A 72089-nucleotide genomic window follows, 5' to 3' on the forward strand; every position below is an offset into this window, starting at 1 on the left:
ATGACTGTTTTGGACTCGTCTGCAACATATCATGCATTTTTGATTGGGAAAATTCTAACTACGTTGTTCTGTGCGGCACCGAGAGATTTTGTGTGTAGGATTGCGAGGGAAGCTCACGTTTGGCATCTGGAGTCATCCAAAGTTCCACATTGCAGCAGGCGGTTGACTGATGAACTCTGAGAAATTGCCGACACAGCGTACGTCACTGCACAGCCGGGAATCTTCCGCTCGTCAGGGACATGGTGGCGGGAGAGCTTGTTCCGGTGTTGCAAGACACCATGTCCTATATTACACTCGTCAGAGCAGAAGACGGAGATGAAAGTAAATGATGGACAGTAGCTGATGAATAGATTGAATTTAAAATTGGAACACATTATGGAACCGTACAGAACAGGAACACGCTCTTTGACTCACTACATCTGCGCTGAACACGATAGCAAATGAGACTAAACTCTGATGTCAGTACATGACCCATCTCCCTTCATTCACTGGATGCTCATGCGGTTTGACTGAATATTTACCGTTATGGGAATCTAGGGGTTATATCCCAAGAAAAGGCAAACCTTTGTCATCAGCCCCCTTGTTGAAGTAAATATTTGAGAAGGCAAGAGAAAACGCTGATGGACTAAAAAGGTGGAAGCTCGGGTAAAGTCATCCCCGGAAGGAGCAGAAGGGCTAGTGAGTTAGCCAAACTAGAATTAAGTTGGGTAGTGAAATGGAATCCACTTGTAGAGGTAGGGATGACAGAAAAAACAGCAGACTGTACACATATAGACACAGTAACAGGAGAGGATTCTGAAGATTATGGGAAATATCGATGGATACAGGCACGGATTTGGATTATACTTGATAGTGGTAAATTTAAAGTGCAGAATTGTGAAAGAAACCAGATGATGTACTTGCACAGTGACATTTGTGGGAATCAACGAGCAGATAGAAGTATGGAACAGTTGAAGAATCTGTGTTGGTGGCCAAATCTGCGAGGAAATGTACATTATTTTAAAAGTTGTTTGATTTGTGAACAATGATAACCCAGATAAATCGGCAATTTTGAGACATGCTTCGTAGAAGGACCATATGTTAACTTGTAGGATTATTTTTTTTGGATTTTCACTCCATGCCATGGAGAGCTGAACTGTATCCTCGAGATGAAGTTCAACCTGGAAACTTACCTTGTGATTCACTTTGGAAGGATGAATTTGAAGGCAGAGGTGACATTTTCTCGAGCTAACCGATGGCCGGACGTTAGTACGAGTTCCGCAATGGAAACAGAGTGCTGAGACTCTCTCCAATAAGTCCAGAGCCGCTCATCGGTACGAGTACCACAATGAGAATGGAGCAGTGCACTGCAGGAGCAGAATGAAGTGTGATTGACAGCTGAGCTTGAACAGATCCGCTGTTCTGCACACACTCATAGTGACGCTCCAAAGGCAATATACCTGACAGTAAATCAGGGGAAAACATACAACTTCGTGGCAAATAATAGAACAGCCTGGGAACCTGAGGATAGTTCACAGATTTCACTTGCTACGTTTGTTCAGACAGAGAATGGATGGAGAAATAGTGATGGAATTGTCGCAGGTTTGAGAATATCTTTAAGTTAAACAGACTGCATCGCAGGTCACGGGTATGGGGTGGTCAGGTCATTCACTGGCAGAGGTCAGGTTCCTGCCAAATGGCCCATGTGTGTGAAGGAAAACATTGTTCTTCAAACTGTCCACAGGCCTCGCTAATTTCCCGAGGGCACGTTCAAGTTGAATGCCTACTTTAAAAGCAACACAGATATAGCTGAAGCCAGGTATCATGGAAAATAGCGTGGAAAAAAAACACATCATATTTCGTTTTAAGATACATAGATGGCAATGTCCCTTGAGGGGTCAAATTCATTACACAGGAACAGTGAGCAAAAATAGTTTAAGTGTTTGTGCAGTTGTTTGTCGCTAATGTCCCTGACGTGATCGCCACGCTAATTGCCCCAGTGGAATTGCTCTCAACTCAATAAAAGTTTGCTAAACCGATCACCAGTCCATCTGAGCAGCTGAAACTCTCCGTCCAACTGAACGCTGTTTCTGACGGATTATGGGATATTCGACGATTTATTACATCGCGGGAATTTTCTATCCCACACTTGTAGCGGTTGGTGTCCCCGGTAAGATTCCGGAGCTGGTTACTTTATGTATGGTGCCGTCGTTACTCCGCTGCGGTAACCGGTTCAGCAATGGAGGATTCAGGCATCTAATTGTTTTATTTCCATTTTCCGTATTTCGATTGCAGTGTTTTCTTCTTTTTTTTGACAATTATGTTCGTGCTGATATTGACATTGTTTCATAATTTCACCTCGCTAAGCTTTCTGAAGTGATGTTGGTCTGTGCTTTTCTATGTCCGAGTCTCTATCACTGCAGACACTCCGACATTATAACAACGTGGCAGCTTATTTAAATGACGGTTCAGTCTATTTACGACACGTAGGTCTGTTGTTCTGTAAGTCAGTAAATGAGAACTCGTACTTTGCATCTCCATGATTCCACTTTGTCTCCACTACAAATAATCTCGTCTGTTCTTTCACCTCTAATAATGGAAATGGTGTTGTTTACAGGAACGATCGACTGCTCACCGGTCCGTGAGTCGTGGAACTCGTAGGCCTCGCTCTAAACAGTGGAAATGTCGCCAATCCACTGACACTCACATCCGTCATTGTCCTCCAGCCGGAGTGCAGCGACCGAGATCGCACACACTGGATTCCCGCTTTCCACTTCCAAACAGACCATACCCTGGACAACATCGGTAGAATCCGGGCATTCGGAGAATTGCTGATGACCATATTTCTATTTTGTCTCCAAATTTCTTGTAGTTAACTTAACGGCGATTGTGATTCTATCTCGGGGAAAATGCGGACTCTCCAAATGCATCACCCGTTACCTGGTTGGAATGGCAACAGCGGATCTGATGGTGGTTATCGTTTTTGCTTTTGTGGAACAGACCAACAATATCTACATTTATTCCAGATCCCTGCTCATCACTCCTGTATGCGCTCTGACACTTGTATTTCGGGTTGTCACGACGGACTGTTCTGTTTGGTTCACGGTCAGTTTTACCTTCGATCGCTTCATTGCAATATGTTGCTGAAAGCTGCGGGAGCGATACTGCAGCGAGAGAACAGCAACAGTGGTTATCGTGACCGTGGTTATAGTGAGCTGCGGGAGATGTGTCCCGTGTTACTTTGCCCTTGAACCTTACGTCATCATTGATAACACGCCGTGGCGTTGCACCCTCATATACGAATACGCTACTTCACCCGTGTGGAGAGGATACCAATTACTGCTCAGTATTTTAACACCATTGCTACCAAACGGATTAATCCTGGTGTTTAATGGGTTAACCATAAGACACATATTTGTGGCAAATAGAGTCCGGAGAAAGCTTCGGCACAGCAGCGACAATCAGAAAGATGCCGAGGTGGAAAAACGCAGAAAATCGATGAAATTGTTGTTTTCTGTATCAGCTAATTTCATATTATTTTGTATGCCCAATGTAGTCTATTCGCTGAAATGGCAAGTGCAAAACTATTTTTACGAGGACAGATATTTGAGTTCCCCGGTATACATCTTCCAGCAATTTGGGTTCATGTTGCAAGTACTCAGCATGTGCACCAATACTTGTATCTATACACTGACACAGAGTAAATTCAGAGAAGAGCTAAGGAATGGAATGATGTGTGTGTGTTTACATTAAATTGCCATCTGTGTAGATAACGCCCATGTCTAATGACAGTTCCGCGGAGTTATCAAATAAAGCCGCTTTACAATGAATAGGTTTGGCAAATAAGTCATTAACTCAAACAATCATATGTCTGATGATCCGGAAATTGTAGAATTGGTGGAAGATTGCTTACTTCATACAGTTCAGGTAGGTAGCAATACAAACGGTCAATGCTGCTGGCGTGATTGTTACATTGGTTAAAGTACGTTCCGAACTATCACAGACACTCGACTGTCACAAGGTCAGGGATGGCTGCAGGACTTTCCGTGTTTTAGATGTTTCAAAATGGACAGGGTCAGGTAACAGAGTGTAAAGGGAGTGCGATGGGAAACCAGGGATGGCACCGCAGCTGCACAAAGGGAGGACAACGTGGAGTGTTCGTTTGTTAATAGACTGTGAGACGAACACAGAGACATGAAGGCAGTGAACACCCAATCCGGAGTATTCTATACAACCGCCCACCAGATTAACAAAATAAAGTAACGGGAACAGTGAGGAACCGATCGGGAAGCGGATCTTTGACATGTGCCATGTTCTTCTTTGGCACCTTCCCCGATTAATATGTTTAGAAGTGGCATAATTCCTCAGTTGTGTGCAGGAAGGATTCATGTCACTATAAAAAGAAAGACGGACTAGCGAACAGTCCAGACCGGATCTAATATTAGAAAAGGAAATGGGTCAGGTGACAGATCACTCCACGGGTCAGCATTTCAGAACGACAGGGCAGAACTCCCCGGCATTTACCTTGCACAGGGGTAGGACCAGGAAGCATGGAATTTGGGGGTGTGCGATGTATGGTGCTACCTGGCAGGAACTTGGGAACGTACATTGGGAAATGATGTAGTCAGGGACATGCGCCACAGATTTGTGGAGATTGTTTAGGGAGCACTGACATGGGGTTCAGTAGGAGATTGTCTCATTGATGCAGGGAATAGATGATAGCGCAAAGTAACTCTGGCTGACAACAACGTTGGAAGAGCTCGCCAAGAGGAAGACAGAAAGATAACTAAGGTTTAGGAAGAAAAGATGGGTGGGGTTATGGCGAGTCACAATGCAGACAGGAAAGAATTTAGCAATGGGCTTAGAGGAGGTAGAAGGGGACTTGAGAACCCTTAGCGAGTTGCCCTGTGATGAACCGGAGGAGACTGGAGAGAGTGTGGGCAGATCAGAGGAAAACTTGTGTCTGGGGTCAAGGAGGCGGTGAACCTCCTCACTGAATACATTCATGAATGTGAACAAAGCGTAAAAAGGCAGATATGGTCGACCATGCCGAGGCTCAGAAAAAAGATGCGCTGGAATTTTGGAAAACATAATGATAGATGATTCCCCGATACCGTCCAGGTAATTCTGAAAGGTGAGCGAAGATATTGCTGCACTTTTGGACAAGATATTTGTCTCTTCGCTGGCCGTGGAAGCAGAACTAGAAGCTTCGGGGACGACAAATGTAATCCCTCTGTTGACGAAAGACAATAGGTACACTTTTTCGAATTAGAGACCAGTGAATATTATGTCAGTAGTGGTAAACTATTGGAGAAGACTATTGTGGAGGGAATTTATGGACATTTGGAGAAACGTAGTCCAGATACGGAGAGTCAACATGGCTTCTTGAGGGGCATATTGCCCTTTATGAACCAGATTGAATTATTTGTAACAGTGAGAAACAAACAGATGAATGAGAACAGTCGACGTGGATGTATTAATTTTGATAAGGCGTTTGATCCGTTCCCAATAGTAGAATCATTCAGGAAGTCAGGAAGCATGGGATCTAGAGAAACCCAGCTGCGGTGATGTGGAATTGGATGATGTAGTAGACAGAGTGAATTCTGGCTGGAAGACAGCGGGCACCCGTGTTCCGCAAGGAGGGCCGAAATTTTGTTACAATTTATAATTTTATTGGGACTCTGTAGTTATAGAGTGAAATAATCGATTCAATCTGACCACGCAGCGGCAGCTGAATAAGTTATGGAATTAGGGCTGACGACGTCAGCAAATCGCTGAGCAATTGACTGCACCGCCACGTGGTCTAAACTGACCTGTAATTTACATATTACAGTGCAAATGCTACAATGACTTCAAAACATGTTTGCTAATGGAAACCTACAACTTAAAAAATACCAATTTCAAATTCCTAATTCAAGTGCACACCATTTTATCCTAATGCCAATTTACCTCTGAATCGACGTTTTATCGTATAACCATATAAATATATAACAATTACAGCACGGAAACAGGTCGTCTCTGTCCATCTAGTCCATGCCGAAGGATTACTCTCACCTAATTCCACCGATCTGCACTCAGTCCATAACCCTCCATTCCTTTCCTGTCCATATATCTATCCAATTTTACTTTAAATGACAATATCGAAACTGCCTCTACCACTTCTGCTGGAAGCACGTTCCACACAGCTAACAATCTCTCAGTAAAAAGTTCCCCCTCGTGTCACCCTTAAACTTTTGCCCCCTAACTCTCAACTCATGTCCTCTTGTTTGCATCTTCCCTACTCCCAATGGAAAAAAAAACTATCCACGTCAACTCTATCTGTCCTCCTCATAATTTTAAATGCCTTTATCAAGTTTCCCCTCAAACTTCTACGCTCCAAAGAAAAAAGACCTAAGTTGTTCAACCTTTCTCTGTGACATAGCTGCTGAAACGAAGGTAACATTATAGTAAATCTCTTCTGTACTCTCTCTATTTTGTTGACATCTTTCCTAAAATTCGGTGACCAGAACTGTGCACAATACTCCAAATATGGCCTTACCAATGCCTTGTGCAATTTTAACATTACATGCCAACTCCTATACTCAATGCTCTGATTTATAAAGACAAGCATACCAAAAGCTTTCTTCACCACCCTATCCATTTGAGATTCCACCTTCAGGGCACTATGCACCATTATTCCTCGATCACACTGTTCTACTGCATTCCTCATTGCCCTACCAAAATGCAGCACCTCAAACTTATCAGCATTAAACTCCATCTACCATCTTTCTGCTCACTCTTCTAACTGGCCTAAATCTCTCTGCAAGCTTTGAAAACCTACTTCATTATCCACAACGCCACCTATCTTAGTATCATCTGCATATTTACTAATCAAATTTACCAGCCCATCATCCAGATCATTAATGTATATGACAAACAACATTGGACCCAGTACAGATCCCTGAGGCACACCACTGGTCAACGGCCTCCAACCTGACAAACAATTATCCACCACTACTCTCTGGCATCTCTCATCCATCCACTGCTGAATCCATTTAACTAATTCAATATTAATACCTAACGATTGAACCTTCTTAACTAACTTCCGTGTGGAACCTTGTCAAATGCTTTGTGATTAACCTGTCTTGATGCACAGACGTATCAGTTCTGTGTCTTTCCTATCCACTTGAACTAGAACACCTATCAGTCAAATGCAATCCATTTTATCAGTTTTTTTTCTAGCAGTGGTGTACATTCGAACTCAAGCGAACATTAACCAGGCACTGAAGGAGCTAAGCTCTATTATCTGCAGGTTCGAAACACCACAACCTAATGCTTTGCCTCTCAATGTGTGTGTGTGTGGGGGGAGGGTAGGGGTTGGGGTAGGGGTGGTGTGTGCTGTCAGGTCAGCTTGACGAAGTCTCTGAACAGTTACCAACAAAGTATCGCTCGTGAACCCAGAGGAGGCAACGCACGTTACCATTGTCCCTTATTCAAGAACGCTTGCAGTACCATCTAGACCCACACTTTTGAAAGTCTGTCACTTGGCTGGACTTCTATTCCCGGCATATGGGCAGAGACTAAAGACCACAGCACCAGTGGTGAGGACCAAGAAGGCCACAGTTGTCACCGACTACACGAAGACCTGTGTAGATTAGTGTCTGCCTTGGAGATCTTGCCGGACACTGACCAAATCAAATGCCGTGGATGGACCAGGACATTGGCCGTCTGCTGAGGGCTAGACCTGTGGCCTTCAAGACCAGTAATCCGGAGCTATACAATAAATCCAAGTATGGCCCCTGGAAAACAATTTTAAGTGTGTATAAACGATTCCGATTAAAGTTAAGAGGCCTAATCGGATAAACAGATTCGGATTCCCCCTCTGGGGAAGTTGGGGGCGTTTGAGAATGGGGTTCCCCACTGACAGGTGAATCAGCTTCATTCGGTTGCAGCAGATAAGATGACAGAATTAATGGTGAGAAGCTGAGGGAGGCAACTTGTCCCATGAACTTCCTGACATCTCAGGTTAGGGATCCCAGTTTTCCAGTCCCCCTCCTCATCTCTCTTGGCCCCGCCACCGCTTCCCGCCAAATGCTTTCCTACTCTTCGGAAGCATCTACCCACGTCCTGCCCCTCCCCCACTCAGCCCCGTACAAAGCACCCAGTTCAACTCGACCGCCCGTCCTGGGATGAATGAGAGGCTCCGGAGTCTCTTACGGTCTCTATCTGAGGGTCACAAGTTCCCGTCAGTGTCTGCCTGTCTGCCATTCTCCTACTATCCCTTTCTATTTGTATATTTCCCCCTCTCCGTCTGTATCTCTGTCTGTTTGTCTGTGTGTGTGTGTGTGTGTGTGTGTGTGTATTTCTGCCCGGCTGTTTCTCTCTGTCGCTCTCTGTCTCTGTCTGTTTTTGTGTCTTCCCCTGTCTTTTCCAGAAGCGAATGAAATCTATCCCTTAGAATTCCCCCCTGACTTGACTGAACTTCCTTCCGAAACATGAGACAGACATTGTCTATTCTGACATGCATAATGGCGCATGCAACTGAACCTGCGACCTGATAACTCACTGAGCTGCAGGTCACGGCGTTTGTTCTGATGCGCTGATGGGAGGGTTAATGGCGGCAGTCTCGTTTATTACTGGCAGCAACGTAACATCGGTAAATTGTCCGAGCTGTCCTGTTTGTAAAACAAAAAGGGCGTGTGACACAGAAAAAGCCCTGTACCAAGGAACAGGTCACGGAGAGATCCACTGATAAAATCCCGGGTCTACTTAATGATTTTCACTCGGAGCAGATTAATTTTTAACCGGAGTGTGTTCATTTACCTGCAGAGCCATTAGCTCAGTCTTGCAATGGCCAGTGTAAGAAGAGGATCTGCGGCCGCTCTGAAAGGTAGGAACCAGGATATACTGATCAAAAATCACCAAAAAGGCATGATTGGCACTAGCTGTTTGAATTAGTATTTCTGTGGTTCAATGCAAGCGCTGGGGAGTAGGGTGTGGAGATACGCGCCTTTATTTCTGCTGTCTCTGTTCAATATAACCACAAACAACTTTGTTTTGAGTTGTCGCTGGAGTTTATAATCCAAAAATGAACCGGTCCCAAGATGAATAATAAATCAAAGAGACAACACCAACCGGTCGGAACCAGGTTGTGAGTTGTGATTCCTCTCTGGCGCAGATTAAACATTTGGAGAGAAATGTAATCATCGGTCCCGGACACTGAAGCGGTAAATCTGGCTCAAACATTTGGAAATTCTGGAAATAGTTGCTTCAATGTGCTTTGTGTTGGACAATAGAAGCGCTGTGAGAACAGGGAGTGGCGTGACTTTCTGATTAATGTGAAGCCCAGGTTTATCGGAACATTGTGTTTGCTTACTGTTCGGAACCATAAACCTCAGGTGTTCAGACTCGCTGGAAACGGAATCAAGCTCAGCACAAGGTAAGGACAGAGACTGTGCTGAATGGGCAATGAGATGTGTTTTAATACGCACACTGCTACCAGTTCATTACCGGCATTAGAAATTGTGCTGTGTTACGGATATGTGTGTGTGGTGTGTGTGTGTGTGTGTGTGTGTGTGTGTGTGTGTGTGTGTGTGTGTGTGTGTGTGTGTGTGTGTGTGTGTGTGTGTGTGTGTGTGTGTGTGTGTGTGTGTGTGTGTGTGTGTGTGTTTTGTTTTTCAATATGTGTTCTTTTTTATCAAAGACTGGGTACAGCTGGCAGGGATATTTAAAATAACACTTCCTGAATCTCACTGTCTGTTTAAGTGACCGAAGTCGACACAGTGGGCACTGTACTGTGTATCGCCTGTACCGACTAACGTGGCCACAGAATTTATGTTCTGCTGTTGTATCCCATCGACGTCAATGGTCAATGTTCGACAGGTTACCCGTTCAGTGGTGCTCTTCTGCACATTGTATCCTGTGGTTATTTGAGTTACTGTCGCCTTCTTTTCAATTTGAATCAGTCTGCACATCCTCCTCTAGTCTCTCTCATTATCGAGGCATTGTCCCCTACAGAACTGCCATCGCGGGATGTTTCATTTTTTTACATTGAATCAGTTCGCCCATCCTCCTCTGGTCTCTCTCGTTATCGAGGCATTGTCCCCTACAGAACTGCCATCGCGGGATGTTTCATTTTTTTACATTGAATCAGTTCGCCCATCCTCCTCTGGTCTCTCTCATTATCGAGGCATTGTCTCCTACAGAACGGCCATCGCTGGATGTTTCATTTTTTTACATTGAATCAGTCCGCCCATCCTCCTCTGGTCTCTCTCGTTATCGAGGCATTGTCTCCTACAGAACTGCCATCGCTGGATGTTTCATTTTTTCACATTGAATCAGTCTGCCAATCCTCCTCTGGTCTCTCTCATTATCGAGGCATTGTCTCCGACAGAACTGCCATCGCGGGATGTTTCATTTTTTCACATTGAATCAGTCTGCCCATCCTCCTCTGGTCTCTCTCATTATCGAGGCATTGTCTCCTACAGAACTGCCATCGCTGGATGTTTCATTTTTTCACATTGAATCAGTTTGCCCATCCTCCTCTGGTCTCTCTCATTGTCGAGGCATTGTCTCCTACAGAACTGCCATCGCTGGATGTTTCATTTTTTCAAATTGAATCAGTCTGCCCATCCTCCTCTGGTCTCTCCCATTATCGAGACATTGTCTCCGACAGAACTGCCATCGCGGGATGTTTCATTTTTTCACATTGAATCAGTCTGCCCATCCTCCTCTGGTCTCTCTCGTTATCGAGGCATTGTCTCCTACAGAACTGCCATCGCTGGATGATTCATTTTTTCACATTGAATCAGTCTGCCCATCCTCCTCTGGTCTCTCTCATTGTCCAGGCATTGTCTCCTACAGAACTGCCATCGCTGGATGTTTCATTTTTTCACATTGAATCAGTCTGCCCATCCTCCTCTGGTCTCTCTCATTGTCCAGGCATTGTCTCCTACAGAACTGCCATCGCTGGATGTTTCATTTTTTCACATTGAATCAGTCTGCCCATCCTCCTCTGGTCTCTCTCATTATCGAGGCATTGTCTCCTACAGAACTGCCATCGCTGGATGTTTCATTTTTTCACATTGAATCAGTCTGCCCATCCTCCTCTGGTCTCTCTCATTATCGAGGCATTGTCTCCTACAGAACTGCCATCGCTGGATGTTTCATTTTTTCACATGGAATCAGTCTGCCCATCCTCCTCAGGTCTCTCTCGTTATCGAGGCATTGTCCCCTACAGAACTGCCATCGCTGGATGTTTCATTTTTTCAGATTGAATCAGTCTGCCCAACCTCCTCTGGTCTCTCTCATTATCGAGACATTGTCTCCTACAGAACTGCCATCGCTGGATGTTTCATTTTTTCTCTCCATTCTCTTTAAACTGAGACTGCTGTGTGTGAAAATCTCTGCAGTTCAGCAGTTTCAGACTACACGGTCTGACACCAGCAGTCATTCCATGCTTAATGCCACTAAAATCACATTTGTTCCCAGTTCTGCGTCTGATCTGAACAATATGGCCCTCTTGGCCATGTCTTCATTCGTTTATTAAACTAACAGAGCTGCTGCCTCACGATTGGCCGATTTACATTCAACTGGTGTACAATCACCACACAATTTAAGTTTTACCATTGCTTTGGAGAAAAGTTCTGGACTTTGCCGAGGAGTAATGAATTGGAGCTGTGCAAATTACGAAATTATTAGACAGGAATTAGGGAAAGTTAATAGGAAACGGCTGTTTTGAATGTTGGCAAGTCCAGATGTGGAGGGTATTTAAGGACCAACTGCACGGAATACAGGGCATGTACTTTCCAGGAAGACGAAAGGGCAAGGATGATAGGTAGGGGAACTTTGGATGTCGAGAGAGCTGACAAATTTAGCCAAGAGATAAATGCAAAGCTTAGGAAGCACGAATGAAACTGTGCCCTTGATGATTTTAAAGTGCTAAAGGGGGATTTAGGAAAGCCTTGAAAATTCCTCGGAAAATAGGATTACAGAGAAACTCAGATCATTCTATCTACACATCTGCAATGAGGAGATGTCATAGCCTTTATCTAAACAAGGATGTTCTGACACTGTAGAGGATTCAGAGCAAGTTCACAACAATGATTACTGGATTGAACGACTTGTTTGATGGGTCTGGGCCTGCAATCACTGTCATTCAGAAGATTGGTCTTGACAGATTAGACGTGTGTGGTGAGTTTCCTTTGGTCGATCTGAGCCTGCACTGACTGTAATTCAGAAGATTGGTCTTGACAGATTAGACGTGTGTGGTGAGTTTCCTTTGGTGGGTCTGGGCCTGCACTCACTGTCATTCAGAAGATTGGTCTTGACAGATTAGACGTGTGTGGTGAGTTTCCTTTGGTGGGTCTGGGCCTGCACTCACTGTCATTCAGAAGATTGGTCTTGACAGCTTAGACGTGTGTGGTGAGTTTCCTTTGGTGGGTCTGAGCCAGCACTCACTGTCATTCAGAAGATTGGTCTTGACAGATTAGACGTGTGTGGTGAGTTTCCTTTGGTGGGTCTGGGCCTGCACTCACTGTCATTCAGAAGATTGGTCTTGACAGATTAGACGTGTGTGGTGAGTTTCCTTTGGTGGGTCTGGGCCTGCACTCACTGTCATTCAGAAGATTGGTCTTGACAGCTTAGACGTGTGTGGTGAGTTTCCTTTGGTGGGTCTGAGCCAGCACTCACTGTCATTCAGAAGATTGGTCTTGACAGATTAGACGTGTGTGATGAGTTTCCTTTGGTGGGTCTGAGCCTGCACTGACTGTAATTCAAAAGATTGGTCTTGACAGATTAGACGTGTGTGGTGAGTTTCCTTTGGTGGATCTGAGCCTGCACTCACTGTCATTCAGAAGATTGGTCTTGACAGATTAGACGTGTGTGGTGAGTTTCCTTTGGTGGGTCTGGGCCTGCAGTCACTGTCATTCAGAAGATTGGTCTTGACAGATTAGACGTGTGTGGTGAGTTTCCTTTGGTGGGTCTGGGCCTGCACTCACTGTCATTCAGAAGATTGGTCTTGACAGCTTAGACGTGTGTGGTGAGTTTCCTTTGGTGGGTCTGAGCCAGCACTCACTGTCATTCAGAAGATTGGTCTTGACAGATTAGACGTGTGTGGTGAGTTTCCTTTGGTGGGTCTGGGCCTGCACTCACTGTCATTCAGAAGATTGGTCTTGACAGATTAGACGTGTGTGGTGAGTTTCCTTTGGTGGGTCTGGGCCTGCACTCACTGTCATTCAGAAGATTGGTCTTGACAGATTAGACGTGTGTGGTGAGTTTCCTTTGGTGGATCTGGGCCTGCACTCACTGTCATTCAGAAGATTGGTCTTGACAGATTAGACGTGTGTGGTGAGTTTCCTTTGGTGGGTCTGGGCCTGCACTCACTGTCATTCAGAAGATTGGTCTTGACAGATTAGACGTGTGTGGTGAGTTTCCTTTGGTGGATCTGGGCCTGCACTCACTGTCATTCAGAAGATTGGTCTTGACAGATTAGACGTGTGTGGTGAGTTTCCTTTGGTGGGTCTGGGCCTGCACTCACTGTCATTCAGAAGATTGGTCTTGACAGATTAGACGTGTGTGATGAGTTTCCTTTGGTGGGTCTGGGCCTGCACTCACTGTCATTCAGAAGATTGGTTTTGACAGATTAGACGTGTGTGGTGAGTTTCCTTTGGTGGGTCTGGGCCTGCACTCACTGTCATTCAGAAGATTGGTCTTGACAGATTAGACGTGTGTGGTGAGTTTCCTTTGGTGGGTCTGGGCCTGCAGTCACTGTCATTCAGAAGATTGGTCTTGACAGATTAGACGTGTGTGGTGAGTTTCCTTTGGTGGGTCTGAGCCTGCACTCACTGTCATTCAGAAGATTGGTCTTGACAGATTAGACGTGTGTGGTGAGTTTCCTTTGGTGGGTCTGGGCCTGCAGTCACTGTCATTCAGAAGATTGGTCTTGACAGATTAGACGTGTGTGGTGACTTTCCTTTGATGGGTCTGGGCCAGCACTCACTGTCATTCAGAAGATTGGTCTTGACAGATTAGACGTGTGTGGTGAGTTTCCTTTGTTGGATCTGAGCACACGATGAGAATAAATAAACTTTCCTTTAAAACTGAGATGAAAGGTTCTTTTTTCCCGGCCAAGGCTTGGTTGATCAGTTCAATTTGATGCCACATGTGGGTGGGGGCTATTATTGGGTATATTCATTGCCGAGTTTGATATATTCTTGATTGATAACTAGGTTTGCTGTTACAGTAGGAAAGCAGAAAGAAATGGAGCATTGCGGGGTGGGGGAGGAGTGTAATCTTCAACCTTGATGAATGGTGTTGCAGACAAGATGGAGCGAATGGACTAATTCTGCTTCTGTATCTTTTGTCTTACAATGACTGAATTATGACTTATTCTTACCCACATCAGGTTTTCTGATGTGTGAGGGACAATTACTGATTTGTTCACTGAGATTGAGATATTTGTATTCAACATTTAAATTTCTGTGAGTTTATGACTTTAGGAACATTGAACAGAAATGTTTTGTTTTACTTGGTATTGTTAACGTACTTCGTTATCTTTCATGTTCAAGTTAGACCTGCAGTGAGACATTTATTGGAAGAAATGCACACAACTGGAAGCAGAGCGCGACTGAAGACGTGGGAACAGCAACAAGTGAACCAGCCCGAGGATTGAGAGCACCGACTGGAGAGAACCCATCTGACTCGGAGATTCCACTGATTCAGTCAGGAGAAAGTTTGGTGAGTCTCATTTACTCAAACTCTGGTCAGTTAGACATTATATATCTTCACAAAGGAATGTAGGAAATATTTGGAGCGAAAGTGAATGTGCCCAGAGTACCAGGTAAACCTGTATCAGACCCAGTCGCAATCGATCCAGGTCTGGTAATTTGCTTTCAGCAGCTCAGCTCTTCAAAGCCACTCACATTCCGTCATTGTTTACACATTTCATGGTCTCATATCTTCTGAAGTAACTTTTGGTCTGATCTTCGTGCCGTAGTGATTGCGGAAACGTGGAACTACCATGAACTGCAGTAACAGGTCATTGACTTCTCTTTCTATTGCAAGCTGCAATGGTGAACTTACCCTCGAATATATTGTCGTGCAGCCCGATGCGGAGAACAAACCCCTTTGAAGCATTTGTCGCAACACTTCATTTCCTTCAGTCCTAGAACGTGTACAACTCTTTGCCGCAGGTGGCAGTGAAGATCAAGTATTTGGGTGCTTTTAAAGAAGAGGTTGATAGATTCTCTATTAGTCAAGACATGAAAGGATACTGAGTTTTTCGAGGGAAGCGGCCCTGTAGAGGGGAGCGGCCTTGTCGAGGAAGTGGCCCTGTCGAGGGAAGTGGCCCTGTCGAGGGAAGTGGCCCTGTCGAGGGGAGCGGCCCTGTCGAGGGAAGCGGCCTTGTCGAGGGAAGTGGCCTGGTCAAGGGAAGCGGCCTTGTCGAGGGAAGTGGCCCTGTCGAGGGGAGCGGCCTTGCCGAAGGGAGCGACCCTATCGAGGGAAGTGCCCTTGTCGAGGGAAGCGGCCTTGTCGAGGGAAGCGACCCTGTCGAGGGAAGCGGCCCTGTCGAGGGGAGCGGCCCTGTCGAGGGAAGCGACCCTGTCGAGGGAAGCGGCCCTGTCGAGGGAAGTGGCCCTGTCGAGGGGAGCGGCCCTGTCGAGGGAAGCGGCCTTGTCGAGGGAAGCGGCCCTGTCGAGGGAAGCGGCCCTGTCGAGGGGAGCGACTCTATCGAGGGGAGCGGCCCTGTCGAGGGGAGCGGCCTTGACGAGGGAAGCGACCCTGTCGAGGGAAGCGGCCTTGTCGAGCGGAGCGGCCCTCTCGTGGGAAGTGGCCCTGTCGAGGGGAGCGGCCTTGACGAGGGAAGCGACCCAGTCGAGGGAAGCGGCCTTATCAAGGGAAGCGGCCTTGTCGAGGGGAGCGGCCTTGTCGAGGAAAGTGGCCCTGTCGAGGGGAGCGGCCTTGTCGAGGAAAGTGGCCTTGTCGAGGGGAGCGACTCTATCGAGGGGAGCGGCCCTGTCGAGGGGAGCGGCCTTGACGAGGGAAGCGACCCTGTCGAGGGAAGCTGCCTTGTCGAGGGAAGTGGCCATGTCGAGGGAAGTGGACCTGTCGAGGGAAGTGGCCCTGTCGAGGGGAGCGGCCCTATCGAGGGAAGTGCGAGTCTTTGGCTCGAGAGTCCTCGGCGAGGAGGCTGAGGGAGGAGACTACACCTCAGTTGGAGAGGGTAAGAGGCGGTGAAGAGATGACAGGTAAACTAATTCAGTGTGATGGTTGCCTGATGTGGGAGGTCAGGGACACTGATGGTGCAACCGGCTGCTACAACTGTGTGTGTCCAGGTTCGGCTCCTGAAGGACAGTGTTGTGGCATTGGAGAGGCAACTGGATGACCTCAGGATCATCCGGGTAAACGCAAGTTTGCTGGACAGGACCTCCAGTGAGATTGCTACACCGAAGATACTGGAGGAGAGAAGTGGAGCGACGATGAGAAAGGGATGGATGCTTGAAGTACTGGAGACCCCGGGGGATGTGTCTCTTGAATGCAGGTTCACCCTCTTGGAAGCTGTCGGGACAGAAGATACTGCCATTCTGAGATGCGGACAGGTCTGCGAGTCAACAATTGGCACTGAGCAAAGCAGATGAGACAGACGACAGGCAGAGCCGTGGTAGTAGGGGACTCCATTGTGAGAGGTACAGAAAGGGGTTTCTGCAGCAACAGGCGGGATTTAAGGATGGTATGTTGCCTCCCTGGAGCCAGGATCCAGGACGTCACGGACCGATTGCAGGGAATCCTCCAGGGTGAACGTGAACAGACGGATGTGGTAGTGCATGTCGGCACAAATGACATCGGGAAAAAGAGGAAAGAAATTCTTCAGCGTGACTTCAGAGAACTCGGAAGAAGGCTGAAAAGCAGGACCTCCAGGGTGGTTATCTCCGGTTTGCTTCCAGTTCCTCGTGCTGGTGAGGGCAGGAACGGGGAGATATGGGATCTGAATGTGTGGCTGAGAGCTGGTGTGGCAAGCAGGGTTTTAGATTCTTAGACCACTGGGATCTGTTTTGGGGTAAGGATGAATTGTACAAAATTGGACGGGTTGCGCTTTAACAGTCGGGGGACAAACATTTTCGCAGGCAGGTTTGCCACTGCTACATGGTTGTGTTTGAACTAATAAATGGGGGGGGGGCGTGGAGGAGACGAACGGGAAATATAAGGATGGAGTCAAAGGGAAAGACAGAATAAGAAAAGTTAAGATAGACAACAGATTTAAAGGGGCAGAAAGCTCAAGAAGGGATCGTATGAGGAAAGAGTATGGCCAAGTGCAATAGGGACTGATGTGAGAAGCGAGCGGGCTAATGGATTGAAAGTATTATATATGAATGCACGAAGTATGAGAAATAAAGTGGATAAGCTTAAAGCTCAGTTGGAAGTTGGTAAGTATGATGTTGTAGAAATAGCAGACATAGCTGCAAAATGACCAGAACTGGGAAATGAATATTCAAGATTATATGTCCTATCGAAAGGGCAGACAGGTGGGTAGACGGGGTGGGTTGCCTTTGCTGTTGAGGAATGAAATTCAGTCCCTTGCGAGGCGTGACATAGAATCAAGAGATGTAGCGTCAGTATGGATAGAACTGAGGAATTGTAATGACAAAAAGACTCTAATGGGAGTTATCAACAGGTCCCGAAGTAGAAACCTACAGAGTGCAAGTTGAATCAAGAGTTAAAATTAGCATGTTGCAAAGGTAATACTACGGTTGTAATGGAGGATTTCAATATGCAGGTAGACTGGAAAAATCAGGTTGGTACTGGACCCCAAGAAAGGGAGTGCCTCCGAGATGGAGTCTTAGAGCAGCTTGTACTGCAGCCTACCAGGGAGAAGGCAATTCTGGATCTAGTGTTGTATAATGAACAGGATTTTATCAGGGAACTCGAGGTAAAAGAACCATTAGGAGCTAGTGACCATAAGTATGAATCTACAATTTGAGAGGGAGAACTGAAAATCGGAAGTGTCAGTATTACAACTGAACAAAGGGGACTATGGAACCATGAGGGAGGCGCTAGCCAAAGTTGACTGGAAGGCTACCCTAGCAGAGATGAAAGTGGAACAACAACGGCAGACATTTCTGGGAATAGTAAAGAAGGTGCAGGATCAGTTCATTCCAAAGAGGAAGAAAGTTTCTAAGGGGGATAGGGGAGACCGTGGCTGACAAGGGAAGTCAAGGACAGTATGAAAATAAAGGAGAAGAAGTATAACATAGCAAAGATGACCGGGAAGACAGAGGATTGGGGAACGTTTAAAGGGCAACCGAAGATTACTAAAACGGCAATACGGGGAGAAAAGATGAGGTATGAAGGTAAGGTAGCCAAGAATATAAATGAGGATAGTAAAAGCTTATTTAGGTGTGTGAAGAGGAAAAAAACAATTTAAGAACAAATTTGGGCCCTTCAAGGCAGAAACGGGTGAATATATTATGGGGAACAAGGAAATGGCAGACGAGTTGAACAGGTGTTTTGGATTTGTCTTCACTAGGGAGGACACAGACAATCTCCCAGATGTAATAGTGGCCAGAGGACCTAAGGTAACGGAGGAGCTGAAGATAATTCACATTAGGCAGAAATTGGTGTTGTGTAGACTGATGGGATTGAAGGCTGATAAGTTCCCAGGGCCTGATGGTCTGCATCCCAGGGTACTTACGGAGGTGGCTCTAGAAATCGTGGACGCATTGGTAATCATTTACCAATGTTCTATGGATTCAGGATCTGTTCCTGAGGATTGGAGGATAGCTAATATTATCCCACTTTTTAAGAAAGGAGGGAGAGAGAAAACAGGAAATTATAGACCAGTTAGCCTGACATCAGTGGTGGGGAAGATGCTGCAGTCAATTATAAAAGATGAAATAACGGAACATTTGTATAGAATAAAGAGGATCGGTCCCAGTCAGCATGGATTTACGAAAGGGAAATTATGCTTGACTAATCTTCTGGAATTTGTTGAGAATGTAACTATGAAAATGGAAAAGAAGGAGCCAGTGGATGTACTGTAGCTGAACTTTCAGAAAGCCTTTGATAAGGTCCAACGTAGGAGATTAGTGGGCAATATTAGAGCACATGGTATTGGGGTTAGGGTACTGACAAATAGAAAATTGGTTGGCAGACAGGCAACAAAGAGTAGGGATTAACGGGTCCTATTCAGAATGGCAGACTGTGATTAGTGGGGTAAAACAAGGCTCGGTGCTGGGACCGCCAATTTACAATATACATTAATGACTTAGAAGAAGGGATTAAAAGTAACATTAGCAAATTTGCAGATGACACAAAGCTGGGTGGAAGTGTGAAATATGAGGAGGATGTTAGGAGAATGGAGAGTGATTTGGACAGGTTGGTTGAGTGGGCAGATGCAAAGTAGATGCAATTTAATGTGGGTAAATGTGAGGTTATCCACTTTGGTTTCAAGAACAGGAAAGCAGATTACTGTCTGAATGCTGTCAAGTTAGGAAAAGAGGAAGTACATCGGGATCTAGGTGTCCTTGTTCACCAGTCACTGAAAGTAAACATGCAGGTACAGCAGGTAGTAAAGAAATCTAATGGCATGTTGGCCTTCTTAACAAGGGGAGCTGAGTATAGGAGTAAAGAGGTCTATGTGCAGCTGTACAGGGCCCTGGGGAGACCCTAACTGGAGTATTGTGTTCAGCGTTGGTCTCCAAATTTGAGGAACGACGTTCTTGCTATTGACGGAGAGCAGCATAGGTTCAATAGGTTGATTCCCGGGGTGGGCGGGTCTGTCATATGTTGAAAGATTGCAACGACTGGTCTTGTATACACTTGAATTTACAAGGATGAGAGGGGATCTGATTGACACATATAAGATTATTAAGGGTTTGGACACGCTAGAGGCAAGAAACCTGTTACATATGCTGGGAGAGCTCAGAACCAGAGGCCACAGTTCAAGAATAAGGGGAAGGCCATTTAGATCAGAGTTGAGGAAAAAACATTTTAACCATATAAGGATATAACAATCACAGCACGGAAATAGGCCATCTCGGCTCTCCTAGTCCATGCCGAACTCTTAATCTCACCTATTCCCACCTACGCGCACTCAGCACATAACCCCCCACTCCTTTACTGTCCATACACATATCCAATTTTACCTTAAATGACACAACTGAATTGGCCTCTACTACTTCTACAGGAAGCTCATTGCACACAGCTATCACTCTCTGAGTAAAGAAGTACCCCCGCGTGTTTCCCTTAAACTTCTGCCTCCTAACTCTCAAATCATGTCCTCTCGTTTGAATCTCACCTACTCTCAATGGAAACAGCCTATTCACGTCAACTCTGTCTATCCCTCTCAAAATTTTAAATACCTCGATCAAATACCCCCTCAACCTTCTACGCTCCAATGAATTCAGACCTAACTTGTTCAACCTTTCTCTGTAACTTAAGTGCTGAAATCCAGGTAACATCCTAGTAAATCGTCTCTGCACTCTCTCTACTTTATTGATATCTTTCCTATAATTTGGTGACCAGAACTGCACACAATATTCCAAATTTGGCCTTACCAATGCCTTGTACAATTTTAACATTACATCCCAACTTCTGTACTCAATGCTTTGATTTATAAACGCCAGCGTCCCAAAGGCCTTCTTCGCCATCCTATCTACATGAGACTCCACCTTCAGGGAACTATGCAACGTTATTCCTAGATCTCTCTGCTCCTCTGCATTCCTCAATGCCCTACCATTTACCCTGTATGTTCTATTTGGATTATTCCTGCCAAAATATAGAACCTCACACTTCTCAGCATTAATCTCCATCTGCCAACGTTCAGCCCATTCTTCTAACCGGCATAAATCTCCCTGCAAGCTTTGAAAACCCACCTCATTATCCACAACACCTCCTACCTTAGTATCACCGGCATACTTACTAATCAAAATTACCACCCCATCATCCAGATCATTTATGTATATTACAAACAACATTGGGCCCAAAACAAATCCCTGAGGCACTCCGCTAGTCACCGGCCTGCATCACGATAAACAATTATCCATCACTACTCTCTGGCATCTCCCATCTAGCCACTGTTGAATCCATTTATTACTCCAGCCTTAATACCTAACGACTGAAACTTCTTAACTAACCTTCCATGTAGAACATTGTCAAACGCTTTTGCTGAAGTCCACATCCACTGCCTTACACTCATCAACATTCCTCTTAACCTCTTCAAAAAATTCAATAAGTTTTGTCAAAAATGACCTTCCACGCAGAAATCCATGCTGGCTACACCTAATCAGATCCTGTCTATCCAGATAATTATTAATACTATCTCTAAGAATACTTTCCATTAATTTGCCCACCACTGATGTCAAACTGACAGGTCTATAATTGCTAGGCTTACTTCTAGAACCCTTTTTAAACAATGGAACCACATGAGCAATACGCCAATCTTCCGGCACAAAGCCCGTTTCTAATGACATCTTAAAGATCTCCGTCAGAGCTCCTGCTATCTCTACACAAACTTCCCTCAAGGTCCTGGGGAATATCCTGTCAGGACCCGGAGATTTATCCACTTTTAAATTTCTTAAAAGCGCCAGTACTTCCACCTCTTTAATTGTCATAGGTTCCATAACTTCCTTACTTGTTTCCCACACCTTATACAATTCAATATCCTTCTCCTTAGTGAATACCGAAGAGAAGAAATCGTTCAAAATCTCTCCCATCTCCGTCGGCTCCACACATAGCTGACCACTCCGATTCTCTAAGGGGCCAATTTTATCCCTTACTATCCTTTTGCTTTTAATATAACAGTAGAACCCTTTCGGATTTACTTTCACCTTAACTGCCAAACCAACCTCGGATCTTCTTTTAGCATTTCTAATCGCTTTCTTGTGATTCCTTTTACATTCCTTATATTCCTCGAGCAATTCCTTTACTCCATGCTGCCTATATCTATTGTAGACATCCCTCTTTTTCCGAACCAAATTTCTAATATCCCTTGAAAACCATGTTGCTTTCCAACCTTTAAGCTTTCCTTTCAACCTAACAGGAACATAAAGATTCTGTACCCTCATAATTTCACCCTTAAATGACCTCCATTTCTCTGTTACATCCTTCCCATAAAACAACTTGACCCAATCCACTCTCTCTAAATACCTTCGCATCTCCTCAAAGTTAGCCTTTCTGCAATCAAAAATCTCATCTCTAGGTCCTGTCCTGTTCTTCTCCATAATTATATTGAAGCTAATGCTATTGTGATGACTGGAACTGAAATGCTCCCCAACACATACATCTGTCAGCTGACCTATCGCATTCCCTAATAGGAGATCCAACACTTCCCCATCTCTGGTCGGTACTTCTATGTATTGTTGCAAAAAACTATCCTGCACACATTTCACAAACTCTAAACTATCCATCCCTTTTACAGAATGAGCTTCCCAGTCTACGTGTGGAAAATTAAAATCTCCCACAATCACCACCTTGTGTTTGCTACAAATATCTGCTGTCTACTTACACATTTGCTCTTCCAACTCACGCTCCCCATTAGGTGGCCTATAATACTCTCCTATCAGTGTTACTACACCTTTCCCATTCCTCAATTCCACGCAAATAGTCTCCCTAGAGGAGCTCTCTAATCTATCCTTCCAAAGCACCTCCATAAGATTTTCTCGGACAAGCAATGCAACACCTCCTCCTCTGGCCCCTCCTACTCTTTCACACCTGAAGCAACTAAATCCAGGAATATTTAGTTGTCAATCACACCCTTCCTGCAACCATGTTTCACTAATAGCTACAACATCCTATTTCCAGGTATCAATCAACCCTTTAAGCTCATACACCTTTCCTACAATGCTCCTAGTATTAAAATAGATACAGTTAAGATTCTCTCCACCTCCTCCTCTCTTTTCATCCCTAACAATGCATTCAAATTTATTATCCTTTTCTTGCTTCTCCCCTACATCTTCGGGCTGAGCTCATCCCTTCTCCATCACGTGCCTTTCCTCCCTCACACAGTGTCTATTTACTTGTTCTACTCTTGAACTAACCTCCTCTCCCATAGTTTCGTCAAATTGATTCCCGCCCCTCCCCATCTTACTAGTTAAGTCTGCCCTGTAGCCCTAACAAACCTCCCCGCTAGGATATTGTTCCCCCAAGGAGTCAAGTGTAACCCGTCCTTCTTGAACAGGTTACACCTGCCCCAGAAGAGGTTCCAATGATCCAGAAATTTGAATCCCTGCCCCCCGCTCCAATCCCACAGCCACGCATTCTTCTCCACCTAATTCCATTCCTACTCTCACTGTCGCGTAGCACAGGCAGTAATCCCGAGATTACTACCTTTGCGGTCCTTCTTCTTAACTGCCTTCCTAACTCCTATACTCTCGTTTCAGGACCTCTTCACCTTTCCTACCTATGTCATTGGTACCTACATGTACCACGACCTCTGGCACCACACCCTCCCACTTCAGGATATCTTGGACGCGATCAGAAACGTCCCGAACCCTGGCAACTGGGAGGCAAATTACCATCCGGTACTCCCGATCACCTCCACAGAACCGCGTGTCTGAACCCCTGACTATCGAGTCCCCTATTACTATGGTCCTCTTTCTTCTATCCCTAACCTTCTGAGCTACAGGGCTGTCCTCTGTGCCGTAGGCCCGGCCACTGTCACTTCCACCAGGTAGGCTGTCCCCCCCAAACAGTACTCAAACATGAGTACTTATTGTCAAGGGGTACAGCCACTGGGGTACTTTCTAGTACCTGCCTCTTCTCATTCCTGACCTGTGACACACCTATCTGCCTCCCGTGGCCCCGGAGTGACCACCTGCCTGTAACTCCTCTCTATCACCTCCTCGCTCTCCCTGACCAGGCGAAGGTCATCGAGCTGCAGCTTCAGTTCCCTAACTCGGTCCCTCAGGAGCCGTAGTTCGGTGCAGCTGGCACAGATGTGGACGTCCGGGAGGCTCGAAGACTCCAGGATCTCCCACATCCGACACGGAGAACAACAAGCTGCCCTCACACTCATACTTCCCGAATAACAGAAAATAACAAGAACTAAACGATAAGCCTACTGTGCCCTCTTCCGCCTAAGCCCCCTGAGCCCAAGCCCTACACTCTGCTCCCGGCGCACTCCGCTGCCCGCTTGTTAAGGCTGCATTCTTTTTATATCTTCCCTCCTTCCCAGGCCTCCTCACCTGCCTGCGCAGTCCCGCCTCTCAGAACTCCGATCTGAGAAGCAATTGGACAATTTGAAAATGGCCGCCGCCGCACTTCCTCCCAAAGCCTCGCTGTCCTCTTCCAAAAGAGAAATACCTCACTCAGTCCTTTTTATATCTTCCCTCCTTCCCAGGCCTCCTCACGCGCCTGCGCAGTCCCGCCTCTCAGAACTCCGATCTGAGAAGCAATTGGACAATTTGAAAATGGCCGCCGCCGCACTTCCTCTCAAAGCCTCGCTGTCCTCTTCCAAAAGAGGAAGAGTTCACACAGAGAGTTGTGGATCTATGAAATGCTCTGCCTCAGAAGGCAGTGGAGGCCAATTCTCGGGACGCTTTTAAGAAAGAGTTAGATAGAGCTCTTAAAGTTAGCGGAGGTAAGGGATATGGGGAGAAGGCAGGAACGGGGTACTGATTGTGGTTGATCAGCCCTGATCACATTGAATGGCATTGCTGGCTCGAAGGGCCGTACGGTCTACTCCTGCGCCTATTGCCTATTGCCTATTGTCTATTGTCTATAAAACTGCACCGTCTGGCACCAAAAAAACATTCCACTCTCAAAATCACTGAGATCACATTTCATCTTCATGGAGGTGTTTGTTTGGAGACAGAACGTACCCTGTGCTGAGGAACAGGCCGCGGAGCGACCCGCTGGTAACGCTGTGGGTTTAGTTAATGATTATCACCAGGAGCTGACTGAACTTTAACCAGCGTGTGTTCATTACTCACAGATCCCGTAACACAGCCTCACTGGGACAGGGTGGTAACGAACCTAGAGCCGCTGTACAAGGTAAGTAGCTCTATATATTGAACAAAATAAACATAATAAAGATATTTAGCCACTTTTATGAACACATGAATGAGATTGATAACGTATTGTGTTGATCGACATTAACACAATACATTAACACAAATTGCTTATTCCTCCATTGGCGGGATCGACGCTATCTGTCCATCTTAGACGGCATTTCGGTTAGTGGTCAAAAGTATGGAACCACCCACATTGATGATTACAGCCGGGCCAGGGGATGGTCGTGGGGAAGGCGGTGTAAGGAGTTGACTGTTCCATTATATAGTCGGTTGGTGAGACCTGTTGTGGATCAGCGTCATTAGTGTTGTTTCCCTTCCGTCAGATGTGAGTGGGTAGGTGGGAAACCAGAGGAAGGTTTACCAGACAGATATCTGCCCCCGTGAGTTTTTCTATGAGGAATCTGTTGTGATCTTGTTTTGAGGTATTACATAAAACAGGGGAGACCTGCTTGTATACATTACAGTTTTTTTAATAACAATGTATTTGATTGTATCAGCGGTAATTTGGTAAAATGAGTGGGAACTTCGATGAGACATCAAGTATCCCATGGACTTTGACAGGGACGTGGACAAAGTAGCTCCTGTTATGTGAGGATCTGAAACCTCCAGTTTTAGACAGTTGAGATGTTTTCTCTCTCTCTGTGGGTCTAGTGTGTCACGGGAATGACCGTCCTCAGTATTCAGGAGAAGGAGATCTGCGTTGGTCACAGTGAATGCGGGATGCCAATGTAATTAAATCTCCCGTCAGCATTTTCTGGCTGACAAAAACCTTAAGATTGCGTCGATTAACGAATATGTGTGTTTTATTCTGTTTGTGTGTTTTTTAACAAAGTCTTTATATATCTGGCAGTGATATTTAGGATAAAAAGTCCTATAATAATTCTCACTGGCAGTTGATAAAAGTATGGAAGTCTACACTCAGTGGGCACGTTTTATGTACCCCTATACCTAATGCTGTGACACTGAGTGAATGCTACACCCCGTCCAAGTTCTACGTTAGGTGCACAGTGACGCTCTCTTGCACTCCACTGTTGGAGTGCGTGGTTATTTGAGTTCTTGCCGCTTTCCTGTCGGATTGAATCAGTCTGGCCTATCTCACTGAGCTCTCTCATTAACGGGGCCTTTAGAACCGCTGTTCACTGGATTTTCCTTTGGTTTGATTCCGGACCATTCTCCGTAAACCGAGAGATTTATACTTGAGAATCCAAGCTGCTGATCAGTTTCTGTAACACTCAGACCACCCGTTCTGGCACCAGCGCTCACTCCACGGTCAACGTCACTTACATCGCATTTATTTCCTCTTCAGATGTTTGGCCTGAATAACAACTGAACCTGGTGAACATATCTGAATGTGTCTGTGCTTTGAGTTGCAGGAACATGTTTAACAGTTTCGTATTAATGAGCTGGTATACAGTTGTACCTAACCAAGAGGCCATTTAGTGCATTTCCCATTTAGGCAAACCCTCATCCATCTCGAATACGCACACATAATCTGGGCCTGATTATTGACGATTTGCATGTTTGTAACAACAGGCTGCCGCTGACAAGGCTGTGGACAAATCACTGTTATAAGGTGGGGGTAACATGGAGAGAGAGAGAACAGTCACAGTTCCCTCTGCACTGCGCATCTGCGTAACCAAAATGCTCCCGCGAACGGAGCCTTTGCTGCAGCGCAGATGGAATTAAATACTGCCAGAGAAACATTTATGAAATCTGAAAGTTTTCCTTTGTTCTACTGCATTTTTGTCATATCATTCAATTAATAATTAAAAGTGTGTTTTTTTCTCTTGTCTGCCTTCATCCTAAAATATTCATAGATGCATTTTACAAAAGAGAACACACCTACGATGTTGTGCTTTTTTCAGGCTGTGTGAACATTTCCGGCTCAGAGCAATGGTTATCCACGCAGCGGCAAAAATAGCAATTAGTGGGAACATTGGAGACCGGACCATGTTAAATTTAATGCATATTAATCACGATTGAATATGATACATTACTGTGCTTCATTACGATACTTTATTTTGGTATCTCATTTTATATTATTAGCTAGCTTGCCTTCATATTTCACCTTTTCTCTCCTTATTCCTTTTTAATAGCCTTCTTTTGATTATTAAAAGCTTCCCAACTCTCTAACTTCAACTATGTTGCTGTCTAGAATAACAACTCAAATCAATATGTAGTTTGTCCAACAAAAGCAGGAGCTGTACTGGACCTGGCGTTGGGTAATTATGCGAGCTAGATACCCGACCATTTGGTGGGTGAATGGTTAGGGCAAAGCTCCTTAAGTTTAAGAGAACTATAGAGAACGGAAGTGTAGATTTTGCTGGAGAGTAAAGAATTGGATCAGGGTAAATTCACTGAGCAGGAAATATGGAGAGTTAACGGGAAACGTCTGTTTTTGGCAAGTCCACATCTGACATGTGGAAGGTATTTAAAATCTAACTGCACGGAGTACAGGACGAGTACATTCCAGTGTGAAGAAATGATGAGATTGGCTGCGTAAGAGAACGTTAAATGTGGAGAGAAGTGATGAATTTAGTCAGGCAGGAAAATCAGAAGTATGTAAAGCTTAGGAAGGTCGAATCAAACAGAGCCCTCGATGATGTGTGTGTGTGATGTCCTTTGCGAGTAACTTACATCAGTATTTAGAAACATAGAAACATAGAAAATTGCTGCAGGAGTAGGCCCTTCGGCCCTTCGAGCCTGCACCCCTACTCAGTATGATCGTGGCTGATCATCCAACTCAGAACCCTATACCTGCTTTCTCTCAATACCCCCTTATCACTTTAGCCATAAGGGCCGTATCTAACTACCTCTTAAAGATAGTCAATGAACTGGCCTCAAATGCTTTCCTGTGGCAGAGAATTCCACAGATTCACTACTCTCTGTGTGAAGAAGTGTTTCCTCATCTCAGTCCTAAAAGGCTTCATCTTTATCCTTAAACTGTGATCCCTTGTTCTGGACTTCCCCAACATCAGAAACAATCTTCCTGCATCTAGCCTGTCCAATCCCTTTAGAATTTTATACGTTTCAATAAGATCCCCCCCCCCCGCTCAATCTTCTAAACTCCGGCGAGTATAAGCCTAGACGATCCAACCTTTCTTCATAAGAAGGTCCTGCCATCCCAGGAATCAATCTGGTGAAACTTCTCTGTACTCTCTCAATGGCAATAATATCTTTCCTCAGATTTGGGACCAAAACTGCACATAATACTCCAGCTGTGGTCTCACCAAGGCCTTGTACAATTGCAGTGGAACATCCCTGCTCCTGTACTCGAATCCTCTTGCTATGAATGCCAACATACCATTCGCCTGTTTCAACGCCTGCAGTACCCGCGTGCTCACTTTCAATGACTGGTGTACAATGGCACCCAGGTCTCGTTGTACCTCTCCTTTTCCTAATCGGCCACGATTTAGATAATAATCTGCCAGTTCTTGCCAGCAAAGTGGATAACCTCACATTTATCCACATTAAATTGCATCTGCCATGAATTTGACTACTCATCTAACCTATCCAAATAGCACTGCATCCGCTTAGCATCCCCCTGACAGCTAACACTGCCGTCCAGCTTCGTGTCATCGCAAACTTGGAGATGCTGCATTTAATTCCCTCGTCTAAATCATTATTATATATTGTAAACAACTGGGGTCCCAGCACTGAGCCTTGTGGTACCCCACTAGGCACTGCCTGCCATTCTGAAAAGGTCCAGTTTATTCCCACCCTTTGCTTCCTGTCTGCCAACCACTTCTCTATCCAAATCAATCCCATAACCCCAATATCGTGTACTTTAAGTTGGCACACTAATCTCCTGTGTGGGACCTTGTTAAAAGCCTTTTGAAAATCCAAATATACCACATCCACTGGTTCTCTCCTATCTAATCTACTAGATACATCCTCAAAAAATTCTATGAGATACGTCAGGCACGATTTTCCTTTCACAAATCCATGCTGACTTTGTACGATGATTTTACCACTTTCCAAATGGATTGTTATCACATCTTTGATAACTGACTCTAGCATTTTTCCCACCATCAATGTCAGGCTAACGGGTCTATAATTCCCCGGTTTCTCTCTCCATCCTTTTTGAAAAAAAGTGGTGTTATGTTAGCCACCCTCCAATCCTCAGGAACTAATCCAGATTCTAAAGAGTTTTGAAAAATTATCACTGATGCATCCACTATTTCTTGGGCTGCTTCCTTAAGCACTCTGGGATGCAGACCATCTGGCGCTGGGGATTTATCTGCCTTTAATCTCTTCAATTTGCATAACACCATTTCCCTACTAACATGCATTTCCGTCAGTTCCTCCATCGCACTAGACCCTCAGTCCCCTACTATTTCCGGAAGGTTATTTATGTCCTCCTCAGTGAAGACAGAACCAAAGTAGTTATTCAATTGGTCTTGCACGTCTTTGTTCCCGATGATCAATTCACCGGTTTCTGACTGTAAGGGACCTACGTTTGTCTTAACCAATCTTTTTCTTTTCACTTATCGATAGAAGCTTTTACAGTCAGTTTTTATGTCCCCTGCCAGCTTTCTCTCATAATCTTTTTTTCCCCTTTCCTAATTAAGCCCATTTCCCTCCTCTGCTGGACTGGGATGAACAATTGTTGTAATTTATCCATGCGATCTTTAAATGCTTGCGATTGCAGATGCACCGTCAACCATTTAAGTATCATTTGACAGTCTATCTTAGCTAATACACGTCTCATACCTTCAATGTTACCCTTCTTTATGTTGACCAATGAGAAAGACATGGAGGATAGGGAGATCCGTGCGGAGAGTACATGTATACACGGGCATTTTGAGGTAAGGGAGGAGACAGTGTTGGGTCTCTTAAAGTGCATCAAGGCGTATAGGTCTCCAGGCCCTGATGGGATATACCCCAAGTTACAGAGAGAGGCAACTGAAGAGATTGCTGGGGCCTTGACCAATATACTTGTGTCCTGCCTAGCCACAAGCAAACTCCGGGAGACCTTGCGAGAACCTCATGTTGATTCGTCATTCAAGACATGATCCAGGGAATAATCCTGATGAGAATTTAAACTGCCGAGATACAGTCAGCTATGAACCAAGTGCTGATAAATGGAACAGTGTAAACAGTGAGTGGATGGTCAGAACAGGTATGGCCGACCAAAGGCCTGTTTCCGTGCTGTGTAATCCACCACTCCGGATATGCTAAATTAAAGATGGTGGCACCACAGGGCATTGATTTCGAAACTCCACACCCCTCTCCAATTTGAAATAAACCAGAAGGAATCCCTTTGTCACCACTGCGAATATCTGTTTCCGTCATCCAGATTGGACACTTCAGCTAAACAACTGGCAATTGATGAAGTTCCTTTGTCTTCTTCCAGTAATGTCCCGTCCTTACAGCAAAACTAACCCTATCACTGTGTCAGAATCAGTGATTAAATCCGGCCCCAAGCATTGTGCTTTCATCCCTGCACATTGTAACGTGAACCATCTCGCTGAGGGTCTGATGGAGAAACAACCCCTTCCCTCTGCACATGTGATCACATCTCCCCTGCTCCTGTCATTTCCAATACGCTCAGAATGGTTTTCTGATTCAGCCTGAAGGTTATGGAAAATTCAACTCGTTTTCAGACCTGACAAAACATGCCTCTTCCACCTCGTTCCTCCACTTCCAGGGAAGCTGCATTTCCATAAGACCATAAGACATCCTTCCAATCAGGCACCGATTTATCAATGCTAGACTTTCCTGTAATACCATGGGCTCGTAGCTCGTTAAACAGCCTCAAGTGTGGCACCATGTCAGAGGCCTTTCGAAAATCCAAATACACAACATCAACGTATGCACCTCTCTCTATCCTGCTTGTTATTTCTTCAAATAGAAATAGCCGAATATCCAGCTACTAATTCAATATGCCAGCAACAACCTCCGACAAATAAGAGACCCCGTGAATTTAATGTTTCGAGTTTTTCCATCTCTCACTGATTGAAAACGATTGATGTACGTGCAAACTAAATGCGATATTAGGCAAATTCACCAGCGAGAAATGGTCTAAAATGCAAATGATGGCGCTGTGATCCTACAATTTGCTTCCAGTTAATGAAAAATATACTGAAGGAGAATGGCATCCATCTCTTGCTGTCGACTTTGACCAGTTGTTATCTCTGGGAGACGGTAATCTTGCAGCAGCCGCTCCCCAATTGCCCATACCCGACGTTTACAACTACGGACAACTGTTAAAGATGGCTTTTAAATGAGCCAGCTTAAAATCATTGCAAGCCCAGGCTAAGGGGCTACAATTAAATCTGGAGAAAGGGAATGTCCGCTGATCAAAAGAAAACATTATTCCAAATGCATAGTATTCCATCGGAGTGGAGAGCGCCCTTGCTTCTGCTCACTCTGTGCAATAAACCCACAGCGATCTTTGCTCTGAGCTGTCGCTGGAGTTTACAATCTGACAATAAACTGGTCCCAAGGTGAACAATAACTCAAAGCGACGGCACCAACAGAACTGAACCAGAATGCGGGTTATGATTCCTCTCTGGTGGAGGTAAAATTTCGCGCACTGAAGTATTAATTCTAGTTCGGACCACAAGTTAGGAAAACTCATTGAAGCAAGGTGAGTCTTTGTGTGGTGTAACACAAGCGTTATGGAACAAGGTGTGACGTTACATGCTGAATAGGCTGAAGTTCAGGCTAATGAGCGACTTGTCAACTGGACATTGCTCAGGGTGTTTTCACTTACTGTTAGGGACATAAAATTCAGATACTCGGATTCACTGAAACCAGACCTAGGAGTCCTGCATTAGGTAGGAACATGGACTGTGTTCGGGAATGTCATGGTGTTTTAATAAGCCTACTTCTAGCGGCAGTACTTCTAATATTTCTACTATATCAATATTATCATTGAAATCGTGCGGCGTTACTTATCTGTGTGCTCGATTATTCTGCATGCGTTTTTTTATAGCGAAGACAAGGTAGATCTGGCAGTGCTATTTATATTAAAAAATGTGGTAATTCTCACTGACCGTAGACAAAATATCAAATTCTACACTCAGTGGAAGCTTTACTAAGTATCTACGGTACCTAATATTGTGGCCACTGAGTGCATGTCCGGGATCTCTGCTGCTGTTCCCCGTCCGCTTCAATGCTGACCTCTACTCTGTATTCGCTGGAACTCGATAAAGACTGGGAGTTTGTTGTATGCGCTGTTATTTAGATGCAGGTGGGGAGATTTTAACCGCTGGGGGTTGGATAAATGAATTAAGCTTTTGCTGGAGACATCGAACATCACGTGGATTCCGAACAGAAATGTACAGAACACGTTTGCTGCTGTAACGGGAAAACATTTTTTTTTTCTCTGAGGTGGAGAAAAAGGGGTTCCTGGGAGATAATATAGGAAGCTAGGTCGAAAGCTGAAAAACAGGACCTACAGCGTAGTAATCTCTGAATTGATGGCCGTGCCACGTGCTAGCAAGAATAGAATGATTTGGCAGTGGCTGAAAAACTGGTGCAGGAGGCAGAGGTTCAATTACTTGGACGATCGGGATCTCGGCTGGGCAAAGTATGACTTGTACAAAAGGGATGAGTTACACCAGAATCCCAGGTGAACCAAGGTCCTTGCCGGCAGGCTTTCCAGAACAATTTAGGAGGACGGATGGGAACTGGAGTTACAATGCAGAGAATGGGGTAGTTGATTCACAAACTGTGGCAGTGTGCAGTGATACAGCTAGAAAGGCGAGGCTGAGAGAGGGCAATACTACAGTCAATGAGATGAGCTGCAATGTAAAAGGCAGACAAAATGGGAAATGGAGAGTTCAGGACTGACAGTGTTACAGTTGAAGGCGAGCATTATATGGAATAAGGTAGACGAACGCAGCAAAGTTACAGATTGGCATGCATTGTATTGTGTGTGTCACTGAATTGTGGCTGAAAGAATATTTTAGCTGGGAGTTTAACATCCAATGATACACATTGTATCGAAAGGACAGGCAGGTCGGCAGAAAGGGTGGCGTGACTCTTGGTGGAAATGAAATGAAATCATTAGAAAGAGGTGACATAGGGTAGGAAGGTTTTGAATCATTGTGGGTAGTGCTCGGAAATTCCAAGGTTACAAAGACCCTGATGGGGATTATATACAGTAGTAATCCACACAGTAGTAATGACATGGTCTGAAAATTATAACGGGAGATAGAAAATGTGTGTCAGAAGGGCAATGTTACGATAATTATGGGATATTTTAACATGGTAAAATCAGGTTGTTATGGTCTTTTATTACCCCACTTGTCACGATTGTATTTCTAGAGTTTTCACCAGTTCAATATTGTCCACTGGATTGCCTGGATTTACGGATGCGTGTTTTTTTTTAATCTGTGTAATTTTATGAGCAATTTTATATCCGGCAGGGATATTTAAAATAAAAAATCCTGTAGTAAATCTCATTGGCAGTTTTTAAAATTATGGACGTCTGCACTTAGTGAGCAATTCTTATCTACTTCCTGTACCTAATGATATGGCCTCTGAGTGTATGTTTGGAGTGTTGTAAAAACAAGCCTGAAGGCTTTGTGTGTCAATGCGAGGAGCATTCGTAACAAGGTGGATGAATTGAATGTGCAGATAGTTATTAATGAATATGATATTGTTGGGATCACAGAGAAATGGCTCCAAGGTGACAAAGGATGGGAGCTCAACAGCCTGGGATATTCAATATTCAGGAGGGATAAACAGGAAAGAAAAGGAGGTGGGGTAGCATAGCTGGTTAGAAAGGAGATTAAAGCAATAGAAAGGAAGGACATTAGCCTGGAGGATGTGGAATCGATATGTGTAGAGCTGCATGACACTAAGGGGTAGAAAACGGTGGTGGGAGTTGTGTACAGGCCACCTAACAATAGTAGTGCGGTTGGGGATGGCATGAAGCTGGAAATTAAAAATGCGTGCAATAAAGGAACGGTAGTTATAATGGGTGACTTCAATCGACATATAGATTGGGTTAGCCAAATTGGTAAGGGTGCTGAGGAAGAGGATTTCTTAGAATGTATGCGGGATAGTTTTCTGAACCAACATGTCGAGGAATCAACTAGAGAGCAGGCCATTCTAGATTGGGTATTGAGCAATAAGGAAGGGTTAGTTAGCAATCTTGTTGTGCGAGGCCCCTTGGGTAAGAGTGACCATAATATGGAAGAATTCTTCATTAAGATGGAGAGTGACATAGTTAATTCAGAAACAAAGGTTCTGAACTTAAAGAAGGGTAACTTTGAAGGTATGAGACTTGAATTAGCTGAGATAGACTGGCAAATGATACTTAAAGGGCTGACGGTGGATATGCAATGGCAAGAATTTAAAGATCCCATGGCTGAACTACAACAATTGTTCATCCCAGTTTGGCAAAATAATACACCAGGGAAGGTAGTGCACCCGTGGATGACAAGGGAAATTAGGGATAGTATCAAGTCCAAAGAAGAAACATATAAATTAGCAGAAAGAAGCGGCACACCTGAGGACTGGGAGAAATTCAGAGACCAGCAGAGGAGGACAAAGGGCTTAATTAGGAAAGGGAAAAAATATTATGAGAGAAAGCTGGCAGGGAACATAAATCTGACTGTAAAAGCTTTTATAGATATGTGAAAAGAAAAAGATTGATCAAGACAAATGTCGGTCCTTTACAGTCAGAAGTAGGTGAATTGATCATAGGAAGCAAAGAAATGGCAGACTAATTGAATAACTACTTTGGTTCTATCTTCACTAAAGAGGACATAAATAATCTTCCGGAAATAGTAAGGGACCGAGGGTCCACTGAGATGGAGGGACTGAGGGAAATACATGTTAGTAGGAAAGTGGTGTTAGGTAAATTGAAGGGATTAAAGGCAGATAAATCCCCAGGGCCAGATGGACTGCATCCCAGAGTGCTTAAGGAAGTAGCCCAAGAAATAGTGGATGCATTAGTGATAATTTTTCAAAACCCCTTAAGTTCTGGATTAGTTTCTGAAGATTGGAGGCTGGCTAATGGAATCCCACTTTTTTAAAAAAAAGGAGAGAGAAAGAAACCGGGGAATTATAGACTGGTTAGTCTGACATCGGTGGTGGTTGAAATGCTGGAGTCGCTTATCCAAGATGCGATAACAGCACATTTGAAAAGAGGTGACATCATCGGACAAAGTCAGCATGGATTTCTGAAAGGAAAATCATGTCTGACGAATCTTACAGAATTTTTTGACGATGTCACTAGTAGAGTGGATAGGAGAGAGCCAGTGGATGTGGTATATTTAGATTTTCAAAAGGCTTTTGAAAAGATCCCACACAGGAGATTGGTGTGCCAACAGAGCACACGGTATTGAGGGTATGGTATTGATGCGGATGGAGAATTGGTTGGCAGACAGGAAACAAAGAGTGGGAGTAAACGGGACCTTTTCAGAATGGCAGGCAGTGACTAGTGGAGTACCGCAAGGCTCAGTGCTGGGACCCCAGTTGTTTATAATATATATTAATGATTTAGACGAGGGAATTAATTGCAGCAAGTTTGCGGATGACACGAAGATGGGCGGCGGTATTAGCTGTGAGTAGGATGCTAAGAGGATGCAGAGTGACTTGGGTAGGTTAGGTGAATGGGCAATTTCATGGCAGATGCAATTTAATGTTCATAAATGTGAGGTTTTCTTACAGTAAAACTAACCCTCTCACTGTGTCAGAATCAGTGATGCAAACCAGCCCCAAACACTATGCTTTCATCTGCACATTTCCCTGCACATTGTAACTTGAGCCATCTCACTATGGGTCTGATGGAGACACAACCCCTGGCCTCAACACATGTGATCAGATCTTCCCTGCTTCTGACATTTCCAATTCCCTCAGAATGGTTTTCCGATTCAGGCTGAAGGTTATGGTACATTCAACTCTTTCTCAGACCTGACAAACCATGTCTTCCCACAGACAGTTCCACCTCTTTCCTCCACCTCCAGGAAAGCTGCATTTCCATAAGACCATAAGACCTGCAGCCAATCAGGCACCGATTTATCAATGCTAGACTTTCCTGTAATACCATGGGCTCTTAGCTTGTTAAGCAGCCTCAAGTCTGGCACATTGTCACAGTTCTTTCGAAAATCCAAGTACCCAACATCAACGTATTCACCTCTCTCTATCCTGCTTGTTATTTCTTCAAATAGAAATAGCCGAATATCCAGCTACTAATTCAATATGCCCGCAACACCCTTCGCCAAATAAGAGACCCCGTGAATTTAATGTTTCGAGTTTTTCCATCTCTCACTGATTGAAAACGATTGATGTACGTGCAAAGTAAATGCGATGTCAGGCAAATTCACCAGCGGAAAATGGTCTATAATGCAAATTATGGCGCTGTGATCCTGCAATTTGTTTCAGCAAGTGAAAGATAAACTGACGGAGAAGGGCATCCATATCTTGCTGACGACTTTGACCGGTAGTTATCTCTGGGAGATGGTAATCTCGGCACAGCCGCTCCCAAATTGCCCATTACCCGAAGTTTACAACTGCGGGCAATGTTAAAGATGGCTTTTAAATGGGCCAACTTAACATCAGGGCAGGTCAAGGCTACGGGGGCACAGTTAAATCTGGAGAAAGGGAATGTCCGCTGATCAAAAGAGAACATTATTCCAAATACATACTATTCCTTCAGAGTGAAGAGCGCCCTTCCTTCTGCTGTCTCTGTGCAATAGACCCACAGCGATCTTTGCCCTGGGCTGTCGCTGGGGTTTATAATCTGACAATAAACTGGTCCCAAGGTGAACAATGAATCAAAGCGACGGCATCAACCGAACGGAACCAGGCTGCTGGTTATGATTCCTCTCTGGAGGGTGTAAAATGTTGCGCACTGAAGTATTAATTCTATTTCAGACCACTAATTAGAAAGACTCATTGAAGCAAGGTGAGTCTTTGTGTGGTTTAACACAAGCGTTGTGGAACAAGGTGTGGCGTTACATGCTGAATAGACTGAAGCTCAGCTTTATGAGCGTGTTATCAACTGAACATTGCTCAGGGTGTGTTCACTTACTGTTAGGGCCAATAAAATTTAGATGCTCGGATTCACTGAAACCAGACTCAGGAGTCCAGCACCGGGTAAGAACAGGGACTGTACTGGGCTGTGTTATGGTGTTTCAATAAGCCCACTTGTCACGGCAAGTATTTCCAGTTTTTCTACCGTCTCCATACTATCAGTTGCTGTTCCAGGGGAAGCTGAAACAGGAGAAGATAGGTGAGACTATTTTTTTTAGGTGAAACTGTTTTCAAAGGAAACGAGAAGCAGAGATTCCCTCCCCACCCCCAGTGTGTTTAATTCCGCAGCGCATAGATCCTCAACAGGCAAGGGAGTGAAGTGTTCCAGACGGTCGCGGGGATGTGTCCCTGAGACCACAGTCCTACTGTGATCATAGAGAATGACGGAACAGGACTGAGGGGGCGAATGTCCTGCTGCTAATTCAACATACCGACAGCAGACTCTGACAAATAAGAAACACAGTGAAATTAATGCTTTATTTCCCCCCCCCCATCATATTCCGACGAAGAACGGGACAAGTATTTGTAAAATAAACGCCATGCCGGTTGATCTCTGTGTGAAGCAAATGGGATGTCAGGCAAATTCGCCAGCGGGACATGATCATAAATGTGATGTGATTTCTGCTGTGGCATTGTAACCTGTTTCCAGTCAGTAAGCAATAAACTGAAGGAGAAGGGCGTCCTTATCTTGTTGTCGACTTTGACCGGTTGTTATCTCTGGGAGAGAGTAATCTCGGCACAGTTCCTCCCCGAACAGCTCATAACTGTAACGGGCGAACTGCGGTCAACTGTTAAAGACGGTTCTTTGTAAACAGGCGTCTTTGAAGTCAGCTCCAGGAGGGGGGGGGGGTGCAGAGTAAAATCTGGTGAAAGGAAATGCCTCCTGTTCAAAAGAGAACATTATCCTAAATACATAATATTCCATTAGAGTTGAGAGCGCCCTTTCTTCTGCTCTCTCTGTGCGATAAACCCACAGCGATCTTTGCCCTGAGCTGTCGCTGGGGTTTATAATCTGACAATAAACTGGTCACAAGGTGAACAATAAATTAAAGTGACGACACCAACAGAAGCAGACCAGGATGCGGGGTATTCTCCCTCTCTGAAACAGATCAAATATTTGAGAGAAACGTAATCCTTGCACCGCTTGAACTGAAGTATTAATTCTGGCTCGGACCACTTGTTAGAAAGACGCGTTCAAGCAAAATGAGTCTGTGTGTGGTTTAACGCAATCTTTGTGGTACAGGGTGTGGCGTTAAATGCCGAATAGCCTGAAGTTCAGCTTTATGAACGTGTTATCAACTGAACATTGCTCAGGGTGTGTCCACTTACTGTTAGGGACATTATATTCAGATGCTCGGATTCGCAGTAGTCTAACACCAGGTAAGAACAGAACCTATACGCGGAGAAGTTATGGCGTTTTATCTAGTATTTCTTGTGTTTCTAGCAGTTCAATGTCGTGTATTAGCGGATTCGTGTGTGCCTCTTTTCATTCTGTGTATATTTTTAGCAAAGATGGTGTATATCTGTCAGTGATAAAATCAAAATCCCAGCAGTAAATCTCACCGGCAGTTGAACGAAACTTGGCAGTCTACTCTCAGAGGGCATTTTATTTTGTACATCTTGTCCCTAATGACGTGGCCGCTGTGTGTGTTTTGGTGGTCTCCTGCTTCTCTACCCCGTCCAAAATCAGAGTTCGGCGTTCAGTGACGCTCCTCTGCACACCACTGTTGGACGCATGGTGATTTGAATTACAGTCGGCTTCCTGTCGGATTTAATCAGTCTGGCCAATCTCCTCGATCTGTCTTATTAACGAGGCTTTTTCACCTTAGACCTGCCACGATTTTGTTTTGTTCCACACTATTCTCAGCAAACCGAGAGCGATCTGTGCGTGCAACACAAGGAGAAGGGCATCCAGTTTGATATTTTTCGCTATTAAAATAAAGAACTAGATAAAGGAAATGTGTAATATAAACAGATAATATTTAAAATGATTAGCAGATTGAGGAACATCTGTAGCGGCCAATTCTAACCAAACCAAGTTGCCATTGCTGGCGACTCCCACGGACTTGATATACTTGAATGACGCGCCCACGGCTCCAATGAAGGTTGTTTAAAAAGTTAAAGGTACTTCCTCGACCCTTTATTAACAATCTGCAAACGTACAATCTTGAAGCAAAGAAGCCGTCAAGTTCACATGTGCAACTTCAGCGTAAACGAGCCGATGGTAACAAATGATACGGTCCCAAGCTGAATAGTGCACCGAACAAAGCACGAATACGTAACTGATTGTCTTTGCGTTTACCAAGTACCCACTGATGCGACTAGTTACCATAAAAAGCATCATAAGCTCGCAGCACAGACTGCAATGCAGGTAGAGAACAGATACATGGCTCCAACAGACAGGATCAGTGGTCAGCAAAAATATTTCAACCCACACTGCTGTAACGGGCGTCCATTACTCACCATAGCGCCTCCAGTGGTAGGAGGACCACAGTGGAGCAGTAGGCGCTGTCTGCTCAACCTGCCTTGCCATTCCATTGACACATCATCCCCGGTCCAGGACACAAGACTGGTTCCTAAAAGGGAATTGCTGGTAATACAGTGAGTAGATGCCCTGGAAAATCCTGGCCTAGTATACAATCCATAGAGAGCGCGGAAATGGACATTGTGTGACTGTGAGTCGATGGCCACAGGTAGATCAGGCCATGTCAAGTGTTCGGAGGGTAGGCCCAAGATGTTTGGAAGCGTGCGACTCAGTTAAAACAAAGTGCTCTCATTTGCGCCTCAAATAATGTCTGAGCATCCTGGTAATTGTGTTTGTAGAAAGCGGCAGAATCTGACCAGAACTGTCTTCGAAATGGATAACAGAACGAGCAGTGGAGGAGTTCCAGTAACGTCAACATGGGGAAAGGACACGGGTATGCCAGCGAATTATTTTCATTTATAAGTATTGTCTTGACTCCGTGTCTGGGTTTAATTCAATATCCGCAATTCACAAAATATATGTGAAGGGACTGAGTAGAGAGTTGACAGAGAAGGGGCATCATCGGAAGTTAGAGAAGTCACCCCCTCCTCTTCTTAAACATCGACTTCACTAACTTCCGCTATGCACCCCTCCCCTTCGTAAAAATTGACTTCGTAAATTTTGACTTCTCCAATTTCCGTTAATGCATCTCCTCCCCTTTGTACCCCATCCCTTATTCATTTATTATAATGTTCCTCTTTTTATCTCTATCTTTTTTCTCGCTCTGCCCCTCTCATTATAACTCCTTGCCTGCTCTCTATCCTCTGGGCTCCCCTCCCCCTTTCTTTCTCCCTAGGCCTCCCGTCACATGCTCATCTCCCTTCTTCAGCATTGTATCCCTTTTGCCAATCTCATTTCCCGCTCTTAGCTCCAGCCTTCCCCCTCCTGTCTTCTCCTATCATTTCGGATCTCCCCCTCTCCCTCCACTTTCAAATCTCTTACTATCTCTTCTTTCAGTTAGTCCTAACGAAGGGTCTCGGCCTGAAAAGTCGACTGTACCTCTTCCTATAGATGCTGCCTGGCCTGCTGCGTTCACCAGAATTTTTTGTGTGTGTTGCTTGAATGTCGAGCATCTGCAGATTTCCTGGTGTTTGTATATGTATTTCGGACTGTGTTTGGTGACCTCGCGCACCACCTTTAGGTTCCAGAGAGAAAGTTGCTGCCCATTAGGAGTTGGGTAATACCGTTAATTTTGTCCATTTTCCTTCACAGGTCTGAGCTCAGTGATCACCGAGCTCCTAGCAAGCTGGGACGATTTCCAGCTGCTGCAATTGACGGACTTCTACCGGGACAGACTGGAGCAGGTGATGGAAGGAGGGGTGCACGGAGTGAGCCTGGCGTTAACGGCCGAGAATCAGTTCAGCGGAGAGGAACATCGGGTGAGTGGGAGGGAGAACGGGTTTGAATTTTCACACGTCACAGGACTGATGGGTGTCGGAACTCTGACTCATCGGATATTAAATAACATAGAAGAACAACTGGGAAATAAATACTGTACATACAATCACAAAAATGTGTATCTGAACCAGTGATAGATATGGTGAAAAGACCCTGCGGACTGCTGGGTATTATTCACAAAATTCACAATATGCTCAATATTCACAGCGAGGTGAGTTGTGTCGGCTTGAAGTATTAAATTGAAATACTATAGGAAGTTTCGGTTTGGGAAGAATGTGCAGTGTGATGGCTGGATAACAGTGAGAACCGGGACATCATCAGTGAATGCCACAGGAACTCGAGTGTGTTCTGTTTAGAGTGGAAATGATTGTTACAATCCGTAACTGCAAACAGGGTGAACCTTGGAATACTGCCATGTTGTAATGTGTGATCACAGAATAAACCTCCACTGGAAAAGACAAAGGAAAGGCATCAGATGTCAGCCGGTAATCCGCTGTCATGTTGGACACTGGCGGACTGAGGAGATGAATCACATCTTCTTTTCTGCAACTTCTCTGAGACTGTTCACTCTGTTATAAAAACCCTCCTGACTTCTTTCTTCATCTGTGATCGTTATTTTCTGATTTCTGTTTTGCTCCGTCAAATCCAGTGAGGAATTATTTATGGATTTGGAGCCACGTTAACGAAGCGGTCACAGACCAGCCAGGATCTCATTAGCTGGTGGACCAGGTTCACGGCGAATGTCCCTCCGTGTGCTTTGCACTCAGATTGTACAGTCCATGTCCCGACAGGATCAGCACCCGTCCAGATGACTGTTCAGTGTGATCCCGTTACAGAGCACATCATTTACTTCTCATTCTCTGTGTGAATCTGTCAGTCCCCAATATGTTCACTGTTACTCTTCACAGAAAATCTCTGATCTCGCTGATAAGGGAGAGCGGGCGGACAGTTCTAAACTCCTCCTGAGCCTGGTGATGGAGAAAGGCTCCCGCGCCCGGAGGGTGATGTGGGAAACCTTTGTGAAAATGCGGACTGGTGTTCCAGAGTTGGACAAAATACTGAAGGAAATACAGGAACATGGTGAGACAGTATCAGAGATTAATTTAATTTTGGAATCAAGCATTACATACTTAATAATTTGACTCATTTCAATTCCTCAAATTATTTTAAATCCGAACAGGTTGTGTTCCGGTCCGTCGACACGTACTGGAGATTCCCAGGGAACTGAAAGGTAAGTGAAGAAATCACTGTTACCATCAATGGTTGATGTTGTGTAGGGCCACGTCGTTGTTGAGCCATGTTGATTTGATCAGGTAAACGTTCCACCGTGACACAGCGCACAGTGAGACACAGGGAAAAAATGTTTGCTGGAGGGAGAGTTTTCACAGGACAGCATAAGGAACCACGCAGAGAATTGGCGAGTTTGCTGAAAGTGATCCCTGCTCTCTGGGTCTCTCAACTACATATCCTTCCATCGGGGTCAGAATGGAGAAGAGGGCAATCTGAGGAGTGAAACTATGGGAAATGTCTTACTCCGAAAGGTGAAATAAAATCCCTACAACCACCCAACCCCTGGAATAGCCCTCATCCTAAATCACTTTTCTAAACTCCCTCAGATCCTATAGGGCATCATTTGTTTTTTAGAATTGGTAGTCCATTAAAGTTCTCATCACGGAATAACAATGACAGCATCCATTTAATGAGAAAAACAGGTAACAGGACAACTAGTTTGTTTAATCCCAGAGCAGAATATGATCCAAAACTCTGTACACATCTGCAACCCCTTAGTGCAAACAGCACTGAAGTTATCCAGTTCAATTTGCTACTCAATAATCCTGGGAATTCCATCAGGAGACAGTGTTAGTGAGGGTGAAATCGGAGTCAAAATCCTCAGCTCAGTCCACAGAAGCTGAAATTCCTGTCTTCCGGTGTTGTGTGATGGACACTGTGGAAGGGTGAGAGATGGGAATTAGGACAGAGAAACCGAGGTTTCTGAGCATGCAGCCAAAAGGTGGACAGGACTGAAAATATCTATAAATAGTATTGCAATTAATTAAATTGTGAGCATCTTGATAAGAAACTCACTACATCCGTAAGCACATTGCGTCAGTGAAAATGGAGCCCAGGGCAGTGCATGGGCTAAAGAGACTGTAAGGCTTCATAATCTCAAACTGAGTTGGATCACACAACTGTACATTTAGCAGAGCAGAGTGCGTAGGAAATACAGATATCGTAAAAAATATTAATCTTACAGTAGGCCATGTTTTAAATGATAACTCGGAACCCTTGAACAGAAATATTTGGAATCTCAGTCAACACCCTCATTCAGCCTCTCTCATTTCCAAGAACAAATTCGAAGCGATGTTAATTTTCAGACGGTATTGGAGAAAGTTTTCAAACTGCTCACATTTCTGTCACCTGCATTAATGCTTTTCCTGTCCTTATTCAGACAATAAAACCCCTCCGTTTCCCTGGACTATCGATTTGGTGATTCAGTACAATTTGCCTGCAAACTTGTTCTTCACTGTTCTTCATGCCGAAGGACCTGTCACGGCAGTGAAATTCCCACATCTATTTCTGAATACAAAAAAGATTCCTTCACTGATTATTGAAGAACATTATTTCAACCACTGTCACATTCTTTAAACATTTCAAAAATCAGTGTTTTCCTACGCCCCCGTGTTTGACCCGAATACGTTGATTGGAAAGACGGAAAGACGACACAGACCCTGACACGTTCTTGACACACAGTGAGACCCCACACATCCCTGTTAAGGTGCAGCATCACTGCGAGATACCAACTACCCCTGACAGGGCCCTGACACACTGTGAGACCCCACACATCCCTGTTATGGTGCAGCATCACTGCGAGATACCAAATACCCCTGACAGGGCCCTGACACACTGGGAGACCAAGCACAACCCTGACAGGGTCCGGATATACTCTGAGACCTCACACACGGCTGACAGGGTCCTGACACACTTTGAGACACCACAGACTTGACAGGGTCCGGACACACTGTGTGAGCCCACACAATCCAGACAGGGTCCTGACACACTGTGAGACACGACGCATCCCTGACAGGGTCCCGACGTACTCTGAGACCCCACGCAACTCTGGTAGGGTCCTGATACACTGTGAGACCCCACACAAACCTGACAGGGTCCTCACACACTGTGAAACCCCACACACCCCTGACAGGGCCCTGACACACTGTGAGACCCCACACAACCATGACAGGGTCCTGACACATTGTGAGACCCCACACACCCCTGACAGGATCCTGACACACTGTGAGACTCCACACTTATCTGTTAGGGCCCTGATACACTGTAAGTCCCCACAGACCCCGCCAGGTTGCCGACACAATGTGAGACTAACGAAACCCCGCCAGTGTCCTGACACACTCTAAGACTCACAGACATTGCTGGCTTGCTTCCGACATCCTGTGAACCGGAGAAACCCCGAACAGTGTCCTGACACACTGTGAACCATCCTGCCCCCACACTCAATTCATATTCCTGACACACTGTGAGACTCCAGAGTCCACCAGAGTCTGACAATGAGTCTGGAAAGAGACTCCACACATTCCTGACACATTCCTGGGCCAGAGTGAGAACCTACAGGCTCATGAGAGGATTTAAACAGACTTTAACATCCTACACTCCCCAACGTCACACCCACAGTCCACGTGCTGATCAGCAAAACTACATATTTGTATTTTGAATCAGCGACGGTGGGAGGGGAGGGGGAGCTGTGATTTCCCGACCTGTTCCTTTGACAAAATACCCACTACCATCTTCTCCACCTCCATAAGCCACATCAACACTGTGGATTAAAAGTTTCTTCCACAGGAAAAAATGACAGCTGTGACAGTAGTGTTAGTTTGTACGGTACAGGACAGTCGGGGTCAGTAAATATTCACCTTCACAGCACAATTAATGTGGAAATGTGATGATCTGGTGTTTATCTAGACCAGACCTCTCTGTCCAGTCAGGGGTCTGTTAATCATATTTACTTTACTGTGCGGACATCCATTGAAGAATCCATGAATGCAATAGTTTTGAGCTAACTCTTGTGTGCTTAAATACTGAGTTCTGAGCTGAGGCATCTAACAGTTTTTTCCGCTGTCTGTTCCCATGGAAGATGTTCAACAGAAACACAAGGAGACTCTGCGGGCACAATCTGAAACACTGAGAGTGAACACGATCCTGATGAGGGAGAAGGTGAAGGTTTTCCAGCTGGTTGATCGATACGCTGAGCTCACGGTCATTTCTACTGTTCGAGATCGGAGACTGGTGGAACATGAGCTGCTGGCAAGAGGCAGAGACCACGATGAGTGGAGAGAAAAACATCTCCGTGGAGAGCTGGAGAAACTCCAGACGGATCAGTTGTTCCAGAGCAGCTTTATCCGGAGCAAATCCAAATCTGGGAGTTCAGCAGCAGTGGCCGGGATCCCAGGGATAGGGAAAACAACAATGGTACAAAAGATTGTTTATGACTGGGCCACGGGGAAAATATACCAACAGTTCCAGTTTGTATTTAGTTTCAAATTCCGGGATTTAAACTCTATTAACTGCAGAATAAACCTGAAGGAACTGATTCTGGATCAGTATCCCTACTTTGGGAATATCCTGAGAGAGGTCTGGAAGAACCCAGAGGGATTGCTGTTTATATTTGATGGTATGGATGAATTCAATTACAAAATTGTTAATACTGACAGTCGGAGAAACACAGAACCTCAGTCCACATGCACAGATCCTGAATTCAAGTGCAAGGTGTCTGACATTGTGTACAGTTTAATCCAGGGCAAGCTGCTCCCAGGGTGTTCAGTGCTAGTGACCACCCGCCCCACTGCGTTACATTTATTGGAAAAGGCAGAGATCAGTGTCTGTGCTGAAATCCTGGGATTTTCCAGTGAGGAAAGGAAGAAATACTTCATGAGGCATTTTGAAGATCAGACGGTGGCGGAGGCTGTTTTCAAACACGTGAAGGAGAACGAGGTCCTGTATACCATGAGCTACAACCCCGCCTACTGCTCGATCCTCGCTCTGGCACTGGACCCCTTCTTCACACAAAGAGTCAGGGACCCAAAGCGAGTTCCCAAGACCATCACCCAACTGTACTCCTACTATATTTACAACATCCTGAAAAATCACGGCTGTGAGATTGAGAACCCCCGTGATGTGTTACTCAGGGTTGGTCAGATGGCCTTCAGAGGAGTGTCCGAGAGGAAGATTGTGTTTACAGATGGAGATTTGATCAACTACAATCTGCAGCCTTCCCAGTTCCTGTCCGGGTTCCTGATGGAGCTTTTGGAGAGAGAGGATTCTGCCCGGAGCGTGGTGTACACATTCCCACACCTCACCATCCAAGAGTTTGTAGCTGCAGTCGCAAAATTCCTGACTCGACATCCCGGGGATATCCAGAAATTCCTTACTGAAGCCCACAACACGAAAGATGGGCAATTTGAGGTATTTCTCCGTTTTGTTGCTGGTCTCACCTCCCCAATCACAGCTGAGGGCCTGGAGGAGTTTCTGGATCCATTTCCTCATGAAACAACCTGCCGGGTGATTGACTGGGTGAAGGAGGAGGTGAAACGCCAGATTGGAAACACATGGAGTGAAGCTGGTAAAAGGGGCCTCCTGAACACATTGCACTACCTGTTCGAGTCTCAGAATCGTAGACTGGCTCAGGCCACACTGGGATCTGTGGAAACACTTTCATTCAGTGGAATGACACTGACCCCGATTGACTGCGCGGTCCTGTCTCATGCCATCGGTCTCTGCGATACAATAAAACAGCTCAACCTGGCGAACTGCCACATTCCGTGTGAAGGAATCCAGCGGCTGGGACCCGGGCTGTACAAGTGCCAGGAGTTGAGGTAACTTGATTTATCTCTCACTCTGAACTGTTAGACTGTTCCATTGTGTTGTTTCAATGTAAAGGTATTTGGGTAAAACTGTAGTAAATCAGATTGTGAGGAATAAAACACAGTAATGGCCGTGTTTCTCGCTGCCTGTGACACGTCCATTGACAATGTTCCTTCTCACTGTTACTGACACCCAGCCCGACACTGACTGCAGCAGGTGGGTCAGAGATTCACAACCCCTTCCCGGTGAGGGACAAGAGACCGTCAGCAGACTGTCCCAGTGAGAAGGAAAGAAATACCATTGTGAGATTGTCCTCCCCTGCCCTTCCCCGTGAGTGACTATCACCATCAGTCCACCACCAGATACCCAGACCCCATGGGTACATCTCCTCTCCCAACTGTGGGCCTCAGTTCAGACCCAACACTCCCGTACAATCTATTTCAGGATCATCTCATCTTGTGGGATTATGTTTTCCCATCGCTATACTGCTGTGGGACTTCTCATCACTATTCTCCTTAGTCCTGAGGGATTTCTCTTCCCCATCCCGTTCCAATCACAGATTCTGTCTTTCTATCCCTTTTTCCTTAGTGGGGTCTCTTCCACCGTCTCCCATGGACATTTTCAGAAATCTTCCTCACTGTTGGACTTTCTCCCATTCTTCATCCCTGCCCCTCCTGACGCTCTCACATCAGGAACACATTTCTAACAATCGGGGAATGAGATAGAATATGTGGAGTTTACAGGTCACAACGACAGACTAAAGTACTGACATTCGGTGAATACCCTGGAGCTGTGCAGTGAGAGATATTGACAGTGATGGGAACTCCAATCAGTGATTTACTGAAGTGGTTAATGTTTCCTGAAATATCCGTGGGAGAGAAATTCACCCAGATCCGTGGTTTGAATCACTTTGTTCATCAATCTACCTGTTTGTGTTTAGACTTGGGTGGAATGAACTGGGAGATTCAGGAGTGAAACTGGTGTCTGCGTCTCTGAGGAACCCGGAGTGTAAAATACAGAAACTGGGGTAAGTACCAGATTGTGGGGATTGTGTTTACTGTCACTGGGTGTCTGACATTGAACAGTAATGTGATCAGTATAAACACAGAAACTTAGAAAACCTACAGCACAATACAGGCCCTTCGGCCCACAAACCTGTGCTGAACATGCCCTACCTTAGAATTACCTAGGCTTTACCCATAGCCCTATATTTTTCTGAGCGGCACGTAGCCATCCAGGAGTCTCTTAAAGACCTTATCATTTCCACCTCCACTGCCGACAGCCCATTCCACACACTCACTCTCTGCGTAAAAAAACTTACACCTGACATCTCCTCTGTACCTACTTCCAAGCACCTTAAAATCTGCCCTCTCGTGCTAGCCATTTCAGCCCTGGGGAAAAGCCTCTGACTATCCACATGATCAATGCCTCTCATTATCTTGTACACCTCTACCAAGTCACCTCTCACCCTCCATCACTCCAAGAGAGAAGCCCGAGGTCACTCACCCTATTCTCATAAGGCATGCTCCCCAATCCAGGCAACATCGTTGTAAATCTGCTCTGCACCATTTCTATGGTTTCCACGTCCTTCCTATGGTAAGGCGACCAGAAATGAGAACAGTACTCCAAGTGGTGTCTGACCAGGGTCCTATGTAGCTTTAGCATTACCTGTCCGCTCTTAAACTGATTCCCACGGTTGATAAAGGCCAATACACTGTAAGACTTCATAGCATAGCATATGCATAGAATGCATAGCTTTTGATATGTGTAGCAGCTTTGTGTGACCGACAGACTCAGAGCCCAAGGTCCCCACAATCCTCCACACTGCCAGGAGTCTTACTGTTAATACCTTATTCTGCCATCACATTTGACCTACCAAAATGAACTACCACACACTTATCTGGGGTGATCTCCATCTGCCACTTCTCAGCCCTGTTTTGCATCCGATCAATGCCCCATTGTAACCTCTGACAGCCCTCCACACTATCCACAACACCTCCAAACTTAGTGTCATCTGCAAATTTACTAACCCATCCCTCCACTTCCTCATCCAGGTCATTTATGCAAATCACAAAGACTAGGGGTCCCAGAACAGATCCCCAAGGCACTCCACACGTCAACGGCCTCCATGCAGAATATGACCCGTCTGCAGACACTCTTTGTCTTCTATGGGAAAACCAGTTCTGGATCCATAAAGCAATGTCCACTCGGATCCCATGCCTCCGTACTTTCTCAATAAGCCTTGCATGGGGTACCTTATCAAATGCCTTGCTGAAATCCATATACACTACATCCACTGCTCTACCTTCATCAATGTGTTTAGTCACATCCTCACAAAATTCAATAATGCTCGTACAGCACGACCTGCCTTTGACAACGCCGTGCTGATTATTCCTAATCATATTTTGCCTTTCCAGATTTTCATACACCCTACCACTCAGGATCTTCTCCATCAACTTACCAACCACTAAAGTAAGACTCACTAGCCTAAAATATCCTGGGCTATCCCTACTCCCTTTCTTGAAAAAGGGAACAACATCCGCAACCCTCCAATCCTCCAGAACCTCTCACGTCCTCATTGATGATGCAGAGATCATTGCCAGAGGTTCAGCAATCTCCTCCCTCGTTTCCCACAGTAGCCTGGGGTACATCCCGCCATCTCCCGGTGACTTATCTAACTTGATGCTTTCCTAAAGCTCCAGCACATCCTGTTTCTTAATAACTACATGCTCAAGCTTTTCAGTCTACTGCAAGTCATCCCTACAATCGCCAAGATCCTTTTCCGTCATGAATACTGAAGCAAATTATTCATTAAATAGCTCTGCTGTTTCCTCCGGTTCCATGCGCAATTTTCCTTTGTCACACTTGTTTGGTCCTATCCTCTCACATCTGATCCTCTTGCTTTTCACATACTTGCAGAATGCCTTGGGGTTTTCCTTAATCCTGTCCGCCAAGGCCTTCTCATGGCCCTTTCTGGTTCTCCTAATTCCATTCTTAAGCTATTTCCTGCTAGCCTTATAATCTTCCAGATTCATATCATTACCTAGTTTTTGAACCTTTCGTAAGCTCTTCTTTTCTTCTTGACTAGATTTAGAACGGCCTTTGTACACCACGGATCCTGTACCCTTCCATCCTTTCCATGTCTCATTGGAACGTACCTACTGAGAACCCCACGCAAATATCCCCTGAAAATTTTCTACATTTCTTCGGTCCGTTTCTCTGAGGACATCTGTTTCCAATTTATGCTTCCAAGTGCCAGCCTGATAGGCTCATAGTTCTCCTTACTCCAGTTAAAGGTTTCCCTAACTTACCTGATCCTATACCTCTCTCAGTGTATGGTAAAAGAGATAGAATTGTGATCACTATCTCCAAAATGCTCTCCCACTGAGAGACCTGACACCTGGCCAGATTCATTTCCCGATACCAGATCAAGTACAGCCTCTCCTCTTGTAGGCTTATCTACATAGTGTGTCAAGAAACCTTCCCAAACACACCTAACAAATTCCACCCCATCGAAACCCCTCAATCTAGGGAGCTGTCAATCGATATTTGGGAAGTTAAAATCTCAGACCTCAACAACCCTGTTATTAAAACTCCTTTCCAGAATCTCTCTTCCTATCAGCTCCTCGATGTCCCGATTACTGTTGGGTGGTCTATACAAAACACCCAGTAGAGTTATAGACACCTTCCTGTTCCTAACTTCCAGCCACAGAGACTCCACAGACAATCCCTCCATGACTTCCTCCTTTTCTGCAGCCGTGACTCTATCTCTGATCAACAGTGCCAGGTCCCCACCTCTTTTGCCTCCCTCCCTGTCCTTTCTGAAACATTTAAAGCCTGGCATCTGAAGTAGCCATTCCCGCCCGTGAGCCATCCTAGTCTCTGTAATGGTCACACTATCATAGCTCCAGGAGCTGATCCATTATCTGAGTTCACCTACTTTATTCATGATACTCCTCGCATTAAAATATACACATCTCAGACAATCGGACTGAGTGCGTCCCTTCTCTATCTCCTGACTATGCTCCCTCTCGCACTGTCTGCAAATTGTCTCCATTTGTGAGCCTACCTCACTTTCCTCCGTCACTACAGAGTCACCTATCACTACTGCATTCCTCTTCCTTTCCCTGCCCTTCTAAGCCACTGTTGCCTCCAACAGGTAGGCTGTCCCCAACCCCTCCAGCAGTACTCAAACAGGAGTACATATTGTCAAGGGGTACAGCCACAGGGGTACTCTCTAGTACCTGCTTCTTGCCCTTCCCTCTTCTCACTGTGACCCACTCCCGTGGCCCGGTGTGACCACCTGCCTGTAACTCCTCTTTATCACCTCCTCTCTCTCCCTGAACAGACGAAGGTAATCGAGCTGCATCTCCAGTTCCCTAACTCGGTCCCTAAGTAGCTACAGCTCGACACACCGGGTGCAGATGTTGCCGTCCAGGAGGCTGGGAGTCTCCAGGATCTCCCACATCTGACACCGAGCACAGAAAACCAACCTCACACACATACACTCGGTCTGTATTGTAAACAGATAACCTACCTCGCCTCGACCCTTTATCGCCGAAGCCCGTTGAGCCAAAGCCTTCCTACTCTGTCTCTGGTCCTCTGACGCTCGCTCTGTAAATCTGACTTCCTTTTAAACTCTTCTCGTTGTTCTCACTGAGCGACTTGCGCAGTCGTGCTGAAGAAAAAAAAAAATAAGTAATTTTGTTACTGTTAAACACTGGGGATTTGTACCGGCTCCTGCCTCTCTGTGTCCTTCACCCTCACTCTCTCTCATCTCCAGGCTGATGGATGTCGGTCTCACAGATTCTGGTGCTGAGGATCTCGTCACCGCTCTCAGTACAAACCCATCACTGACGGAGCTGAACCTGGGTGGTAATGAACTGGGAGATGCAGGAGTGAATCTGGTGTCTGCGGCTCTGAGGAACCCAGAGTGTAAAATACAGACACTCGGGTAAGTACCACACTGTGGGAGATTGTGTTTACATCACTGGTTGTCTGACACTGAACATTAATGTGATTAGTAATTTTGTTTCTGATAAACACTGAGGATTTGTACCGTCTCCTGTCTCTCTGTGTCCTTCACCCTCAGTCTCTCTCATCTCCAGGCTCCGGGATGTCAGTCTCACAGTTTCTGGTGCCGAGGATCTCGTCTCCGCTCTCAGTACAAACCCATCACTGACGGAGCTGGACCTGGAATCAAACTGGCTGAGAGACCAATCTGTCCCCGCTCTCCGCCGCCTCATACTGACCCTCCCGAGTCTGGACCGGATATGGTGAGTGTTTGTGGTAATGTTCAATGTGATAAAATATCAGCGGATCCGCGGGTTTTCCGGCGATATTTGTCTGTGAGTGTTGTTGAAACATTAACCCCGGTCCCCTGTTACTGACACTGTTGTGTAATCTGTTTATTTCATCTTTATTCTCCCATCTGTTTCAGGCTGGCGGGCAATCGGTTCAGTGAGACCGGGGAGAAGGAACTGAGATCTCTGCAGGAACTCAGACCCGGACTGACAGTGATCCTGTGAACATCTGAATGTGTGAACATCCCCGCCCGCGGGGATTCCCCGCCCTCCCCTTTAACTCCCGCCCTTACTTTCAATGGCCGAGCGCCGGGGCTGATTCCCAACGGTTTTAACGGAACCGGCTCAAGCCTCGCGCTATGTGTCGCTCGGAGCAATCCCGCATTGACGTGTTTCCGCCTGTTGTCCGGCGGGGCAGCTTCCGCCGGATGTGCGCGATTTAGACTCCCACGTGACACCCCGGAGGATTGCCCAGAATGGAAGAGCCCGGAGGCCGGGGCTCAGTCTGGTACACCGGTGTCCCGGGGTGGGATTATCCCGGGAGAGAATCCTTTTGCTCCCTTTGCTGAGGACGGTGCATTCAGCAGCGTGACCGATATAATGATGTTAATTTGACAAATCCCTCGGCAGTGACCCTGGATCTGCAGCGATCCCGGACACGGCCCGGAAGTGTGTTTTTATAATCATCGGTTCCCCGATGCAGAGTGACGGTGAGAAGCGGGACTGATTATTCAACCGGTCACTCGTTGTCGCCGGTCAGTTAATTGTCTGTGACTGTGAGTGAGTTGATTTACGTTTGTCATGAAGATATCAATAAACCTCTGTTACTTCCCGTCTTGGTGTCGGACTTTAGTCTCATTAAAGGAGAAACAGTGACATGCGGTTACTGCTGCCCGCATCAACCGATAAACTGAAATAATACATGGTAAATGGTAGGGCATTGGGGAACGTCGTAGAACAGAGTGATCTAGGAATAACGGTGTATAGTTCCCTGGAGGTGGAAACTCATGTGGATAGGGTGCTGAAGAAAGCTTTACTATGCCGGCCTTTATAAATCAGAGCATTGAGTAGAGGAGTTGGGATGTAATGTTACAATTGCACAAAGCATTGGTCAGGCCAAATTTGGATTATTGTCTACAGTTCTGGTAACCTAATTATAGGAAAGATGTCACCAATGCAGAGACAGTACAGAGAAGATTTACTAGAATGTTACATGGGTTTCAGCACCCAAGTTACAGGGAAAGGTTGAACAAGTTAGGTCTTTATTCTTCGGAGCGCAGAAGGTTGGTGGGAGCTTAATAGAGGTATTTAAAAGTATGAGGGGGATAGATAGAGTTTACATAGATAGGCTTTTTCCATTGAAAGTAGGGGAGATTCAAACGAGGACATGAGGAGAATTAGGGGCCAAAAGTTTAGGGGTAACACGAGGGAGAACTTATTTACTCAGAGAGTGGTAGCTGTGTGGAACGAGCTTCCAGTAGAAGTGGCAGAGTCAGGTTTCATTTTGTCATTTAAAAAAAATGGATAGATATATGGACAGGAAAGAAATGAATAGTTATGGGGTGAGTGCAGGTCGGTGAGACATGGTAGAGAGTGAGCGTTTAGCACGGACGAGAATGGCCAAGACACTCCGGGGTCACACATAGACTGAATGTCCCTCCACACTGTCCCATCACACACTCCCGGGATGAGACACAAAGTGAATCTCCCTCTGCATTGTACCAGCACACACTCCTGGTGTCAGATTCAGAGTGAAGCTCCCGCAAAACCATCCCATCACAAACTCCCGGGGTGAGACACAGAGTGAGTTTCCCTCTGCATTGTACCAGCACACACTCCTTTTTTTTGCAATATTTTTATTCAGAAGAAGAAAAAAAACAAGATTTACAGAGTGCAACACATAGATGCAGCTAAACATATATTATGTACATTCATATATTGTGATAAAATTGATCAAAATCTTATAGCATAACACATAAAGGTATACCACTCTGTAATGAAAATTTTAAAGATAGGTCATAAGGCATAAAATAATTTTTGTAAAATAAAAGTCAACCCCCTACCAACTACCAAAGAAAAAAGCTGATGGATGATAATGGATAAATTAGAAAAGAAAACATAATCGCTTAAGAAGAGAAGATAAAAATATACATAAAAGTCTGTGCACTGTTAAACTTTATAAATTGGAAAAGTAATTTAGGAAAGGTCCCCAGATATCATAAAAAGATTGTTTCAAACTTAGGACTGAGCAGCGGATCTTTTCTAAATCTAAGTAAGGCATATCACGTAGCCATTGAAGATGTGTAGGAAGGGTAGACTCCTTCCATTTAAGCAAGAATGCCCTCCATGCTAAAAGAGAGGGAAAAACTAAAACGGGGATTTGGGTCAAATTGGACCCTAAAAAGTTGTGAGAAGGTATGGAATTATTAAGGGATTGGACAAGATAGAGGCAGGAAATAAGTTCCAGATTCTGGGAGAGTCCAGTACCAGATGGCATGGTTTGAGAATAAGGCGTAGATCATTTTGGACAGAGTTAAGGAAAAACCTCTTCTCCCAGAGAGTTGTGAGGGTCTGGAGTACACTATCCCGGAAGGCAGTGGAGGCCAATTCTCCGGATGCTTTCAAGAAGGAGCTAGATAGGTATCTTATGGATAGGGGAATCAAGGGATATGGGGACAAGACTGGAACCGGGTAGTGATAGCAGATGATCAGCCATGATCTCAAAGTGGCGGTACAGGCTCGAAGGGCCGAATGGTCTACTTCTGCACCTATTGTCTATTGTCTGTAATACTTCCCGCCAAAACTTTGAAATTTTAGGGCAAAACCAAAACATATGAATTAAAGAAGCATCAGCAGAGTTGCATTCATTACAAAGTGGAGAAACATTTCGATAAAAACTGGACAGCTTCTGTTTAGAAATGTAAGCTCTATGAATCACTTTAAATTGTAGAAGAGAATGGCGAGCACAGAAAGATGATTTATTAAACCGATTAAGAATTTTATTCCATCTATCTTCAGAAATCTGACAATTTAGGTCATCCTCCCAAGCTTTTTTTTTAATTTTATCTAAAAAGTCTTGTCTAGAATCAATCAGCAAGTTATAGATACCGGTAATAGAAACATTAACAAAATGTTTTAAATTTAAAAGATTGTCCAGTAAATTTTTATCAGGACCTATAGGAAAAGTAGTTAATCGGAAACGTAAGAAATCTCTAATTTGAAGGTATCTGCAAAAATGTGTTTTTGGGAGTGCAAATTTAGTTGACAATTGGTAAAATGAAGCAAGAGATCCTGAGATAAACTGGTCCCAAAAACACTTAATACCTAGTTCATCCCAATCCTTAAAGAATTTGTCAGTCATGGAAGAGATAAAAAAAATAATTAAGGAGAATGTGAGATGATAATGAAAAATTTGCTAAACCAAAAACTTTCCTTAATTTAGACCAAATCCTTAAAGTTTGCTTAACAATTATGTTATCTGTTATGTTATTTGCTGAAAATGAAGAGTATGATTCAAGAAGAGGGGCAATAGAGGAATTTTTTACAGAATTAACTTCTAAGGAGACCCATGATGGACAATCTTTATGACAAATATAATAAGACCAGAAAGTAATATTCCTTATATTGGCAGCCCAATAGTAAAACCTAAAATTGGGCAGGGCTGATCCACCCATCTCTTTATTGTTTTGTAGGTAAACTTTACTTAAACGAGCTTGCTTATTATTCCAAGTATAAGATGTTAAAATTGAATCTAAAGAATCAAAGTAGGTCTTAGGAATAAAAATAGGTAAGGCCTGAAAAAGATATAAAAATGTAGGTAGAATCCTCATTTTCATCTAACTAATTCGGCGAATTAGGGATAAAGAAAGAGACCATTTAGAAAGCATCTTTTTCAGATAATTCAATAAGGGGTTTAAGTTTTCTTCAAATAAATTCTTGAAGATTTTAGTAATTGTTGCACCTAGATATGCAAATTAACGTCACAACTTGGATTGGAATCTCACGTTAATCTCCAGCTCAGTCACGTTAATAAAAACATGCAGAAATGGTCAAGAGGTCCAGCTGTTGTTCGAAACATCAGAGTGGGGAAGAAATGTGAGCTCGGTGACTTTGACAGTGGAATGATTGTTTATTCCAGATGGTGTAGTCTGAATATCTCTGGGATTGTCACCCACAACTGTCTCAATTTACAGGCAATGGTGCGAAATACAAACAAGAAACATCCAATGAGTTGCAGTTCTGTACGGGAAAGAGGAGAATGGCCAGACTGATTCAAGCTGCCGGGAAGGTGATAGTAACTATAATAATAACAGGCTGCAACAGTAGTGTGCAGAAAATCATCACTGATCACGTAACATTTTGAACTTAGAAGTGGACTGGCTGCAGCAGCAGAAGACCATAAGACCTTAAAACATATGGTTATAATTAGGCCATCTGGCCCATCGAGTCAATTATAGCTGATCCTTTTTTAAATCTCCATCTCAATCTCAGTTCCTGGCCTTCTCCCCGTAAACTTTGATGCCAATGCCAAGACCATGAACATACACTTAGTGGTTACATTATTGGTTACAGGAAGTACATACTAAACTGCCCACGAAGTGCAGACTTTGAGATTTGTATCAACACCCACTGAAATTCAATACAGCAAGTTTTATTTTAAGTACCACTGCCAGATGTATGCTTGTTTTCCTTAAAAACACACACACAGAAATAAAAACATCCATTTCCGTAAAGCCACACAGTTTTAAAGGCAATATTGAATAGGTAGAAACACTAGAAATCTTCTCCTGACGAGGGACGTATTGAAACACCACAACGTTCCCCACCCAGTATGGTCTCTGTGTGTACATGGTGCTGAGCTTCTCTTTCTGTTCCAGCGAGTCCGAGTCCCTGAACTTAGTGGGTGCAAACAGTAAGTGAGCACACCGTGAGCAATATTCAGCTGATAACTCACATTTAAACCTGGGCTTCACATCAGTGAGCATGTAATTCCACACCCTGCTCCACAGCGCACTAAGTATATGACACAAAAGCTGATTCAATCAAATGATTCCATTGTGCTGTTCGGTCCAGGCTTCCTATTGTGCCTCAGTGCACGGTGACACAGATTACATCCAGTATCTGTCCACAACTCGATCCACTCCAGGGAGCAACCGCGACCCGCATCCCGGCTCCGTTCAGTCGGTGTCATCACACTGATTCATTGCAACACGCTCAGAATGCTGGAGGAACTCAGCGGGCCAGGGCCAGGAGGCATCTATGGAAAACAGTCGACATTTTGGGCCGAGACCTTTCAGCAGCACCGCTTCCCAGAATACCTACACTCCGTCCGCCAGAAAACACGGGATCTCCCAGTGGCCGGCCATTTTAATTCTACTTCCCATGCCCATCCTGACATTTCAATATATGGCCTCCTCAGCAACCGTGATGTGGAAACACTCAGACTGGAGAAGAAACACCTTATATTCCCTCTGGGTAGCCTTTAACCTGATAGCATGAATATCGATTTCTCAAACTTCAGGTAATAACGCACCACCCCCCCCCCCCTTCACCATTCCCCATCCCACTTTCACACTCTGGCCTTATCTCCTTACCTGTCCATCGTCTCCGTTGGGTGCTTCTCCCCACTTTTCCTTTTCCATGGCCTTCTGTCCTCTGCTATCAGATTCCCACTTCTCCAGCCTTGCATCTCACCAATCAATTTCCCAGCACTTTACTTCATCTCTCCCCCTTCCAGTTTCACCTATCATTTTCCGTCTCTTCCTCCACTCCCCTCCCCCTCCTTCTAGCTCTGACCCTATCATCTCTTTTTTTGTCCGGTCTTGCTGAAGGGCCTTGGCCCGAAACATCGTCTGTATCTTTTCTGTAGATGCTGTTTGACCTACGGAGTTCCTTCAGCATTTTGTGTTTGGTGCCTGAATTTCCAGCCTCTGCAGATCTTCTCTCGTCATTAGTTTATTGTATATTTGGGGATCAATTTATTTTCAGACTATAAACCACAGCGATAGGCGAGGACAAAGATCCCCGTGAGCTTATAGGAAAAGCTCAGCAGCAGGACGGGCGTTGTCAACTCTGGGGAAAAGTTATGATTTTGGAATAATATTTTCTTTTGAACACCGGACATTCCCTTTCGCCAGATTTAACTGTGCCCCAAATGTCTGGAGCGCCACTGATCTCAGAGTCAGCCCTTTGATAAAGCAAACTTCAATATTTGTCCACAATGGGGCCATTACAATAATGGGCAAGGCAGCAACTGTGTCGAGATTACAAACTGGAGATAACCACAGCCTAACGAGTACAGCAAGATAAGAATATATTTCACGTTGACATTAGTGTTCACTTATTAGAAATAAGTAACCTGATCGATCAGATAAAATTATGACTAATGGGTCTGTTTACTTTACTCCCGTCGGTGTGTTTCCTCGCTATCACTCATACTTTACAAATAGCTGAGCTGTTTCCTTTTACTGAATGATGAAAATCCCCTTAACATTAAATTCACTGGATGTGTTTTGTCAGCCAAAGGATGCTGATGGGAGATTTAATAAAATTCACGTGCTGAATTTACTGTGACCGATCTAGGTATGTCTGTGATCTCTGCGCCTTACTCCTGCTTCTTCATCTGTAACATCTCACTCACTTGTCCTTCAAAGACCACTACACTGCAGAGATTACAGAATTAATTGTAATAATCTGCTTCTCCTGAATATTGAGGAGGCCATTCTAATCAGACGAGAGAGAGGGAGAGGGAGAGGGAGAGAGAGAGAGAGGGAGGGAGAGAGAGAGAGAGAGAGAGAGAGAGAGAGAGAGAGAGAGAGAGAGAGAGAGAGAGAGAGAGAGAGAGAGAGAGAGAGAGAGAGAGAGAGAGAGAGAGAGAGAGAGAGAGAGAGAGAGAGAGAGAGAGAGAGAGAGAGAGAGGGAGGGAGAGAACATCTCAATTGTCAACTGGCGGTGTCTGCTTTCAGTTCAATCTGATATATTTAGTTTTAATTTTCCCCTCCCTTTCTCTCTCTCTCTCTGCCCATCACTCTGCCTGTTCTTCATCTCCCTCTGGTGCTCCCGTTTCTTTCTCCCTTGGCTTCCAGTCACATCATGATCCTGTCCCTTCTCTACCTCTGTATCCTTTCTGCCAATCACCTTTCTGGCTCTCAGCTTCACCCCATGCTCTCCGGTCTTCTCCTATTATTTCGCGTTTTCCACTCCCCTCCTACTTTCAAATCTCTTATTATCTTTCCTTTCAGTTAGTCCTAAAGAAAGTTCTTGGCCCGAAACGTTGACAGTGCTTCTCACTATAGATGCTGCCTGGCCTGCTTCATTCCACCACCATTTTGTGTGTGTCTCTCTGTCAAACCTTCTTTTGATCTCCCACCTATCCACTCACTTGTGACAGAAGGGAAACAACACTGCAGGCGGTGACCCATAACATGTCTCACCAACCGACTATGTAATGAAACCATCACATCTTTACACCCCTCCCAGCCCCCACCCCCCGCTATAAACTGCAGAACGGGTAGTTCTCATAATTTCGCCCTCTCCCTGCAGCTACCTACCGAAATATCGTAAATGGTAGACAGATAGTGTCGATCCCGCCAGTGACGGAATAAGCAAAGCGAATCCTCAGTTCCCTCGGTCGGGGATCGTGGACGGATCAGCTTCCTTCTGTTGCAAGCAGTAGCCCGGGGACAGTTCCGAGATGCGGGAAGCTCGCACCTCCCGAGCCTTTGTTGATGATTCGGAGCTGGGTTGAAAGTGCGACGTTTCCGATAACACCTCCAACTACACCGGTTTCCCGCGGGACATGTACAGGAAGTCGGTGCATTTAATTAGACGAAAGGAATTATTAATTCATTTAACAGCAATTCGGTACAGTTCTAATATCGATCAACACAATACGTTATCAACCCCATTCGTGTTCATAAAAGTGGCTAACAGTCTTTGTGATGTTTATATTTCAATATATAGAGCTTCTTACCTTGTACAGCAGCTCCAGGTTCGGTTACCACCCTGTCCCAGTGAGGCTGTGTTACTGTGTAAGTAATGAACAGACCCTGGTTAATGTTCAGTCAGCTCCTGATGATAATCATTAACTAAACACACAGCCTTATCAGCGGTTCTCTCCCTATCCTGTTCTTTTGTACAAGGTACGTTCTGTCTCCAACAAACATCTCCATGGAGATGAAATGTGATCTCATTGATTTTGAGAGTGGAATGTTTGTGGGTGCCAGAGGGAGCAGTTTTATAGACAATGGACAATAGGTGCAGGAGTAGGCCGTTCGGCCCTTCGAGCCAGCACCGCCATTCAATGTGATCATGGCTGACCACCTGCAATCAGTAACCCGTTCCTGCGCTCTCCCCATATCCCTCGACTCCGCTGTCTTTAAGAGCTCTATCTAACTCTTTCTTGAAAGCACCCAGAGAATTGGCCTCTATTGGCTTCCGAGGCAGAGCATTCCGTAGATCCATAACTCTCTGGGTGAAAAAGTTTTTCCTCAACCCTGTTCTAAATACCCTACCCCTTATTCTTAAACTGTGGCCTCTTGTGGCCTCGGGAACATGTTTCCTGCCTCCAGCGTGTCCAATCCCTTAATCACATATGTTTCAATCCGATCCCCTCTCATCCTTCTAAATTCCAGTGTTCCAGTGAAAACACTGTCATTCAAGCGTGAAGAAAGTTTAACTCTTTGTCGTACAGGGAAGAGTGATAGAACCAATGACGTGATGTAAAGTACATTAGCTGGGGTCTCGAAGGTCGACTGTTCTTTTCTCCATAGACGCTGCCTGGCCTGTAGAGTTCCTCCAGCATTTTGTGTGTGTTGTTCGGATTTCCAGCATCTGCTGATTTCTCTTGTTTGAGAGAGATCGGTGATGGGTCACTGCCCCGTGGGATATTTCACATGTCACTACCGGGGTGAAAAATGCTTTCTGCTCACACTCAGTAAAAATCACCCAGCAGAGTATTTCTGGTTGACGGCAAAGTCATTGTTTCTCTTAATCCATTTGGACAGTAATTGACTCGTTAACATGAACATGTCAGGAGTCCCTTCAACCACTAAATTCACTCCCGATGTCGACCAAAGCCGAGTCTCGCTGTAAACGCTGAATAGTTGTGCAGAATCATAGACAACACTTACCTCTGATGTTTAACCGGCCGGCGTTCAGTGTGGTCCCGGGAAATCACAATCCGACTTCCCCGGTGACCAACAATGTTCCTGCCCGAGTGTGCTCACTCTGTACGGAGAGTTGAGTCTGAGCTGCTGCTCCCGGGGCCGCTGGGCTGTGATGTGTCCGCCGCTCATTACAGATGGACAGGGCCGGGTGAGCCGGGGTAGAGCGGGACTGCCGCAGCCCGGTCACACTAACTCTCACCGGCTCAGGACGGGTCTGACAGCGGGAGGAGGCGGGAGTGGTCACTCATTACAGATGGACAGGGCCGGGTGAGCCGGGGTAGAGCGGGACTGCCGCAGTCCGGGTCACACTAACTCTCACCGGCTCAGGACGGGTCTGACAGCGGGAGGAGGCGGGAGTGGTCGCTCATTACAGATGGACAGGACCGGGTGAGCCGGGGTAGAGCGGGACTGCCGCAGCCCGGTCACAGTAACTCTCACCGGCTCAGGACGGGTCTGACAGTGGGAGGAGGCGGGAGTGGTCGCTCATTACAGATGGACAGGACCGGGTGAGCCGGGGTAGAGCGGGACTGCCGCAGCCCGGTCACAGTAACTCTCACCGGCTCAGGACGGGTCTGACAGTGGGAGGAGGCGGGAGTGGGGTCAATGTAGCAACCCTAAAGAGGAAAACAAACAGGCTGCGTTAACCATTCTTATTTCCTTGTGGATCTCCCTTTTTTTCTTTCATCGTAACCAGAGGGGCAGAGTTATTCTATCTAACACAGCGAGTCCCAGGCTGAGAATTTGATCCAGTCCGGGTTCTGGGAGGGTCTGAGCTCCGCCCTCTGTGTAAGAAAGACTGCCTAGCGTGGATAGAGTTTCAGCTCAAATGTCCCTCGCCTGTTCAGGTTCAGGGAGCCGCATTTCTGCTGAAATTAAAGCAAACACGTTCGACTATATATTTCCACTAACTGGAAAAAAAAAACTGGGAGAGATGTTTGCATTTCCATCTGGACAATTATTGTCACAAGAACCCTCCTCACCCACGGTTTCATTCCACATCCCGCCAGAAATACTTGTTGTTTTTTTTTCTCTTAAAAGTCGTTTATTCCAAATGGCCAGAGGTTTTACCGAGGGAGGGAGTGATGTACTCACTGAAAATCGTCACATACATTAAAATAATCAACGGGGAGGGAAGGACGCACTGATTGAAATGAGCATGGGGGAGGGCGGAGTTGGTCGTCGATTAAAAATGGTACCCTCACTTCCCTCCATCCCCTGACCTAACCCTCACTATCCCATCTACCCTGTGTATACCCCTCATAATTTTGTAGATCTCCATCAAATCTCCCCCAATTCTTCTCCGTTCCAAGGAACAAAGTCATAACATATTCAATTTTTCCCTATAACTGAGGTCCATCAATCGCAGCGACATCCTTGGAAATGTTCGTTGTACTCTGTCAACCTTGGGTAGGTGACGTAAACTGCAAAAATCCTCCAAATTAGGCCTCATAACTACCTTATACCATGCAGTCTCCTGTACTGAATACATTAATTTATGAAGGCCAATGTGCCAAAGATTTCTTTACTACTGTTACGTAGTCAGGCAACAATAAATATGTGAGTTCGGCAAGGGTTTCTTATAACAAACAACGCGTTTATTAAACACAGAAAACAAACCCCCCAAAAGTAAACAAACACTGCCGTAACCGGAAACAGCTGCTGAGCGGCTGTTCAAACAATTCGTAAAGTGATATTGCAAAAACAGTTCTTTAAAGTGGTATTGCTAAAAGTTCGATATGCTCACAGTCCATCTAAAAGGAGAGACTTTATAAGACGATTTAGGTTCTCTTTCACGTCGTTTGCTTCGATCCCCGACGTCGAACTTCCCACGAAGAATTCACGAAACAGAACGGCTTAAAGGCACTGACCTTTCCTTCTCCACTACCTTCAATCCTTTCTAGGTAAACCTAGGGATTAACACGAAGATAGTCAACGAAATCCTTCCAAATAAGGATCAAACAAAGGTCGCCCCCGTTTCACCGTAGAAAGCGATTCTCCTCGATCTTTAACTTCCAACTTCGAATCTTCACTCTCCTCTAATTTCCTCGAACTAACAGAATCATAAAGAACCTGCTGGCAATAACCTTTTAAACTTTAGGCATTAAATAAAAACTTCATCCTTCAACTAAACTGCGTCATCTCTTAAAACACGCAGTGGCCTGAAGTCAACCTGGCAAATCCAGCCACGAACTGCCCCTCCTCACAGGGTGGGGTCTACCTTTTATAACCTGTAAAAAAAAACCGTTACATGATCTCTACTGGCGGGAAAATGACATCATTCCACCATCACAAGACCATCACCTCAAGTCCAGTACAGCTTCAACCCCAGTCACATGACAAGGGCTCCACTGTCATGTGTCACGAGTACGTAACACCTCCCTCCAATAAAACATTTTTGGTCTGACAAGAACAAAAAAATTTAACAATTGCTTACAAGAAAAACAAAGGTATAAATTTTATAACATATACAATACACAACACCAGCATATAACAGCTTATAAGTCACAATACAGTAGGAGTGTTACAATTGAAAAAAAAACACTCCATAAAAAAAAAATTACAGTGTACATTCAACATCGAGATAGACAATCAGCAACTACATTATCTTTACCTTTAATATGAGTCATCACAATATTGTACTCTTGTAACATCAAACTCCAATTTAATAATCTTCTGTTTTTGTTTTTCATCTTACTCAGAAAAACTAACGGATTATGATCAGTGTAAACAATAAGTGGTTTCTGAGTTGTACTAACATATACCTCAAAATATTCCAAAGCTAAAACAAGAGATAACAATTCTTTCTCTATTGTCGAATAATTTCTTTGATGCTTATTAAATTTCTTAGAAAAGTAAGCTACTGGATGATCAACCTCATCACCCTCATTCCTTTGATTTAATACTGCTCCTGCAGCCTCATCACTAGCATCCACAGCCAATGAAAAAGGTTTTCCAAAGTCAGGTGCCTTAAGCACAGGTTGTTGACATATCATTGTTTTCAATTTTTCAAATGCTTCTTGACAAGGCACCGTCCATACAAACTTCTCATTCTTCCGCAGAAGGTTAGTTAATGGAAGGGCAACATTAGCAAAATTCTTACAAAATTTACGATAATATCCTACCATTCCCAAAAACCTTCTGAGAGTTTTTTTTCCCCGTTGGAGTGGGAATCTCTAAAATTGCCTGAGCTTTTGCCTGAACAGGAGCTACCTTACCTTGACCCACAACATAACCAAGGTAAGTCACAGTGGCATATCCAAATTCACTCTTAGCTAAATTAATAGTTAAGTTAGCTTTTGAAAGCCTTTCAAACAATTTCTCCATTGCAATAATGTGTGCTTCCCAAGTATCATTTCCTGTCGCTAAAGCATCAATATAAGCATCAGTATCTTTCAATCCCTGAATCACAAAGTTAATCATCCTCTGGAAAGTACCTGGGGCATTCTTCATCCCAAATGGAAGAACATTATACTCATATAACCCAGATGGAGTTACAAATGCAGAAATCTCTCTACCTCTGTCCGTTAATGGAACACACCAATACCCTTTCAATAAATCAATCTTTGTAAGGAACTTTGCCTTTCCAACTTTATCTACACAATCATCTACTCTAGGAATTGGATATGCATCTGTTTTCGTTACAGCATTCACCTTCCTATAATCCGTACAAAACCTAATACCACCATCTGGCTTTGGCACCATAACACATGGCGAACTCCAATTCGAGTCAGAATGTCTAATGATGTTATTCTCTAACATATATTCAATTTCCTTCTCAGCAAGTTCATATTTTTCCATGTTCATCCTATATGGATGTTGTTTAATAGGTTTGGCATCCCCAACATCTACATCATGTGAAGCTATAGTAGTCCTTCTTGGAACATCTGGAAACAACTCCCTATATTTAAAAATCAACTCCTTCATCTGTTGTCTCTGATCTAACTGTAAATGTGCTAATTTTTCATCAATATTTTGCAGAATGGTTGAATTTGGTAACCTAACAGAAACAATGTTGGATTTAGAATGAAAGTCAGATGAATCATCTATCATGTTCCTAGTTAAATCAAACTCATTTTCACTAAACACAACAGTCACAGTATCAGATTGTTTCTCAAAATATGGTTTCAACACATTTATATGGCAAAGTTGTGTTGACCTTCTACGATCTGGAGTTTTTACCACGTAATCCACATCATTGATTTTAGACACAATTTCATAAGGACCATGAAATCTAGCTTGTAAAGGATTTGTCTGCACTGGGAAAAGAACCAACACCTTATCTCCAGGCTTAAACGTCCTCATCCTAGCGTCTTTATCATACCAAGTCTTCATTTTCTCCTGAGCCAACTTTAAATTTTCCTTAGCTAAGCTACAAGCATTATGTAACCTGTCCTTAAATTTCAACACATAGTCCAACAAATTAGTGTGTACTTCCTTATTAATCCACTGTTCTTTCAACAAAGCTAAAGGTCCTCTAACTCTATGCCCAAACACAAGTTCAAATGGACTAAAACCTAAAGATTCCTGTCCCGATTCCCTTACTGCAAATAAAAGTAAGTTTATACCCTCATTCCAGTCACTTTCATTTTCCACACAAAATGTCCTAATCATATTCTTGAGGGTAGAATGAAACCTCTCCAAGGCACCCTGCGATTCTGGATGGTATGCAGACGAAGTGATTTGCTTAGTTCCCAATTTATAAACTATCTGTTGAAACAATCCAGACAGAAAATTACTGCCTTGATCAGTTTGTATCTCCTTAGGTAATCCAAAATAAGTAAAAAAAATTATAAGGGCCTTTCTCACAGTCTTAGCTTTTATATTCCTAAGTGGTACTGCCTCTGGAAACCTAGAAGAAGTAGACATGATAGTCAACAAATACTGATAACCAATTTTTGTCTTTGGTAATGGACCAACACAATCTACAATAACTTTAGAAAATGGTTTACCAAATGCTGGGATAGGTTGTAATGGTGCTACTGGTGTAACCTGATTTGGTTTACCCACAATTTGACAAGTATGGCACGTTTTACAAAACATCGCCACATCTTTTCTTAGACCAGGCCAGTAAAAATGTTTTAAAATCTTGTCCACAGTTTTCCTTACCCCTTTATGTGCACCTAAAGGCACACTATGAGCTAAAGTCAAAATCTCATTTCGATAAGCTTTTGGAACAACTACCTGGTAAACAACATTCCAATCCTCACTTGCAGGAATTGTAGGTGATCTCCACTTCCTCATCAACACTCCTTTTTCCAAGTAATATCCTACTGGCACCTTATCAATTTCACTATCTAGTAAAACCTGCTCTCTTAATTTTATAATCTCAGAGTCTCTATTCTGCTCTGCTATCATTTCCTTCCGAGACAAAGATAAATCTTTATAGTCAGACTTACTCCCAAAATCTTGTTCAAACAACGAAGATAAGAAAGTCTCTGACACATCCTCAAAACTCGAATCCTGAGTCGAACAGTCCTGAATAACAACCTCATTCTGCGCATCAATCTTTTTAGCCATAGCTCTAGTCACAACACAGGAAGAATATGTGTTAGAATTCAACTCTGGTTCCTCTGACTCCATTGTCAAATGCACTTCAGGAAAAACTTGTCCACCTGCCAAGTCATTACCTAACAATAAAGAAATACCCTTCACAGGTAAGCTATGCTGTAATCCTACTTTAACAAATCCTGTAACTAACCCCGACTTTAAATTTACTTTATGTAAATGTACAGGCATAAAATCACTTCCAACACCCCTTATGTAATTTACCTCACCAGTATCAAACTCTTCATCAAACTTCAACACACTGTCTAACATCAATGTTTGAGAAGCATCAGTATCCCTAAGGATTTTTATTGGCACCAGAGTAGATCCTTCCTTCAAGGATACAAACCCTTCAGTTACAAAATGATCATATCCCTTTCTAACTTGGTCAGACTCGAACAAAGCCTCATTTATGTTTATCAAACCCTGTAACTTTACAGGTGCTTCAGTATGTTGCACACAAGCATCTGGAACTGCTTCCTTCACTTTCTTTTTCAATTTGAAACAGTTAGCTATTACATGGCCAGGCTTCTTACAATAGTTACAAGTAAGACCAAACTGTCTTTCCTTCACAGGCTTTCCTTTCTCATCAACTTTCTCATTAACCTCCGATTTAATTTCAAATTTACCTGGAGTCTCCGTGTTATTTTTCCTCTTAAAAATTCTGCCCTGAGGAAATCTGTTCTTATGGATCAAAACATACTCATCAGCTAATCTAGCACAGTCCTGCAATTTATCAGTATCCTTCTCATTTAAGTAGGTCCTTACTTCAACAGGAATGCTTCTTTTAAATTCCTCCATTAAAATCAGCTCTCTCAATGTTTCATAGTCCCCATTTACATTTTTAGAAGAAACCCATCTCTCAAAACACATAGCTTTATCATAGGCAAATTCCACATAAGTTTTTTCCACAGACTTTTTCAAACTTCTGAATCTTTCCCTATATGCTTCTGGGACTAACTCATATGCGTTTAAGATATGCCTCTTTACAATATCATAATCAAGTGCTTGCGCAGCTGTTAAAGCTGTGTAAACTTGTCGTGATTTGCCTTTAATTACACTCTGTAACAACACTGACCATTTATCTTTCGGCCACTCTGACATCCGAGCAATAGTTTCAAAATGTTGAAACTACCTTTCCACGTCTGCTTCACTAAATGGAGGGACCAATTTAATTTCTTGACTAGCAACAAACGTTTTTTTAGAACCAGAAGACTGATTTCCAGTCCTTAATTCCTCCATTGCATATGCAAATTCTCTCTGCTTTTGTTCCGCCTCCAATTTACACCTCTCCAAATTCATTTGTTCGATTTGCAACTGCATCTCCAGATTACTTATTGGAAACGACTCTAAAATCGATTCATCAAAAACACCCGAATCCACATAATGTGACGCGATTTTTCTCTGTATCACAGCCTTAGAAGCAGTCTGCAAAATACCTTTAAGTCGCAATCTACCAGCTAGCTCAAACACCTCAGTTTTTTTCGCCTTCGCCAACACCTCCGCAGCTGGCGAAGCCAGAAACTCATCAATATTCATTGCTGCCGAATACCACAACAAGCCAAACAAAAGAACCGAGTAATCCCCGTTTCCAAAACACCGATTTAAAAGTTAGCAAGCATGTAAACTCAAAAGATTCAATCCCGACGCAGCCCCCATATTTAATGTTACGTATTCCGACAACAATAAATATATGAGGTCGGCAAGGGTTTCAACACGTTTATTAAACACAGAAAACACACCCCCCAAAAGTAAACAAACACTACCGTAACCGGAAACAGCTGCTGAGCGGCTGTTCAAACAGTTCGTAAAGTGATATTGCCAAAAGTTCGATATGCTAACAGTCCATTTAAAAGGAGAGACTTTACAGGACGATTTAAATTCTCTTTCACGTCGCTTGCTTCGATCCCCGACATCGAAATTCCCACGAAGAATTTACGAAACAGAACGGCTTAAAGGCACTGACCTTTCCTTCCTCACTATCCTCAATCCTTTCTGGTAAACCCAGGGATTAACACGAAGATAGTCAACGAAATCCTTCCAAATAAGGATCAAACAAAGGTCGCCCCCGTTTCACCGTAGAAAGCGATTCTCCTCGATCTTTAACTTCCAACCTTGAATCTTCACTCTCCTCTAATTCTCAAACTAACAGAATCATAAAGAACCTGTTGGCATTAACCTTTTAAACTTTAGGCATTAAATAAAAACTTCATCCTTCAACTAAACTGCGTCATCACTTCAAACACGCAGTGGCATGAATTCAACCTGGCAAATCCAGCCACGAACTGCCCCTCCTCACAGGGTGGGGTCTACCTTTTATAACCTGTAAAAAAAACCCGTCACATGATCTCTACTGGCGGGAAATGACGTCATTCCACCATCACAAGACCATCACCTCAAGTCCAGTACAGCTTCAACCCCAGTCACATGACAAGGGCACCACTGTCATGTGTCACAAGTACGTAACACTGGAAACTCAGCACGTGACGGGGCCGATTCAGTTTCCACAGGGCGAAAACACACACAAATTGCTGTTGGAGCACAGTAGTGTTCCCGATAATGGACAGACACTCAAAATATCCGGCCGAGATATTTCTTCAAGGCCGAAGGGTGCACCGAGCTATGTCGGGAATCTGAGGGAAAGCCGGGACAACATAGTAATCAGATGCCGAGTGATTCCGTTAATGGATTACTTCTCCAGCGCAGCTCATTTCCACAACCCCCGTCAGTAGATACGTGGACTCAGTTTCATTAGATCAGGCCCAGTTATTGACAAACAAGCAATATTATGCGACTGTGACAGGTTCCACAGGGAGAAGTGAAACACAGGAGCACGGGTACAATCTGATCTGAAACACAATGACGGAAATTCAGTGTCTGGAAGGGTCTCTTCACGTCACACCGTCCCGGAGTGCTGCCCGTTCCCAAGACTGAGACAACTCTGGTAGCGGTGCCACTGGAAGTCTCCTCGTCTCTCCTTCCTGGAGAGCTGCCTGTCCCCAACGCTGGGACACCATGGACAAGGTGCCCTTAAAACTTCCCAGTCACAACTTTCCGGGAGATTCCCGGCTCCCAACGGTGTATCATTAAAGGACCATGTATTCACTCCGGTCAATAACTCATTAACAGTCAACACCACAATGTATAACATTCCTAGTCTCACATTCCCGGAGAGCTGCCTGTCCCCAGCATTGGTTCCACTCTGAACAAAATTCCATCAAATGCAAGAACAACGTTCGAGTCGAACCGAGAGTTGGAGGAGAGACAGGGGTTTAGTTCAGTCTGTCATTAAATCTGATAAATCAGAATATTGGAGAGTCAGGATCGATATCACTCTCGGATATTACTGCCCCCAGCATCAAGGGGGAAGCTTGTAAAATGACCCACACTGCCTCACACCGGTACCAAACGCGAATAGCTGTGCTCACTCACCAGGAACTCCAGTGAGGGCAATGAACACGTTCAATATTTTATTGACGGGCTGGAACCTATCCAACAATGCAGGCATTTTCTCCGGCGAGTGATCTGGCCCGAATATCTCTCGGAATGAAATGTCGAGGCTGCACATACCTGGGGTTTTTACTGCCTTTTTGCGACCCCACGGGGACAGGTTTCACAGATTTAAAAATAAACATTTTTAAAAAATTATTTACAATCGAATTGCGTCAGCCAAGTTCAATCTCTGGTTGCAACACTGTGATTAATTTACTGAATTAATTGTGAAACTGTCAACGATGGAAATTGTGATGTGACTAAGGGTTTGTAAATACCTATTGGCATTCCTCCAACAAAGGGGATACTATTGTTTCAAAAACCATCAGACCCAACTCTCCACCTCACCTTGTGGCACTGCGACTCCTGCCCATTGGCTGAGCAGACAGACTGAGAGTAAAGCGGCGTCTGCACTCTAATTCTCTACCAAATGTAATGACAGCTCATCTCACTGTAACCTCATCTCCGAATCCCGATACAAGAAACCATCCTCATTGTCTTCGAGATAAGTGTACTAAACTTTGTCCTGGGTCGTAAACATGTCTACGTTCATCACCACTGAGAGAAATGTTTGCTCTCAAAAAAGATACTTCTGCCTTCTGTTTATCCTACATAGAAAAGAGAAAGGTAAAGAACGGGAACAGACCCTTCGGCCCACAGTGACTGTGCCAACCATAACGTCATATAAAACGGAACCAAGCTAATAACACTTGATCAGCCCACTACACTCCCTGACTGCCCACGTGTCAACACTCACAACAGCAATTCTGGGCTTATGGGATCTCGGTTCTCAGAAGCTTTTTGACCATCTGTGTGGATTCGTTGGAATCACTAAAAGTGACTGAAACTTCAAAGTTGTCTTACCGATTCAAAGTTCTTCCACTGTAAATCTGTACTTCAAAGGAACCGTTTGCCAGTCACAACACCCTGAATTGTAACATTGTAGCTCTTTAAATGTATTAAATCAGCTGCTGATGCCATTGTCAACAGGATTAAAGCCCCTTGACGTAATTTAAGTTTGAGAGTTTCGGCAAAGAGTGTGTCCAAGAAAATCTCTATTTGTGGTGATGGTTAAAGACTTTCCTGTCCACCAAGCTGCAAAGTGTCTTCAGTGACGTCACCATATACGTCATAATCTCATCCCACTGTCCCCTCGCTCTCCACAGAACTGTATCGATCCTCAAGCTGGTTCCATTGCTCTGCACCATCTTCAACTCTCCGAGTCGATCGACACTGTCTGTACCGACAGCCCAGAGCCAATTCCCAAAATAATCCATCGGCAACACTCTTTCGGCACAGGTGGAGAGACAAAGAGAAATCTGCGGAGCGATGGGCAGAATGGCGTCGGGGAGAAAGAGGGTGGGGGTGAAGGGAGAAAATAGTGAGACAGATAGGAGGTATGAGAGCGAAAGAGAGAGAAAGAGAGAGAGAGATGTGAGAGATAGAACAGCGGAGTGATAGAGAAGGGGAGTGAAGTGGGAAAGAGAGGGGGGAGAGAGAGAGAGAGATAGAACAGGGGAGTGATAGAGGAGAAGTGGGATAGAGAGGGGAGAGACAGAGGGAGCGGAAAGAGAGTGAGAGAGAGGAGAGACGGAGAGACAGGGTGGGGGATGAAAGGGCATAGAAAAATCGATCTAAGAAGAGAGGGTGGAGGGAGAGAAAGCGAAAGGGAGAGATGCTGGAGTAAGAGAGAGAGAAAGGGTGATAGAAGGAAAGAAGGAGAGTAGAACCAGCAGGCTCAAGAGAGGGGGAACGAGATAGGAGAGAGTGGGGGTAAAGGATAGGGGAGGGGAGGTGAGGGAGCGATTAGATGATGGAGAATGAG

At 44.7% G+C, this 72089-nt stretch overlaps 1 protein-coding gene across 1 annotated transcript; it reads left to right on the top strand.

Annotated features, from left to right (window-relative positions):
• The first annotated feature begins 17338 nt into the window (after positions 1 to 17338).
• LOC132388391 (NACHT, LRR and PYD domains-containing protein 12-like) lies at positions 17339 to 46406 on the top strand. Its single transcript, XM_059960741.1, has 8 exons — positions 17339 to 17381; positions 24887 to 24945; positions 36312 to 36369; positions 40699 to 40865; positions 41793 to 41964; positions 42065 to 42115; positions 45032 to 45830; positions 46403 to 46406. Exons 1-8 carry the CDS (start codon positions 17339 to 17341, stop codon positions 46404 to 46406), a joined length of 1353 nt encoding a protein of 450 aa, XP_059816724.1.
• Positions 46407 to 72089: the final 25683 nt, after the last annotated feature.

Source organism: Hypanus sabinus, unplaced genomic scaffold (genome assembly GCF_030144855.1).
Source record: "Hypanus sabinus isolate sHypSab1 unplaced genomic scaffold, sHypSab1.hap1 scaffold_315, whole genome shotgun sequence".
In the NCBI taxonomy this organism is placed as follows: Eukaryota; Metazoa; Chordata; class Chondrichthyes; order Myliobatiformes; family Dasyatidae; genus Hypanus; species Hypanus sabinus.

Excerpts from the sequence above, each read along its gene's own strand:
- LOC132388391 (XM_059960741.1), top strand. The coding sequence starts at position 17,339 with ATGAGAAATAAAGTGGATAAGCTTAAAGCTCAGTTGGAAGTTG. Across the intron at positions 17,382-24,886 it reads TAAAGCTCAGTTGGAAGTTG|ATCCCGTAACACAGCCTCAC; the intron begins GTAAGTATGATG and ends CATTACTCACAG. Across the intron at positions 42,116-45,031 it reads GATTCCCAGGGAACTGAAAG|ATGTTCAACAGAAACACAAG; the intron begins GTAAGTGAAGAA and ends TTCCCATGGAAG.